Consider the following 70,302-nt stretch of genomic DNA (forward strand, 5'->3'; position numbering starts at 1 on the left):
ACTAAACTGTGGCTATCTCAGGCATTCCAAGATTGCTGGAACACACCACAGAGGCATCTGCTGGGGTCCCCTACCATACTCCCCTGGGACATAGTTGATTTTCCTCCAAAGGCAAAGCCAGCAGGTGGAAGAGCAAGACTGTGTCCCTTCTCTCATAACAGCTTTCAGGGTCAGGGAAAGTGCCACGCAAGCCTCATCACACGTGGCCCATGGCACATCATAGGTGCTCAGTAGAAATGTGAGGAAGCAAAGGAGAGACAGAAAGTCAGCAAAGATGAAGGGCTGAGGAGCAGTCTCCAGGAGCGCCACAGGATGTGGCCAGAAGCTCCTTAACTCCAGAGGAAACAGACTCAGGGCGACCTAGAAGGTCAGCAAAACACGCTCTCCCAAGAGTCAGTGCAGTGAGTGCTGAAGATCTATTTGATCTAACAGCTTGGGAACTGCAGGTTTAGCACTGGTCAGCCATTGCCTGGGGCATGACCTGCACATTGTTAAGAGTTTGGAATCTTTCAAGAGGCAGCTTGAAGCAGCCTGCCTGGTCACACAGTTTCTCAGGATTAGACTGGAGAATACAGTTCAGGGCAGGTGTTGATGCAGAGTTAAGACACCTGTCAGCCTGCCTGTGCTCCAGTCCTGGCTGTTTCTGATTCCAGCTTTCTGCCAACAAGGACCCTGGGAAACAATTCCCTGCTTATGACCTGGGAAGGCAGGCGAGGATGGCTCAAGTTCTTGGCTCCCTGCACTCACGTGGGAGACCTGGAACAAACTCCTGGCTCCTGGCTTTGGATTGGCCCGGCTCTGGCTGTTGTGGTCATTTGTTGGGGGTGAGTCAACAGATGGAAGATCTCTCTATTTCTTCTCTCTATAGCTCTTTCAAATAAGAAGTAAAATAAATCTCCTAAAAAAGCACTAAAATTCAAATTTCAAGGTTGCTACCTCAATGTTCTCCATGCTGCAGATTCCCACGTGAAACAGAAACAAAAGCATGTTCCTGATTCCTAGCCTTTCTTATTGCCCAACCCAAACGACTCTGTATTTCCTTGCCTGGAATGCCCAATAAGCTGAACCCCTATTTCTGACACCACCGCATTTAGCACGGCTTGTTGAGGGAAAAAGCTGATAGGGCAATTCTAGTATGTGGCTTATAGCAATGGTCACTAGGCATGTTTAATGCAACAGGGATGATCCTATTGATTGAGAAAGCTGAACTCAAGAACTTTTGGTGAGCACTACTTTTCTGTAGCCATTACTTTCCATGCCTAATGAAAAGCTAAATTGTAAGAGCTTTATGGGGGTAGGAAGCATGTCTATTTTTCTCCAAGTTCAAGTTAATACCTAACCATTTGTCGTTAGAAGTGATCACCAATTCTATATCCCATGACGCCAGACATGTTCCATGATGTCCCCATCTACAAATAGCCAGCAATACCACCCTTAAACCAAATAGTTTTGAAGGTGCCAGCTCCATCTGGTGGATTTAACTCAATACAAGGCCTGATCACCTGGCCCAGGTGACTTGAACCACCACCATAGCTCAAGAGTTCACCTTTAATAAACACAGGCACTCTAAAGATTCGTATCCTAGAGTTGTAAGACAGAGTCTATGCTATTTCTTCATTGTGAGGCCCCAAACTACAGAAAAGAGGCATGAAGCTAATGGGTGGATGTCCCCTTCAAAGCACTACTTAGTCAATGTTTACTGGAGGAAAGGCTGGGCTTTCCATGGAAAAGAATCCTCAGGCGGACCACCGAGGTCCTCCAAGTACACTCACGAACAAACTCAGTCCAGCAGCAGCTCCCAACTCATATCCCAGCAAGGACAAAAGACGTGTGATTAAACAGCCCCATACTCTGTCACATTCTGATTACTCTGTACTTTCCATCCCTAAGAAATGTATCAAACCATTCCTTCAATCCTACTCAGAATTCTCCCTGAGAGATGGGCTATTAAACATGTTTTCTTCTCCTTGTCCTCCACGGCTGTGTTAGCACATGATTCTTATTTTGGTGCCCTTCAAAGTTAGTCCCTGAACTAGACATGTGGCATAGCAGTTAGGATGAGGCTTGAGACATCAATAGTCCATATCAAAGTGCCTGGTGTGAGTCCCAGCTTGGCTTCTGACCAGTTTCCTGTCAACGTGCCCCCAAGGAGGCAGCCACGATGGGTCAAGTACTTGGGTGCCTGCAATGTACATGGGAGAACTGGATTGAGTTCTGGGTTCTTGGCTTCAGCTTGGCCAATCTTCATGGTCATCTTGGAAGTAAACCAGTGGATGAAAAAAATCTGTCCCTCTTTCTCTTTCCATTACAAATGAAATAAACAGAGAAATGTAAGTCTGCCAAGTAGTATCTGGTTGGTTCATCCTTGATCTGAGCCTGGTGGCAGCCGTTACTTGACATGAAGCAAGCAATGCAGCGAGGCACAGCAGCTGGAGTCCTGCCTCTCCCAGGCCGGGGGCGGTCCCTGCAGAGGTTTCCTGATGTTGGCATCCACCAGTCAGTTTTGAGAGGCAGTAGCAGTAGCAGCAGCAGTGGAAGCAATTTAGCTAAAAGACCATGACGCTCCAAAGGAATGGGTTTGCCTTCTGTTTCAGCAACTGTAAAATTATAAATCAAAGATTAAAAAGTTAAGCCACTGCTCAAGTGAGGATCTTGGTAAATACACAGCTTGAACAAAACCTGGTATCTAAATGAAGTCTGTGGTTTTCCAGACAATGGGGCAGAGACTATAGGAACACAGAAGTGTGCTGAAGGATTCGCCATGCCTTCATTAAGTTTGCTGCACCAAAGGAAAAAGAAAGAGTATAACTATACTTAAATAAACAAATCCACATCCATGCTGATTTGCCTGGTACAGCATATAGCATGAATGGGCTACGGGGGGACATGCTAGGGAAAGAGAAGAGAAAGAATTGCAAAACATTGCTTCCTCTTCAGCATTACGCAGGCCTGGTCCCAACCTTGGAATGATTATGTGACCTGAGGAAGAGCTGAATACATAATAGCACGTGGGGACAAACCGGGATTTAAGCTCCTGTGAATATTACCACGTACAGTATCCCATGCCTTGTCCAGGTTCAGAACAGCCAAAGTGATTGATTTCCAGAATCTTTTTGCAAAGTGAAAATGAGATCCTCACCCAAAAACAGGGCAGATAAAAGTGTCAAATCAAACATCTATCAAGAGCATCAGGGGTGACAAATTCTAACACCACTGCCAGGGCAATGACCATCTCTGGCTGCTAGCCCTCTCTTGCTGTCCCTCTGTTCCCTTCACAAGGCTCTAGAGCCCTGGCCCTTGTGCCGTGATAGGCTCATTTCACAGTCCTTCCTGCAATGAGCAGTAAATGGAATGTCCTCCAATTGCTAGATTTTGTTAGCTCATACTTGGATGTGTTGGTGCTTCAGCATGCCCTTCAGCTTTAGTACATGGTACTGATAATTAACAGAATGTGGAAAGAAAAGAGAGGGGAGGCACAGATATGCAGAGAAAGAAAAGGGGCTTCTCACACTTCCAACTTAAACGCCAGTTGAGTGTCGCCTCCAGCAGATACCGGTGATCTCACAGTGTCCGGCGTCTCCCCTCATCCAAACCCCTCACTTCACAAAGAAGCAAACTGAAAGGTGCATAAGAGATTCCCCCAGTGGCACATGGGCAACCCAGGAGATGGCCCAGGGCTCCCAAGTCCCAGTCTTCAGGTCTGCCCAGTAAATCCATGTGAGCACAACAGGGTGGTTATGCTCAGACACAGCTGGGAAGTCCATTTCCTCACACTCTCGGAGAGTGTTTGGATAGTAGCAGGGTAGTGATTTCCCCTATCTGAACAAGAGGTTCAGGTGGGTCTGGAGCAAGGCACAGGAACCTGCATGTTGACAAGCTCCCTGAGGGCTCGAATGGTCAGCAGTGGCAATCCCTTTGATGTTTACAATTCCCCTACATGCATCAGGCACAAGGCTGGGAGAGCTCCCTGCCCAGGGTGCTCCAGGAACCTTGGCAGCTCAAATGTAAAAGGGCTGTTGATCGTGGGTCCCAAGTTAGAGTCCTAGAGACAAATATCAACCTTGAAATCACAAACCAAGAATGCTAGAATGGGCCAGCATGAGCTCATCTTGGGCCTATTACCTCAGTGACTTTAGACTGGCCAAAGTCCTCAAAGTTCCCATATAACCAGTCTCCCAATGGGTGCTGAGCCCCTGCTTTGTGTAAGATTGTGTGCAGGAGAGCCAGCTTAGACATAGCAAAGTAAGCTGAACTTGTAAATCTTCCATTAAGAAAATTAGCCCTGTATATTTGATAATACCAACATTATTATCAAGGAGGTTGCTGAGGATGGAACCCAGTGGGACAGAGGAGTATCACCCACACATGTCCCAGCTAACTCACTGATTTCCAAACCCAGTGTCTGGCTGGATTATCTGAGATAACTCCTCAGCCCTGGGGATCGTGACTCGGTGAGCCCACAGAAGTCTGGAGCCTGGGCCTTTAGGAGTGTTCAGGGCCTCTGGCCGCGTTGCTTCGTGCTACTAACCATCCACAGCTCCTCTCTCATCACCCACTTAAATCAGCCCTTAGAATCCAGGTCTATTGGGTTTTATTCCTCTTAGGCCTATCCTAGCCAATGCTGTCTTCCTACTTTGGGCCTCCTCCCTTTCCCACTAAGAATGTTTTCTTTAGTCTTTGGGAAAGCGCACAGGCCAAGGCCCATGTATAGTCACACACTGTATGATTCCATTGATATGAAATGTCTAGAATAGGAAAAGCTGTTCAGATAGGAAATAGATTAGTGGTTGTCAGAGGCTGGGGGAAGGTGGAATGAGGGATGACTGTTGCTGGGTGTAGGGTTTCATGTTGGAGATGATGAGGACATTGTGGAATTAGATCATGGTGATGGTTACTCAGCTCTGTGACTACACAAGAAACCACAGTGCTGTGCGCTGAAAAAGGGTGAATTTCACAGTACGTGGATTCCATCTCATATTTGAAAAGCATATGTAGATGTATGGGTGTAGCATATCACTTGCAGCCGGGTCACCTGGCTCCCTGCAGTCCCCAGACAGGAAGTAGGGCAGCCAGTGACAACAGAGCTACCAGTTATTGTGCAATGACTGTGTAGTAGACACCATTACACATTGTTTTCTTGGATGCCACATCATAACCAAAAATGTTGGCACTGTTACTATAAAACTGTTATATTGTTTTATATTAATAAAAATACAAATCTATTTAAAATTTTCAGTTTCTCTGCTTATTTATTTATTTGGAAGATATAAATTCCATATTCTAGTTCACTCCTCCGGTGGCTACAACAAGCAGGTCTGGACCAGGTGGAAGCCAGGAGCAAATAATTCCATCCAGGTCTCCCACGTCGGTGTGGCAAGAACTCAAGGTCTTGAGCCATCCCCTTTTGCTTCTTAGCTGCGGTAGCAGGGAGCTGATTTGGAAGCAGAGTAGGTGCTATTCGAACTGGCACTCCAGTAAGGGTTGCAGGCACTCAAGGTGGCAGCTTAATAGAATGTAGCATCACAGATCCCTATGACTGACACCTTAAAAATGACAAAGGCCAATGAAGTGAAAGTGATTTGATCAAACCCAAGGGTTTAATAGGGATCAAATGATCTTCTGCCCTAAATGATGTCTCTCATGGATCTAACTCCCCCACCATGAGGTTTGAGGCAAACAGAGTTATAACAGTGACAAAAGCATAGCTATAATTTTATTGTATACTTTCCATGTCCTAATCCTTCTGCTAAATTCCCTGCAGAGTTTATCTCACATAATCGTCTGCGTGATGTACACACTAATGTTGTCTCTAACTTACAGATGTGGGAGTCAAAGCGGAGAATGATTAAGTAAGCTGCCCAAGGCCACACTGCTAGTTAAGTTAGCAGAGTTCCTTATTGTGAAGACACTGAGTCAGAGATCCCCTTGCAGAACCTGCGGGGGGCAGGACCATGGACGTTTGAGAAGGACCCTGAACAGTACTAGAAACAGAAGGCAGTGTCCATCTCTTATTCATCTGCAGATGTGTCATTCAGTTTTTTCCTTGTACTAACAGAGCATAAGAGCAGTGACAAATGGAAACTGCCTCAATGGCCTGGTAGAAACTGGCCACCTAGAGGGATAACTGGCTTCCTCTAAAGGGACAGCTAGCATTCAACTCAATCCTCCACTGACAAGTGGGCTCTGTTGCCATAGGTTCTGAGATAAACAAAACTGTTAAATAAATAAAATCTTTTGGGGAAAAAAAAAACTCTGCAGCTTGAACCTGGACTGTAAGACACTTCTCGTCTCTACAGATTTCCCCCTCCCCCCCAAGTGGTTCTGTGTGATGGGTTTTAGGATTTAGGATTTAGGATTTAGGATTTAGGATTAGGGGTGAACGATCTTCCAGATTAAGTGTGAAACAGTGGAGAGAAGCCAGGGTAGGAAGATGCCCGACACACACATAAGGAAGATCACCTTTAAGGCCAATGAGCATGAGGAGCTTGGTTGCTTTGCTGAGTCTAAGAAGGGAAAGATATCTCTGAGGATGAAGACAGAAGAGCTAGGAAAGCCATTAGGGCAGACCCAGCAACTGCCAGCCCTTAAAGCAGGTAGCTCTGATGTAGCCAAGACAATGAACTTGAGTCACTAACAGCAAAGCTCTTCCTTATCCATGACAGATTTGCTCATGTCAAAATGGCATGTACACACACTGTCTTATATAGCTATAATATCACTCAATTTAAAAATAAGACTGGTATGGGGCCCAGCACGATAGCTCAGTGGCTAAAGCCTTCCCTTGCAAGCACCAGGATCCCGTATTGGAGCTGGTTCATGTTCTCGCTGCTCCACTTTCCATCCAGCTCCCTGCTTGTGGCCCGGGAAAGCAGTGGAGGCTTTCCCAGTGAACCAGTGGACAGAAGATCTTTCTGTGTCTCCTTCTCTCTGTAAATCTTCCTTTCCAATAAAAATAAATAGATGCTTCAAAAACAAAGACTGTGATCATAAAGAGGGTTAACGTGAGGAAGAGAGTTGGGAAAGCAAGTGGGGTTTTGGGATACAGCTTATTGGAGTTGGGGCTCAGCATATAGAAAAAGAAGGAAATGGTTCTTGTTTGAGGAGAAGCCAGCTTTAAAACTGCCTAGGAAACCAAAAGTGAATGAGGGAAAGAATGAGAGCACATACAAAGGAGGTCAGGTCCTAAGCCAGGAAGAGAAATTTGGGAAACCAGCAGAGGAAAAAAGCAGCAGGCAAGGCAGGCCAGCGGGGACCCCTCAGGTCCAGGCCCAGTGCGGAGGAGAGAGCAGTGATGGCATTCAGAAAGCTGTGGTCGTGAGAGCACCACAGAGATCGCTTTAGCAGAGACCACAGCGGGAGGATTTATGGGGAGGAGAGGAGAGGCCAGAATATGGGAAAGGACTGGAGTGACTGGAGACCAGTAGGAAAAGCTGAGTCTTAGAGATGTCAGAAAGGAAAATATGACAGGATTCTGGAATACTCTCAAAGTAAAAAATAAGGTCTAGGCTATTAAAAAAAAATACAAAGTTCCCTCTCCACAAGTGCTTAAGAAGTGGCCTCGAGGACAGCCAAAGATAACAGAGGACTGCATTCCGAGGGCGTGAGGAAGAGGACATGGCTACTACAACGTCCCAAACAGAGGAAGACGCTCGTCTCCACCACACATCACCCAAACCGGAATTAAGTGTTCCATGGAACCGACTTCATCAGTGGCCACCTTGTGATGAACCAACGCATCCTGGAACAACAAGCAGTGGGCAAGCAGACAACAAAAAAGAAGAGTCTGCCATTCACTTGGTCCAGGAATCAGAAGGACCAATAACACCACTAACAAAGTGTCCCAGATAAAAGCATCAAGGAGCCGGTGCTGTGGCACTGTGGGGTGGCAGCTTGAAACCCCAGTACCTCATAACTGGAAGGCCAGTTTCAGCCCTTTCTGTTTTGCTTTCAATCTAGCTTCCTGCTTCTGCACCTGGGAAGGCAACAGATTATAGCCCAAGTCCTGTGTCTCTGTCACCCAAAGGAAGACCAGGATGGAGTTTCTGGGGTTCCTGGTTTCAGCTTGGCCCAGCTCTGGCTATTAGAGATGTTTGGGAAGGGAATCAGTGTATGGAAGAGCTCTCTCTCTTTCTCTTTGAGTCCATAGCTCTGTCTTTCAAATAAATAAATCTTTTTGAAAGAATTGGCTTATTACAGATTTATTGATTTTCAAGTCCTGCCTGCAGTGGCCTGGGCATGGGCAGTCCGGATCATTTTGCAGGCCTTACATGCCCCACAGGCTAGACACACCCCACTGGTTGTGGGTACTGTGAGACTCAGCTAGCAGTCCTTGCCACTGCCACATGGGACCTGGACTGAATTCTGAGCTCGGAACTCAGCACTACCCAACCCTGGCCATTGTGGGCGTTCAGGGATGCGAGCCAACATATGGGAGTTCTTTCTTTGTCTCTCAAGTAAGTAGTGTTTTCTGTGAGAAAACATCAACGTGTACTAAGGGGGAAGAAATACAGGAAGGCAAAAGCAGAGTGTCGCTGACAGTAATAGCAAGGATCCCCATTTGCAAGTGTGCAAGAATGCCTGACACCTCACTGCAGTACTCCATTAGAATTCTGCATCAGATAAATATATTCCATTTTGGAAAAAAACAAAATCAAGTGGTGAGCATTTGGCATAGTGATGAAGATGCCACTCTGGAAGCCTAACCCCAGCGAGTGTGCTTGCGTCTCAGTCCTGGCTCTTCTCCCATCCCCAGCTTCCTGCTAATGCAGACCCTGAGAGACGGCAGGCAAAGGCTCACGACCTTGACCTTGCCGCCAAGGTCAGACCCCCACACCAGGTTCCTGGCTCCTGCCTTTGGCTGCTCAACCCCAGCCATCACAGGCATGTGGAGAGAGTGCACCTACAGATAGGAGATCTGTCTGTGTTTCTCTGCCTCTCAAATAAAGAAATTTAAAAAAGCAACAACAACAAAAAAGAAATCTGGAGATTACTGAAAATTGATTATCTGCTTTATGACAAATCTAAACTAAGTTTTAGAGCCTTTTTTTCCCCACATCACACTGTTGGACCAATGGCCCTTTACCTCCCGGGTTATTGCAAAAGCCCTCTTAGCTACACATCTCTCACTCTCTCCAGTCCCCACCCAGTGTGTTCCTGGGTAATGTTTCCAAAATGCAAGCTCTACCACACTGCTGTCCTACTCAAATCCCTTCAGCAATTTCCCTGTGATCTTAAATATTGCCCAAACTGCTTAGTCTTCCCCACTGCAACCTCCAGCATCTAGCCCTGCCATCTCCCAGCAACATCCCAAGCTCCCCTCAAAGCAGGGAACAATGTGGTGACGTGGGGAAGTTCCAAGTCCCTGGAAGGTACTGTGTTCATTTTCCATCCCAGGCCTTGACATCGTGGTCCTTTCAGCCTGAAGCACCCTCAGACTCCCAGCAGTAACTCTCCTCGCTTACAAAACCTGGCACACTTGGTTCTAATCCTCTCTACCCACGCTCTCCTTACTAAGAGCTGTACGGTCAAGAGTTCTTTCTGTCTGGCTCATATTTGATTTTGCAATACCTGGCACATACCTCACATATTAGAAGTGATAGATGCACAGGTGTTGAGTGGACGAACAAATCTAATGCAGGAGACCCAGATAGAGTTCCCTGCCCTTCGCTTTAGCCTAACCTAACCTGCTGGCTGTTGCAATCTTCAGGCACTTTGGGGGGTGGAGCAGAGGGTGAGTTCATGCCTGGAAGAAGCCTCTCCATCCCGTCTTCATCTCTCTCATTCTCATCCTCTCTTCCACAATTCCCTTTCTTCTCTCTTTCAAATCAATCAGCCAATTAATCCTTGTCATGAAAGGATTGATCTGTCTGCTTGGGCCTTTTAGCCTCCAGGTGGATTTTATGCTTTTTTGTTTGTAGCTCTGTGAAGAATGTCATTGGTGTTTTGATGAAGATTGCATTGAATCTATAAATAGCATTAGAAACATGGGCATTTTAACAATATTAATGCCTCCAATCCATGAAGGTTAAAGCTCTTTACACTTTTTGTGTCTTCAAATTCTTTCATCAGTGGTTTTATAATTTTCATTTTCAAGGTTTCATCCTTGCTCAAACTCAGTCCTAGATGTTTTATTCTTTTGGTTGCTATTGTAAATAAGACTGTTTTTATTATTTTTTTTTTGTGAGTTTGTTACTGGTGCATAAAACTGCTACTGATTTTAAATATTGATTTTTGCATCTCATAACTTTAGTGAATTTAGTAATCCTGTAATCTCTTGATGGACTCTTCAGCTTTTCTGTATATAGACTCATATCATCTATAGATATGGTTTTGTTTTTTATAGGCCTTTCCTTTCTCCCTCTGGCCTAATTGCTAGAGCTAAAGTTCCAGTAGTATAGTAACAGCAGTGACAATGGACATACTTGTGTAGTTTCAGTGACAAAGTGTTTTTATTTAAATTCAGAATGATGTTGGCTATAGGTCTGTCACATACCTTTATTATGTTGGAATATATTGCTTTTATACCTGATTTGTTCAAAAGGCTGTTTTTTTAATCACAAACTAATGTTGAGCTTCATCAAATGCTGTTTCCGCATCTATTGGGATTATTCTATCCTTTGCATCCTTCATTCTGCTGATGCGATACATTATGTTTATTGATTTGTGCATGTCTAGCCATCCTTGCATCCTAGATAAATTCCATTTGGTGATGGTCATCATTTTTATTGCTGTTGGATTTGATTGGTGGTGCTTTCTTGAGTATTTTTAAATATACTTCCATAAGAGTTATTGTTCCTTAGCTTTCTTTTTTTACTGTTATGTTTTGTCTGGTTTCGGTATCGATGCTAACGTTACAGAGTGAATGTACAATAGTTTCCTCACTTTCAATTTTTTGGAATAATTTGAGAAGCACAGGTCTGAGTTCCGCCTTTAAAGTTTGGTAGGATTCATCAGTGAAGCCATCAGGGCCTGGGCTTTTGTGCTTGCTGTTGTTGCTGTAAGGTTTTTAATTAATGACTTAATCCCATTATTTGTTTTTGATAAATTCAGGTTTGCTACATTGATGATTTGATTTTGATAGGTTGTGTGTTGTCTGAAGATTCCTAGACACTTGAAGAAAGTCACCACTGTTTTATATTCTATTTGGCAACTGTAGTCAGAGCTATTAGCAATTCCAGAGAAAGATTCACTTCTCGCCCCTTGGCAGCTGCCTCACAGTTTACAGCAGAGTCTTCAAGTTGCCAACATGCTACAGTTCACATTTTCTTTGAATATTTTCAGGACTGACCTGACAAGGAATCCTCGATCGTCTGTTAACCATTTGGTGATGACCCAGTTGACCAATTCCTCATTCTCAGGAGACTACCAGGGACCTGAGAAATAAGACTGATGTGTCCATCATTATCATCGTAGTACCTACTGTAGCATCAGACTTTAAGTAATCCCTGAATGAAAGAAAGAATAAAGAACTGGACTAATGAACAAGCAAACAGACCCAGTTTTGAAATAAAGCTGAGGAAACTGGGTCAGGGCCTCAGCAGGAATTCTCCATCCCTAAGCAGAGAAATGATTCTGTGATAAGTCTCCTAGGGAAAAATCAGCTGTTGGACACACACTCATACACACACACACACACACACACACACACACACACACACACACACATCTGCAGGGCCAGGGGATAATGGGGACCAGGCACAAGAGGGGCAGGAAAAGACTTGCAATGGTTTTCCAGTGGCAACCCAGGCACTCTTCTGGGTTCTTGGGTTCAGTACAGCCCCAAACCTGCTCATCAAAGCAAACCATAGAGACTAGTCCATAGGTCATTAAGTAGATAGATCAATATATTGTTCGCCACACTTTCAAAACTTATTTATCTCTTTAGTCTTATGCTATTTAAAATGTGTAGCAATAATCACTAATATGAATAAATAGCCAACTAAAACAAAGGTATTTGGCTAATTGGCTAGTTTCTACACATCTAAGAATTAAAAGCAAAAATGCGAACTTCTAGAAACAGCTATTGAAATTGTATCTTTACACCCTTATACACACAAACACGGACACTCAAAATTTACCTGCTACCAACTTGCCAGCTACCTGACTAAACATTATTGCTGCCACACACTTGAGCACCAAACAGTAGCTTGCAGTCAGTTAAAAACCTTTATCAAAGCTGCAGCATGGTATTATTTTGACACCAGACAGTCTTTTGCTTTTGTGCAGAATCACACCGTGTTGCCTGAACAGTGTATGATTTCGCTTTTGTGCAGACAATCAGCAGGTCATTAGTGTACCATACAAATCACCCTGGCCTCAGGATGGAACCCTGGGGCACTGGAGCTGTTACAGACTGCAGAGAAGATGTGGTGGTTACTGACAGTCACCTCTGATGGCAGGCACAAAAGTATGATTGCAGCCACATGCCAGCTCAATACAGCAGATCCCTGAGCTGTTCACATGGCAAATTCTGATTAATAGGGTCAATAATCATTATGAATGTTTAAATTCTCATGGAGCAGTCCATTTCATTATTAGACTATGAGACTAACAAGCTTGGCTGTGAAACAGTCATGCTTTAACAGTACTGGCTTGGCATATGGATAAACATAAATCATTTGTTCAGGTTATTTGTGGGGAGAGAGAAGCCTGTGTATATTTGGAAGGTCCATCAAGAACTGTTTGTATAAGATAATCATTGTGCGATCAACTAGGAATATAGTCAGAATTCAACACTTTTACTCACACACGTACACATACATGCACGCAAATACAGAGAGAGAGAGATGAGAAGATCTATTTATTTCCATCTGGCAATGATATGGAAACAGTGAAAAGATTTCAGATTCCCTCCAGAAAGCCCTTAGACTACAAGAGAATTTAGCCTGCATCTACTAAACCCCTCTGAGATACATCCCATCTGGTAAAGCCCTGTTTGGCTTTATTGCAACAAATCGGTCCTCGGATTACTCTCACAGCTGTTATTACTATTGTTCCTGATGTACCGAGCCTTGGAAGTAGGCAAGACCCTGTGCGCAATAATCAAGATACCTGCATCCCTGGCTCGTGTGGGCACTAAGTGATAGCACCTGTAAGAACTGAGCACCCAAGATACGCAAGAGCCTCCAGGAACCACACCACAGACACAAGCAACAAACAGCTGCAATGGCAATACTGTGGGTGAAAAGAAATCAGACAAGAGTTTTAGATCAGATTACCCTCAAGGCAACGAGGATGATAAAAGGAGCAGATAAACAGTGAGCTTCTCAGGATTTCTGTTTTACTATTTTCCACCAAGTCTCAGCTGGACTTGAGAACTGTTAGTGCTTCCAGGTATCTAACCCTGCACAAGGCTGGAAGACGCAGATATGCCCAAGACTATCGCCTGGCCATGGTGGCGGTCCGTCTCCACACGTGTCAGCACCTGAGACTCTTGCAAAGCAAGATCTTTTCATCACTGTAATAATATTCAGAAAGTACACTGCACACTTCTCCTATCTCGGTAAACAATTCTATCTACAAAAAAAGACAACTTGGGTTCTTTTTCAGCAGCTGAGACTTAAGTTAATTGACTTTCTCATATCTTAGAACTCTTGCTTTAAAAAAAAAAGATTTATTTATTTATTTGATTGATTGACTTTTATTAGGAAATCAAATCCACAGAGAGAAGAGACAGAGAGGAAGATCTCCCACCTGCTAATTCACTCCCCAAGTGACCACAATGGCCAGAGTTGAGTCAATCCGAAGCCAGGAGACTCTTCTGGATCTCCTACGTGGGTGCAGGGTCCCAAGGCTTTAAGCCATCCTCTACTGCTTTCCCAGGCCACAAACAGGGCGCTGGAAGGGAAGTGAAACAGACAGAACATGAGCCAGTGCCGATATGGGTTCCCAGCACATGAAAGGCAAGGACTTTAGCTACTAGACTACCGCACTGGGCCCAGAAGTCTCCTTCTTAATCTGTATCTTACATATGTATAAAAAAATCATGCTTTTATTTTGCTTGAACTTATCTAGAATTAGCAGATATTTCAAATAGGCTAAAAATCACCTCTTTTCTGTGCTCTAAGAAAGAACAGCAATAAGAATGGAAGATGGAGCTAGATGGGTAAGCAAAAAGGGAACTAAACAAGAATTTCAAAGCTCTGATGCCTTCTCATCTCAGCTTCTTTTTATTTGATGGCCAAAGACGGGCAGACATTCTGGAAAGACTAAATGGAAAAAGACGCTACGAGCAGAGAGAAGGTCAAAGGAGGAGGCCACCTCCACTTCTTCCTTATTTCCTTAACCTCGTCTTACCACAGCTCTTTGGCAGGATCCCTTATGCTCCTGGATAACAAGGATACATTGAAACCTCAAGCAGGTGGAAGGTATAAATGCTATGAAGCCAAATTCCAATAACCAAAAAATAAGTGAATAAATAAAAACAAAGTTTCCCCCACGGCCTCCAGATTCATTGCTCAAGTTTTCCACTGTACTCCACCCGCTGTCCCAAGCCAACACACCATAGCATACCTCACACCCTAACTTCTGATTGAGCCAGAAGAGTACTGGACGTTCAAGGAGGAGGGCCAGGAACCCAGCAGAGCTGGAGGCCATGGGCTGGACTGCCACCCCAGTGATAGAGGAAAAACTTCAGCCCCCTAGAGCAACCCCCCGAACCTTGGGTAGGAGGAACAGCTGGAGAAGTCAGAGGCCTTGGCTGCCTTCCAGTGGGCTCCACCTCTGACTCTGCTAGAAGGTGGCAGAGTGTCCCAGCCCTGTCCCAAATTCCAGTTAAACCAGAAGGTGGACATTCAAGGGAGGGCCCAGGAATGCGGCCAGCCAGGTGCAGGGATGTTGCTCCCACACTCCCTCTCAGAGCCCACAAGCACGATCCAGGCCACAAGGGTGTGTTTATTGGGCACTGTTAGAGTGTGTCCAAAGAGAAAATGTTCTGTCCCAGACTCTGACATGGATAATCAATGGCTGCCATTTCCTGAACACTTACTATGTATGGCCTAGATCTTCCATGCGACACTTCATTTGTACTCCATGCAGTAGTCATTGCAATTATCTTTCCTTTATGTACTAGAAAACGGAAGCTTCAAAAAGTAAAATAACCCAATCCCAGATATTAAAACACAGATTGAGAATTCTATTCTGATTCCAAAATCCATATTTTTAATCATTTTGTAGAGAAAACCAAATCTCTACCTCTTTGTGAACATGTTCTTTCTGGATAAATGTTTTGTCTAAAAAACAGAATTCAGAAGCAAGGGGACACTGAGGCTACCAGTAGATTCTAGAAATCAGATAAGCAAGTGGTAGAGATAATCCACTTACAAAACAGAACTTTGGGGAGTGTGTGGGTGGTTGTGTGCGCTTTGAGCACAGTCTGGCTCAACGTTGATTTGGCTGAAGGTCACAGTACGGCCCTTCTCTTCGGAAGACAGCCAAGACACAAAAAGAGATCTACTAGGAACTTTAGTCATGGTTCTAAACAAACAGGCCACATGGTAAAAGAGGAGGTCCCCAAAGTGTTAGTCCTTGACACACCAAGCTCTGAATTACCCAAGCCTCATTTTCCTGAGCAATATTGAGGGTTACACACCCAAAGGAAGCTGATTCTGGGAAAGTTCTGAGAACTCCTTGAACAAAATAATAGGTGCAATAAATAAAAACCAAGTCAACATTGCCTTTGCATTCCATGGTTTCTGCATTTTACAGTAAGAGTAATTGTGACTATACAATAGTTGAAATAACAATCATGGCAGATCATGCCACGTTAAATTGAAAATCAACAGGCTATAGTAGCGTGACCCTTCCACACAGACCACATGCATCCTCATGATGATGATGATTTGGGGGTATCTGAACTGCCTATAGAACATCCAGTCTGTCCATGCTGCTACTGTTACTTCTGCTCCCAGCGCCCATGGGAGCCGCCTGTGGGAGCCGAGGAATCTCCCATTTGTAGATGAAAAAGAAGCCTCCACTTCTTGTGGGAAAAGAATGGTAGCTTCCTCATTCCTCAAGCCAGTGGTCAGGAGAGCACTCTTCTCAGCGAAGTACAAGATGAGAGCCAGCCCCCCTGCCTCACCCCTTTCTGTCCCATAGCCTTTTCCCAAGAAAAATGTATTTCCTAATCAACAGCCACTAGAATAAAACAGGATAAAGAATGTTGCCTGGGACCAACCTTCAGACCAGCAGCTAAGAAGCTGCATCCACTAGCAGAGTGCCCAGGTTGGATCTCGGACTGTTTGTTTCCTTCAGCTGCCTGCAACCGTAGACCCTGCAAGGCAGCAGTGATAGCTGAGTGGCTAAGAGTTCTGAACTGGGCCTGGCGTGGTAGCCTAGTGGCTGAAGTCCTCATGTTGCATGTGCCACAATCCTATATGGGTAACAGTATGTATCCTGGCTGCCCTACTTCCCTTCCAGTTCCCTGCTTGTGGCCTGGAAAAGCAGTTGAGGCCGGCTTGAAGCCTTGGGACCCTGCACTTGCATGAATGACCTGGAAGAAGCTCCTGGCTCCTGGTTCCTGGCTTCAGATCAGCACAGCTGGAGCAGTTGCAGTCACTTGGGGAGTGAATCAATAGACAGCAGATCTTTCTCGTGTCTCTCCTTCTCTCTGTAAAATGGGCACTTAAAAAAATTGTTTTTAAAAAAATTTAAAGATTAAAAAAGCAAGAGTTCTGAATTGAATTCCTGATTGCAGGATCATGCTGGCCATTGTGAGTGTTTGGGGAGTAAACAGCAAATAAGAGCTTCCTCTCTGTCTCACAAATAAACAAATAATTTTTTAGAATATTTATTGCAAAGTCAGATATATACAGAGAGGAAGAAAGACAGAGAGGAAGATCTTCCGTCCGATGATTCACTCCCCAAGTGACCACAATGGCTGGTGCTGCACCAATCCAAAGCCAGGAGCCAGAACCTCCTCCGGATATCCCACACGGGTGCAGGGTCCCAAAGCTTTGGGCCGTCCTCGACTGCTTTCCCAGGCCACAAGCAAGGAGCTGGATGGGAAGTGGAGCTGCCGGGATTAGAACCAGTGCCCATATGGGATCCTAATGCATGCAAGGCAAGGACCTTAGCCACTAGGCCACAGTGCCAGGCCCAACAAATAATTTTTTAAATTTATTAATTATTTTAAAATTTTTGAAAAGCAAAAACTCATACCCCAATCACAACCAAAACAAAACTCAGAGGCTTGAGATGATATGAAAAAGATCTACATATACAGGATGAATCAGCTCCCTGTGTGATACAAAATAAAATAACCAAAAGATCCAAAGCTCTAGTTAATCAATTTTTAAATATTTATTTTATTATTATTATTATTATTATTATTATTGGTAAGGCAGATGTACAGAGAGCAGGAAAGATAGAGTGAAAGATCTTCCATCCACTGATTCACTCCCCAGGTGGTCACAACGGCTGGAGCTGAGCCAGTCTGCAGCCAGGAGCCAGGAGCTTCTTCCAGGTCTCCCATGCAGGTGCAGGGTCCCAAGGCTTTTGGCCATCCTCAACTACTTTCCCAGGTCACAAGCAGGGAGCTGGATGAGAAGCAGGGTCACAGGGACTGAAGTCCTCACCTTGCATGCACCAGGATCCCATATGGGTGCTGCTTCATGTCCCGGCAGCTCCACTTCCCATTCAGCTCCCTGCTTGTGACCTGGGAAAGCAGTCAAGGCTGGCCCAAAGCCTTGGGACCATGCATCCGTGTGGGAGACTCAGAAGAAGCTCTTGGCTCCTGGCTTCAGATCAGCTCAGCTCCGGCCTTTGGGGCCACCTGGTGAGTAAACCAGGATATAGAAGATCTTCCTCTCTGTCTCTCCTTCTCTGTGTAAATGTGACTTTCCAATACATTTTTTTAAAAATCTTATTAGCATCCGACAAAATCCGAGAACTTGTATACCAGCAAAGGTGACAGTTCTGAAGCAAAGGAAGGAGCTCGAAGGGTCTGAGATAAGGCCAGGTCAGCCGGATGTCACAGAGGGAGAAGCAGTGACGGACGGAGGAGCAGGGCTCTCTGCCCCTCGCTGGGTGGCAGGGGGTAAACGGATCAACATGAAGAAACCAGTGCTGAGAACTCAGCTTGTTTCACCTGCATTCCAAGTTCATGACAAGTTCGCCAAAAATGTTGTCAAAGTTGGTAAACATTTCAGTGAGACCTTAGCAGGGCATCCAGGGCGATCCAGGCCAACTTATGGTTTGGGGTGGAAACCATACAAAATGTGGTGGTTTTATAGGGTTTGAACCTGAAAGCAAGCAAAATGTGGTGGTTTGAGCTGTGTTTTTCTTGGAGTTTTTTAGGTCCTGGAGCATAAAAATTCATAGGCAGGCTTGGGAGGTCTGATCAGAAACAATAAAAAATTTAGTGTGAATCCTTTCAGCAACCACATAGGCCAGGCTTCCAAGGTAAGCTGGAGACACTTTTTTGAATCTTTTAAAGATGGTCAGTAGATGGGCCAGGAGGACATAGATGTCACAAAAACTGATTTGTATATTTGCAGAGAGGGTAAGAGGGTGACTCTTTCTGGCCCCATAGTATCTACATAGGAAAAAAGCAACCAAGGACTGTTGTTTTTCCTTTAATATGTGTGTCATGGTGTTAATAATAAAACCAGTTAATGATTAGTTCCACTGGCAGAAAATGCTTGGTCAGCCTGCTGTGAGCAACTCTATAGCTCGAATCTGAAGGGAGAGTAGGCAGAGGGAAATGTTTGTTTTGTTGTGTAAGTCGGTTATTAAAGCCCTTGTATGGCAGAAAGAGGAACTGGCAGGAATGGCCAACCCAGATCCATGGCAAAGCTTACGATTTTCCTCCCTGCGGAGTTGCCATTTGCTAATCTTAGGATGCCCTAGCACTTTCAGCTAGTGCAGAATATACTTCCTGTCTCTCCAAGTCCTTCCCTTTCTTCGAGCTCCTTTGTCTAACCCAAAACTGCAGTGCCTCATGGGAAGCTCTGCGTGTGGCATTGGCGCTGTCTTGGATATGGGACAGCACTGGCTCAACGGTGGCACAGGCTGCTCCAGCAGGTGTTGGAAAACATGCCATGTGTGCCTTCCCAACACCTTCTGGCAGCTTTCCGTGAGACCCATTCCCTGCATCTCTGACCCAATCAAAATATTGACTTTGTGCATTATCTTTAAGACCCTGGTATTCCTCCATTGCCCATGGAAATTCTATTGTTTTCACATTGAAGTGGAATTGCTCTGTCATTTTGAATTGCCTTATTTCATTTTCAAAGGGGCTAGGGGGACACTTATAAACATGGACTATTGTTTACATGAGCAGAATAGCAGGAATCATTATTCTCGCTTAACTCCTACATTTATTAAGTTACGCCAGGAAAATCTGCTTCATTTTGACCTTGTACTTTTGAAACATTGGATAATACAAAAATGGGGAATTGGCTTAACTTCTCCTTTAGTGAGAAGGAGTTTACGGATCTAATTAAATAAGCTTTGCAGGGGGTGATTAATTTCTTAAGAAAACAAACAGCTCTCAAACACTCCAGTAACAACTGTTTCTGACGATTAATGAAATAATTACACAGGATTCTGGCCTGCTCATTAGAGCAGACCCAGTTTTGGGTCTCAGCCACAGAGTATTGCTTCCTGGCTTATGTAAATATTTTCTATAAGATAGATTATAGTTTTCCATAATTCCTACATATCCAGTCTTTTACTGGTGTTCCCTCAAATTAGTCCACCAGCATGAGGTTTCCCTGGATTCCTAAGAGTTGTACAAACTCATATGTTGATTTCTCCAGTCATGATTCACTACGTTTACACACACGAGATCTACAAACCAATGACAGTTGCAGACACTGAAAGCCCAATTGGACAAATCTAACTATTACCCCTCACATACAGAATCCAAATCACTAGGCCCGGTGCAGTAGCCTATTGGCTAAAATCCTCGCTTTTCATACCCCAGGATCCCATATGGGATCCAGTCCGTTTCCCGGCTACTCCTCTTCCCTTCCAGCTCCCTGCTTGTGGCTTGGGAAAGGAGTGGAGGACGACCCAAAGCCTTGGGACCTGAGTGGGAGACCCAGAAGAAGCTCCTAGATTCTGGCTTGTGATTGATGGTTTCCAAGGGCACCAGACGGGAGGGGCTGGGCACTGAGACTTCAGTCTGGAGCAGGGAGGGGCCACAGGAGCCTGCCAACCAATGACATACCTGAACAGACATTCCTTAACTAACTAGGGCCCAGACACGTCCTCCACCCTTGCCCCATCCCACCCCCACCTCGTGTCCAGAAGGATATAAAATTCCCCAGCAGGCCCCTCGGCCTGCCCTTTTAGTTTGCTCTTCCTTCTCTCCATGCTGCGCAAAAGAGGCCTAGGAGTGGGTTTTCCAATAAAACTTCTGTTACAGGGCCTGGTGCAGTGGCCTAGTGGCTAAAGTCCTCACCTTGAACGCACCAGGATCTAATCCCATATGGGCACTGGTTCTAATCCCGGCAGCCCCACTTCCCATCCAGCTCCCTGCCTGTGGCCTGGGAAAGCAGTTGAAGATGGCCCAAAACCTTGGGATCCTGCACCCGTGTGGGAGACCTGGAAGAAGCTCCTGGCTCCTGGCTTTGGATCAGCTCAGCTCTGGCCATTGCAGCTGTTGGAGAGTGAATCAGCAGATGGAAGATCTTCCTCTCTGTCTTTCTTCCTCTCTATATATCTGACTTTCCAATAAAAATAAAATAAATCTTTAAAACAAAACAAACAAACAAGAGAAAAAAAAAAAAAACAGAAGCCAAATCACCATCCAATGAATACACACCATCCACATATACACAGTATGGTCAAATAAATATCTGTACAGGTCACCCAGCTCTTCCATGAGGAAGTCACCAATGACAGTTTGTCCTGAAAATTCATTGCAGAAATCACAATCAAGGATCTTGACAAAGTTATGGAAACAACGGATGGCTTTTCAGAGCTGCTGCTGTGGCAAGAAAGTAAGGCCGCCATCTACAGCACTGGCATCCCATACGGGAGCCGGTTCGAATTTTGGCTACTCCACTTCGGATACAATCTTTTGTTAATGTGCCTGGGAGAGTGATGGGGCACCCTGCACCCACGAGGGAGAGCAGAAAGAAGCCCCTGCTTCAGCCTGGCCCAGCTCTGGCCATTGTGGCCATCTGGGGAGTGAACCAGCGGATGGAAGATCTCTGTCTCTCCTCTCTCTGTAACTCTACCTTTAAAGTAGACAAATACATCTTTAAAAAAATAGATTCCTCTTGGCAGTCTTCCTGAGAAACAGGAAATACAGAAAACTGAATGTAAAACAATCCATGCCATGCAAGCAAAATAGAAAAAAAAATATTTTCTGGGTTTACCATCCATCAGTTCCAGTTGTGAACGCTGAGAAAGAAAATTATCTCACTGTGTTTGCTATAACTTGGACTCTAAGTAAGGAAACAGACAAGGAAAGCCGTAATTACAATAAAATCAGCAAAAATGAAAAGCAATAAGCAGTGAGTTCTACGTGGTGTTCTTTCTTTGATCTGCTCTCTCTCTCTCTTTGTCCTTTTCCTCCTAATTTCGAGCACCCAGTTTCCCCGGAAGCAGAGTCACTTAGTGTGAACTTATCCAGGGGGACATAAGGCAAGGAGAGCTTCTAGAATCCAGAGACAGCATGTGCAGAAGCAGAAAGTAGGAGGCCTTGGGAAGCATAGCATGAATGTCAATTGTATCTCTTGGATATTTTCTTTTGACAAAGCACCTTGTTCAGTGATATCTAGGCACTTATTTAATTCTATCATTATAGAATAAGCTATTTCTCATATTGCTCCATTGTACTGAAAGGAAAGTAAGCCTCAGAGACGTAAAATAACTTGTTCCGGATGACCCAGCAGGCAGACTCCCAAGCCAGCACTACCACTAGACTCTGCTAGTGCCCGCCACCGCCGCTGCCAAGGGTGCCACAATGAGGTGTTTGTCTTTTCTCTGTAGCCAGTGCGGATGCACAATCACCTTTTTCTGCATGAGCAAATGACTCCTACTTTTGTGTTAAGATTTTTGCTCCATTGTTTGGTTCAATACCTTGTTGAGCAAAGGAACGCTAAGATGTTCCCTTTGTCCATGTAAGTCGCAACTCCCAGAGTGAGGAGGTGACCGTGTCATTCTCTCCAACAAGCAGGAATGTGGACCGGCACGTGTCACTCTGATGTGCCCTAAGGAAGCCCAAGAGGTTTCACACAGTGCATATAAAGCAGCATCCAGGTGGGGACCCACCATCAGAGAGGTGTGACCACCATCCCAAATCTATCCACTTGAATTCATAATAGTTCTCCAGCAATCTTTGCTTCATAATTGATGGTTCCTAAATGTCAAGATTGGCTTAGAACTCTGTTAAAGAGAGAAGAGTGGAACTTTAGTAATCTAAAATGATTTAATTTTCTAGAAAATTGCTGCTTTCTACAAGCTACATAAACTTTAATTAAAAAGACAAGGAGGTCTATTCTTTCTCCTTACACACATGCAACATGCTAGGCTTTGGGGAGACCGGTAAAAGGAAGAAAGCAGACTGAGAAGATTACAATTTTTAACAAAACTCTAAATATAATTAAGATGGAATGTTTATTACTATCTCGAAGGACCAACAAGCAACCAACATTCGTTGCTTCTCCAGAGAGAAAGTGTTTTTTCTCCTCCTTCAAAATATGTGTAAAGTCAGCACATAAAGTGAATCATAGAAGCAGGTTAAGTCACAAGACAACACACAAGCCAGCTCATATGAGCACAATACTTGTTTTTTTGTTTGTTTATTTATCTGCTAAATGTCACCAAATGAGCAATCTTAGGCTTTTTAATACAATGCTTTGTGTATATATACACAATGAGTGGCCCCTTATGTCCTGTAAGGAGGTATTTTTGTGGCTTCCAATATAAATTCTCTAGAGTTCGAATGTCAAGGTAGTGCATTCAGAAGACTAGATGAAGGACAAGAAGGCCTGCAAAGGAGGGCAGACCTTGAATCTAAACAAGATGTGTAGCCACAGGCTAGCTCCCTAAGTACGGTCTCTCTCCCTCCCTAACTTCACACGGTCTCTTCCCCGGACTTTGTCTCTGCCCTGTAGCTCCCTGATCTCCCTCTTCCCACTTCAGTCCTCTTCCCAAGCAAGCAGTGCTCCCAAACCAGTGAGTCAAAAACCACTTCCAAAACACACATTTGATGCAAAGCCACTGAATGTACTTTGTCCTCTGTGTAAACACATTTGGGTGGCCACGGTGTCAGTGTGACTTGGGCTGTCACAGAGACGGGCCTATAGAGACTAAATGAAACCAACTTTCATAGGGAGGATTGGAAGCAGAATGAGGCTTTAAGAAATTCAGGAATCTGCAGTAGATACCTCCATCCTACAAATTCTACAGCTACAGCTTCATGAACAGAAACCTGGGAGCCATGGGAAGGGGTGGCATCCAGGACAAATGTTTATGATGACACACATCATTTATGTTGAGTATATAGCTCAGCTATATTAGCCACAGTAACTGATTAGCTATATTTATAGATGTAAGAGGTAGTGTGCAAGCAGAGTGAGATGCTGCATTGTATGTAAACATCAGGTAGCAGAAAATAAAATACCCTTGTAGTTGTTTGTTTAGAGACACATTTGGATTGAGTGAGCTTTCTAACAATTATTTCTTTCAAAGCCACAAAAACATCACACTTTTTAGTTTTAATAAAAAGTCTAGTTTTTGGCAGTTCTTTTATCACATCTGTCATCTCCTAAGCATTGCTTAGCCAAAGCACTCAGACTTGAGTTTTGAAATTGTCAATATAGGCCTTCTAATCTTTAAGTCTTAAATCATATAAGAAGATTAACTACCATTACTGTGCGCTTAACAGAACTCCAGGTAGAAGAGAGCAAAGGAAACACAACTTCTTTTTGTTGTTTTTCAGGTAATTAAGTTCCTGTGGAGGTTGTGTTTGGGGCATGTATTTGGAACACGGTCCAATGTATTTATGTAAATAACCAGGCAGACATGGTGAGTACATTATCTCCAGTTTCTGGAGCTATAAGCCAAAAAAAAAAAAAAAAAAGGCTCTGTCTAAAGAGTTTAGCTGTTCTTCAAAATCACAAGTTACTCATTCTTTTTACTGACATGTTGCCAAAGGTTAAGGAATGTCCCGAAGCTAAGGCCGGTATCTTGAAGGACAGAGAGAGGGGGGAGAAGGAAGACAGGAAGGAAAGAGTAGGAGAGGTGAGAGGAAGAAAGGAAGAGAGAAGGGAGGAAGAGAAAGGACAGTGGGACGAAAGGAGAGAAGGATGATGGGAGTGAAAAGGAAAGAGGGAAGAGGAACAGAGTAGAAAGAAAAAAGGGAGGTGGGCAGGGAAGAGGGGAGGGAGGGAGAAAGGAGGAGGTGAGGACCAGAGGGCAGTAGGGACGGAGGGAGGGAAGAAAAGGCGGGGAGGGGGAGAGGGGCTCGTCTTCACAGCAGCACCTTGGTCACGACCTGGTTTCTGCTATGATCTCCCTGGCCAGATCAAAGTGGGATTACTGTGATTCGTTACCGTTTGCGTGGCACATCTCAAAGCTCGGGAGGCAGAAACAAGCGCAAATGGACTCGTGCTTCCCTGGAGCCCAGGGGAAGTGGAGCTTGAAGGAGGTGGGTTCACAGCTCGCTAACACCAAGTTCCTCTGGATTGAGAGGCAAGCTGGGATGTGGAGCACTTTGTCAGCACAGTGGCTTTCTCTTTTCTCATTTTCGGGGGCAGAGCCTTTAGCTAGTGGAGGAGGCCAGCCCTGCGTGCCCGCCGATCGGTCCTCTCGGTCTGGACCTTCTTGGCTCCTTTGGCAGGCTCTGCAGCTACTTGTTTGCAAGCCAAAGTACCTTCACGGGGCCACAGGCAGGCGGATTTCAAAGAAAGGGAAATCTTTTAAAATACCACAATGTTGAGCTTTCTGTGTTTCCACTGTAGGTGACATTCCTGGATCCTGGGACTCCCAAAGGGGCGAGTATTTGAGAATCGTTAGCGTCCTTTGTTGAGGAAAAAGGCCAGTTCCACATCCCTGGGCTCTCACAAGGTGAAGGGAAAAAGTTTCATTTTTAAGGCTGAGGATGCACAGCTCTGCAGAAGTGACTCTCCTCCCAACTTGCCTGGAGCTGGAAGAGGACGCACGACACGACAGGGCGACAGGGCGACAGGGCGGTCACAGCTCAGCTTGAGGGCTGGCTGGCCGGGAGAGGGTGGAGGATCCCCTACCTGCTCCAGGATCCAAGCCCTAGGGCTCCACTCCGGGCCTGTACGAGGCCACGCAAAACTCAACTTTGGCACCGCTCGGTACGGCCAGCCACACAAAGGAAGGCACCCAGCAGGAAATGCCAATAGAGCAATGCCAGCGGCTGCGCCCCGCTTTGGCTCTGTGTACACAATCTGCGGACAGCAGCGTGCCACTGCCTCGTCCTAGGTCCCTTAAGTTGCCCCTCCAAGCTTTTTGTTCTCTTCTGTTTTCTCCCATCCTCACCTCCACATCCCCTCGTCCTCTGGCTCCTGACTAGGGACCACACGCACACCCAAGGAAGCAACCCGTGGTGAAGACAGCTAGGAGAGACCAGACGGAGAGGACTGCACAAGCCCAGGCGCTTCCCCGCGCGCACCCCTGTCTCGGCACCCATTGGGTTCCACCTGTGGATGTAAACGGCTCCCGTGTGCTGTCTAGCTTGAAGTCGGGGGCTGGGAAGAGTTGGGAGTCACGCGCCTTCCAGGCCCAGGGATGCCGAGTCGGGAAGGGGGGCGGTCCCACGCAACAGCTCAGCGACGTGGCCCGAGTGCCCATGCCCTGGTGGTGGCGTGGAACTCCTGCTGCACGCCCCACGCGCGTTACCTGGAGAGCAATTTGCCCGAAGTACCTCGAGCGCTGCCTCTACTGGAAAAGCAGGTGGGCCAGGAAGATTTTCGTGGCTGAAGAAAGGAGCGGGAAGTTGAGCTGCCTAAGCCCTCTAAAATCTCAGCCGATTGTTCCGCGCAACACACAACAGTCAGAGGGATGCGCTCGGGCCACCGCCTCGGGCGTTCTTCCACCACACCTGACAGCGTTAATGGGCTTCTCATTATTATGCTAATTTATCAACAGGGAAATTATTTACCAAGCAAGACTGTAGTAGCTAGGAATCAGGGCTACCAGGAAGAACTCACATTGGGGCTAGGGGTAAGATGGGTTTAAAATTTGCCACTCCAACCTCACTCAGCCCGCCCCTGTCTAACTTCCCTTTTCTACTGTGGCTCTGGCTGCAGCCCTGGCCAGGCGCGGCCCATCTCCCACGAACAGTGTTGGCGCTAAACACATGGTTACACACCCATGGCTGGTGTGGGAAAATGTGAAGTTCTAAAATGTTCTTGGGTGGGTTTTTCAAGTACTTCGTGAAATCTGAGAATCTGAGAACACGAGCAGTGCTCTATGTCAAAGGCCTTTCCGTTATTGAAATTTTCCTAACCACGTTAGGACTTGGAAACAGACATGACAGTTTGAATCCAATCGAAGTTATTTAATTATTAAAAGCCCTACAAGTTTTACAGCTGTGTCAAGACATTACTGCTGTGGAATAGATTCTGTCCCTCTCTGTCCCCATATATATTTACATAACATATATATGGGGTAGGGGAGAGTGTGGGTTTTCTAGGTGTCCGATTTTAAAATGTCCTACTTTGGACATGATCCTTCGAATTCTACTGCATGATCTCTGTTGGGTGAACAAAGAATTTGACTTTTAAAGAAAGGAAGTGCAGGCTTCAGTTTCTCTTTGTTTCACATCTTTGAGAAACTGACATCCTCACTCTTGACTCTTATTTCCTAATTTAGGAGCAAACTTGAAAGTTAACATTTGGAAAGACGACTTGAAAGAAATACGTAACAGGCAGTGCTTTTACTTTTATTTGAAAAAAAATTTTTTTTGAGAGAAGGGTGTTTAAGTCAATTATGATCTGCAGGGCAATTAAGTTACACAGCATCCCCAAGCACATAAGGGAAAGCTTTAAGAATGATCCCATCTAGCCAAGCTTGTGTACACACCGCCATCACCATCAACAGCCAGCATTGCTGGCAAATTACGCTCTCTTGAAATGCTGCTGAAAGCGTTTAGCCTCCACGGTAGTTTGGAGTTGTGTGCAAGTATGTATGTATGTGATCTATGTATGTATAATTCCTATCCTTTATATATATTTAGACATACACTTCTTTCTAAATGTTTATGTGGTTAGTCGCTTTAAGAGCATCAAAATAAATTGTGCGTCGGATCACACGATCTCCCAGGTATTCCTAAACACTGATGAACAAAAATCTTTACATAGGAAACGAAGAGCCACCCATTTAAAAAAGAGAATGGGGAGGGGTACTCGATTTACTCTCATTTGTTTATCGCTACGTTCCCCCCCCCCCTTTTCTGGGCAGATTCATTTGAATAGCTTTCAAGCTGGAAAATGGAAATGTGGCTCCTGCCCTCTATTTCAGCGGCGGCGGCAGCGTCCTGGCAACAGCGCAATTTTCTATCATCAAGGATAAATGGCATCGAACAGAACATTCTGATAAAAAAAAAAAAAAGGAAAGGAAGGGGGAAGGGGAAAGAAAGAAAGAAAAGGGGGGAAAAAGCCCAAGGAGCCGTGATTGCTGACCTTCCTGTCTGTCATCCCTTTACAAAATCCTGCGCGCAAAGCCGAGCGGCGTGCTGTCACAGCTAATAACGTCTGGGGCGGGGGCGCGGGGCCGCGGTCGGCCCTGCACAATGTGCCCATTTATTACAACGGGTGCTCACTTTAAAATCGCAAATATCTTTGTTTGGTTCACTGAAAATTAAAACCAAGATCTAGGAAGTTACATGATGCAACCATTATTCATGTCGTATCAGAGCATCCAACCCCTATGTGGCCCGTCTGGGTAAGGCTAGAAGAGGGGGGGATCTGGAGAATTCTGGAGGGGCAAGAGGTTGCTGGTGGAAAAATACAAATCCGCGAGCCCCGCAGGTAAGCTGGGAGTAATTGCAAGCCGGCGGCCTGGTGTCTGCTCCCGCTGGCGGGGATACGCTGGCTGCCACGCGGGGAGCGCCTGTGGACGCGGGGCTCGCCACGAAGCTGGTCGTGGGTCACGCACAGCTCAGAGCCGAGCCAGCGCACATTCCCACCGCAGGCTTTGAGAATAATGGTGGCCATTTCTCGCCTACTGAGATCCCTTTCCGGAAAAGCCCATTCTCTTGGTTGGAGGAGATAGATCCGGGAGCCCACTCCCCTTGCCCGCATAGGGGGTCCTAGCGGTGGCGTTCTCCGGGAGCCTCTCCCGCGACAGGCTACTGCGCGGCCACGTGCAGAACACCGCCCCCCTCGCCCTACACGCATCCAAGAGAGGGACCACAGACACCAGCCGAGGCCGAGGTCTGGGGGTGACCTGCTGTAGCACCCATTGAGGCCTCGGGTCATCCTAGTTTAGCGCTTTGCAGAAAAACCAGCAAAGCCTTAGCCTTAGTGGGGCGGAGCGGGGGATTGAAGCCCTTGGTGGGCGGACAGCGGCGGAGCAGATCGTGCGGGGCAAGGTTTGGTGACCTCGTTGGGAGGGAAAGGGTGGGGAGGGCTCCTAAAACGAAGAGAAAAATAGATTTTAACAGCCTTTAAGACAGCTTGAAATAAAAAGGGACGGTGGGGAGGAAGGCAGAAGACACTGGACAGCTGGAACCAGGGGCAGCGAAAGGGGCCCCGGGAGCCCCAAGTCTTGGTGGCAGAAAGGGTGGGGAGTGTGGAGGAGAGGGGTTGGTGGTGGGGTGGGGGAAGCGAAAAGCTCCTGCGGCTGAGGATTGCGGGAGGAGGCAGATGCTGGGGAAAACCTTTGTTTAATAAAGAAACCCAATTATTGCGCATCTGGAAGCCCTGGTCCCCGCGCTGAGGCGCAGGCGGGCGCCCCCGAAGGGGCGCAGCGCGCATGCCCGAGCCGTCGGATTTGCCTGGGAAGGCGCACACGTGAGCCCGCTGGCGCGCAGCCCGCACGGCCGCCGCAGCCGCCAATGGCATCCCGCGCTTCCCGCGCTTCCCGCGCCGCGGGGCGCCCGCGCACACACACACACACACACACACACACACACACACACACACACACACACACGTCGGTTCCCCCACCGCAGGCCTTTAAAACCCACTTTATAGAAGAAGAGTGTTTTCTTATCGATTCCCTCATAGACGCTGCACCTTTCTGTGGGGAATCAACACACTTCGGAACGACAAATACATTTGCTGCAAGAATGGGTTAAGGTCTGGAGAATGTAAGGAAAAGTTAGAAGGCAGCAGAGCAAATAGGGTTTAAAGAGTGCTGAAGCGCAGTCACGGGACCCTGGGACTCCTCAGGCCTGGGCCTATGCTGGCTGTCTCTGTGCCAAAGTACACCTGAATTGACCAAAGCAGCCTTCGAAGCCTACGCTTTCCCCGCCTGAAAAAGCAGCCCCAATCCTGCTTTTTCCCCACCACACGTGGTTGCCAGGGAGACGGAAGCCAACAGCTGTGCTCCATCCCTCTTCCTTACCCGCACACCCAAGCGGCCTGTGGGGTGAGGTCCACATGTGTGCAATGGGGCTCCTTACAGGCAGGCAAAAGAAAGGAGGAAGGTAGACAAGGGGTGAGCAGGTTGGGAGCCATCACCCACCCTGCCCCTTCTGCACACCTGTGCTGTTGCCTCTTAGCTGCCTCCTGCTCTCCCCCACCCCACACACTCCTGCCAGGATCCCTGCCCACGCCCACGTGCGCGCACACACGGTCTTCCAGTGCCTCACATAAGGGCCCTCAACCTCCACTGCTGTAAGAAAACAGCCTGTTCTTATCGCTGAAATAAAACAGGTGGGGAATGTTCTATGCAGTTCCTCTTCCCGTGTGTGTAATTCACAAGTCTCCAGTGTGGGAACAGGCTTCCAATGCACTCAGATTGGTACATACATTTTAGTGCTCAGCTCAAATAATAGAAGGGTTGAAATCATCCAAGTAGTGCCTCTGCTCAGCTGCAGCCTGGGGAGTCTGAATCAGACCTGTACAGAGAGAGAGAGAGAGGGAGAGAGAACAACAGGCATGGCCTCCTGGCCTTTGCCCATGCATCAGAAGACAGACTGTACGTATTTGACCAGTGAGTGTGAAGTTGGCATATTGTTCAAGCAAATTGCTTCCAACAGCCATGGGCAGTTCCAAAGCAGGTGACTCCTACGAACCTCCAAAAATGCAGCTGGCAGTCTGCAGGTCTGCAGGTAGACCAACAGCCCTTCTCCCAGCTAAGTCGTAAGATCAACTGGGCCAAAGTCAGGCTTTCCCAGTCCAACACAACTGAGAGCCGAGGCTTCAGTCCTCTAAGGCTTCAGCCCAAGGAGGCTGTGTTGTTTCAAAGACTCCCTGAGCGCCAAGCCCAGGCCTTGGCTTATTCTAAAGCCTCCCCTTTGTGCTTTCAGGACTAGGAAGATAATCTTGTGCTCAAAAGGAAACACAGGCCTGCAAGAATCCATCATCCAATCAATTGTCTGCAGTATCCCTTCCCCTCTGTCTTGCAGGTGGCTGCAGTAAGTGGAGAGATTGGGTTCCTTAAGTAGTTGGGGCCAAACTGAACCAAACGCACACCAGGGTGGGTTTGAGGCAAACTTTGCTGGCAAGCCATGGCCACCTCTGAAAGAAGGCCAACCCAGCAGGCTAGCAGATGGAGCTGAGCAGAAGGTGGGATATGGGACTGGGACCATGAATCCAGCCTTAGCCAAGCTTCAACCTGCAGAGCAGCCATCAGGCAGGCTGCCTGGGTCCTCATCCAGACAGCTCTGCCTCGTTTATCTGTTGTGTGCTGACCTGCAAGGACCTGCTGGCTCCTTCTAGGGCCCAGAGGGCCACCAGCATGCGCCTTGTGTCACAGCGCTAGGAGCACTTCCTTCCCTGGCGGGACTGAGGTTTTCTGAGGTGAGACTTGCTCAGTTTAAGAAGTGGGGGTGGGGAGGAGTTAGAGAGGAAGATGAGTGGAGGCAATGAATACCAAAATGTAGTCCACTGGCCGGAGGCTGGCCATGGCTTAGACCATCAGGCTCCCCCACACCTGTTTGGGATCATGGGGAAGAGAAGTCCAGTCCTATGGCACAGACAGAAGGGAAGGGGGCTTGGGCTCTCACCCCCAGAGCTGCCTGCTCAGCTGGGATCCCAGGTCCTGCTCTCACTGCTCCTCAGGAGTTACCCCAAGGATGCACAAGGAGCTACACACAGCTTTGTGCTCTCTCTCTCCTGCTAACCTGCACCAGTCCAGTCCAGAGGCCATTGATGGGAGGTGGGGTGGGCAGGTAGCATGGCCCAGTATTGCCTTGTCCCAGTGGGTGTTTTTAAACAACTTGAATTATAGGATACATCTTGAATATAACTTAGCCTCGTGCACTGGTGTGACTTCGCTTTGAAACTCGACTTGCCAAAGTATGGTTTTAATTAAACGTCTTCCGGCCTCGAAAGATTACATGTTTTGTAAAGTATATCCTAGCATGAAATTTACTTCCATGATCTGAAATTAGGTTCCTTGTAAATGTTTTTATAAAAAGAGAGGGGAGAGTGAGAGAAGGAAAGCAAAGGAGAGAGAAACAAAGAGAAAGAAAGAAAGAAAGAAAGAAAGAAAGAAAGAAAGAAAGAAAGAAAGAAAGAAAGAAAGGAAGGAAGGAAGGAAGAAAGAAAGAAAGGAAAGAAGGACTGAAGGAAGGGGAGGAAGGGAGGAAGGAAGGAACGGAGGGAAGAGGGTGTATGTGTGTGAGAAAACCGAGCAGTTCCTAGCCTGCTGGGCTCTTATTTAAAGCTTCGCCAGCCGGGGTGGTGAGACCGCGCAACCGGGACCAGCTAGTAACCCGAACCCGCCCAGGACTGCGTGTACACTTGGAGACAATTCAGCAAACAGGCAAATTAATCCAGCGCTGGTTTGTTTGGGATCCATCTGCAGGACGCCAGACACCCCCTTCAGCTGGTTGTTGGGGTAGACACCTGCCTCCCTCCCCATCCCGGTCTGCTCCTCTTGTCCCTTGGAAAGCAGACACGGGAGGCGGCTGGGCGCACCATCTTTCAAGTCCTCCTTATGGAGTTCCTGGTCAATACTTAGAACCACGGCAAAGTCAATCAATAGTCGCCCTAACAGGCTATCTGAATTGTTGTAAATCAATCTCCAAGCTCGGTACCAAGAGAGAAGGGGCCCCTGGGGGTTCCCCGTTACCTGCCGGGGGTGGAGCCTTCCCTCCCTCCACTGAGGAAAAGGGTCCGTTTTCCCTACGTAGAGGCAGGGAGGTTCCCGCGCTGCAAGCGTCTTTCTATTCAAGACGCACTTAAGAGCGGGGTCCCTGCGGTATTCTCTGCCTAACTACTCTCCTAGGGATGCGCAATTCTGGCGGGATTCGGCGATTCGAGCGAAACTTGGAGCACACGGGGTGGGTTGGGAGAGGGCGCGTCTCTTTCCTTCCGTATAATTGAGACCGGAGAAGAGAGAAGGGGGTGGGGCGGCACGGAGGGATCTTCACCGCCCTCCACCCGAATCCAGCAAGACCAATAACGCGCCTCGCTTTCCCCCTGTTTACTCCAGCCCCGTTCGGTGATTGGCAAAGCGGGCCCTGGAGGCAAAGGCAATCCACTACTCCGCGCTCTCCTTACTAGGAAAGTGTGTAGGCATCTGAAGTTGTGCTAAAAATAAACGATGGAGCGAGAAAACAGAAAGAGGACAGAATGACAATTTGTGGCAATTAAGGCGTCTGCGGGCTGTTGCTGGAAGAACAGGGACCCGCCGCGAGTTTTGTTTTCCAAAGCCTGGGGATGCGACTCAATTGTTAGGGAATGTGTGTCTCAGGTGTGTGTGTGTGTGTGTGTGTGTGTGTGCGCGCGCGCGCGCGCGCTCACACACATTTGGCAGCCTAGGAGCCTGCTGCGAGGATCGGATTCCTGGGCAAAAGGGAACCTGGAACGATTTCTGGGCCCTGGAAATCCTGTGGACCCCAGAAGGAGCCGAGTCCTTCTCTCCACGCCAATCCCCAAGGCCTTGGAGGCAACAGGCTCTGGCTGACTGGCGCTGAGCCAGGCTTCCTGAGGGAACTTTTTGGCACAAGTGTTGAACTCCAGGGTGTCTAACGTTAAAGGAGTGGAGGCCATAATGTTAACTTTTATTTCACAACCACCCTAAACTCTAGGATGCTGGCAGGGGTGGGGTGGGGAGGGCAGGGCAGGGGGGCAGCCAGCCAAATCGAAGCTTGGGAGACATTTTGACAGCGCACTTGAAATAGTACTGTTAATTTTTGGAAGATTTTCAAGAGAAGGGGGGAGGGGTCTGAGACGACACAACTTTCTCCTGTCTGTCACTCAGGCGGCCAGAGAGGGCTCCCACCTCCTGCACAGGCGGGAACACACAGTGGGAAATTGTTTCAAGATACAGCAGGACTCCTTCGCCCCCGACCCCCTCCCTACCTTTCCTGAGCTGTGAAGTTGGTAGAGACTGACAGGAGACAGAGAGGGACCTGAGTGACCAAAAAAAAAAAAAAACTGCCTAACCTGGGCCCCGGGATCAGAAGGGTTAACCCCTGGGTTCTGGCTCCAACCAGGACCTGGCTGGGTCGCCCCAACCTAGAGATCAAGCGCCCAGACTGGCACCAGGGTCCATTCCATCTGCGCACCAACCCTCCCCCCCCCCCACCGCCTCCCCTCGCCGGAGAGCGCGGGGAGGGGGCGCAGCCACCACCCAGGTCCAGCCCAGGCTGGCTTCAATGAAAACTGGCAAATCCGGCGAGTCTCGCAGAAATTCTCTTCAACCCTAATTCAATTTTAAAGCGGATTTTTACTATTAAAAACGCTGCCGAGCAACACATTGAATTAATCTGACTGTACGGTTTTAATTACAGTGAGGCTTTCTCTACAAATCTGTACAAGACAGTGGCTGCCTCTCGGAGGATCTCGGCCTGCTGAATTCCATTACCGGGGCCCGAGACCCGCAGGCGGGCGGCGCGTGGGAGGCAGCCGCACGCGGAACCGTTCCCTGCGGGCTCCTCGCCTCCGCGCGCCCCGGGGGCTCCAGCACCTCAACTCCTTGCTTGCTTTACCCCAGCCAAGGACAACCTGCGGCGCCCACCTGTGTGCCTGGGACAGTGGGACAGTCGGAGCCCGGAAATGCTACCTTTGCTTGTTTCAATTTTTTAGCTTTTGGGCCCAAGCCTTGCGCCTCCGTTCATAAAAGGACTTCCTTTGTCCGGAGGCCTTTTCTGTAGATATTCTCAGGGTTCCTTCAGCTTCCATGTCGCAGCTGATATGGGGGCGGAGGGGGGGGGGTGGAGACAGGTTGCTTAGTGAGAAGCAGGCGTGGAGTGTGGAGGGATGGAGGAGGTCCCATGTGCACCCCAGCCCCCACCTCAGGCCCTGGAGGTCTTACTCATTTCTGACACCTTGCAGGCTGCGGGCAAGCAGGGACATCTGCACCAGCCCCAGTGGTGCCGAGTTGTTGTGAAGCTAACACGGTGGCCCATGGTCCCTAGCCAACAGGCTCATTCTCCCCCACCCACTCGTGTATTTTCTCTGCCCCTCTTCTTTCCTTCTATGCCCCCTATGATCAGCTCTCTGCTTCCCAAGAAGGGTGACCCCAAACAGGAGCTAGCCTCAGGGATACCCGTCCTCCAGGTGGCATGTAGGAACCCAAGGCTTGCAGCTCCAATATGGCAGGGGCCTCCCTTGAAAGAATAAAAGGAATAGGGGCATTTTTGCTTTCGGCAAGAATCAGTGAAATCTATAGGAAAAAAAGAAATTATTCCATTCCCAGGGTGGCTTCTTTTTCTACACAAAGAAAAGACAGAGGGCAGAGTTGGAAGAACTTTTTTTTTTTACAGCCATACCTTCTCTCTAAAATGTTTGAACCTTTGGCTCTTAAATTTTTGAACACTCCAAAGGGAGAGCTTTGCTAAACAAACAAACAAACAAACAAAACAAAAGTTTCTTTCTTATATACTGGGATGTTCCAACATGAAGGTGTTAAGAAAGTGCCTGGGAACAGTTATGAATATGGAAGCTATCAGCATATTTACATCACAAGGTAAGTCCTATACAGAAGACCCCTCTCTCTCTCGCTCTCTTTTTCTCTGTCTCATAAAGTGTAAAGCAGTGAAGTGTAACGTGTAAAACAAGACAGCATTTCAGAGTGCCTGTGATAACAAGAGGATGCGTCCCACCCCGGGCTCTGCAGAGAGCGGGCCGAGCCTGGCTCTCCGGGCTGCGCCCAGGCAGGCATGCGCCGTGACTTGGTGATTGTTACTGCTGATGAAGGGACTGCACAGAGGATGCGGCAAGGCATTCAGGAGAACTCTTGGGCAGCTATATTAACTCCTTATTATGCCTAAAAATAGTCTGCCATTTCCTGTTGAGGCTTGCTGCCTGCTAGTGGTGTAGGGTCCTGCTTTCCGAAGCCCCGGTTGCATGAAAGCTGACTTCTTCCTATCTCTTTCCCTAGCTGGGCCAATATGGGGAGGGGGTTGGTGCTCAGCCTTGGTCTAGCCTGCGGATTATAACAGCAATCATTGGTATCACAGATATTGTTTTTATCTAAGCACTTAAACACTATGGGGTTTAGTCCCCTCCTGCTGCCCTAGGTACAAAGAAACCAAAGTGTATCAGGCAGTCAGCTCCCCTGCTTGGGGAGAAGGGAAGGATAGTAGAAGGCAGAGAGGTAAACAGAGTTCTACCCATAATTCTAAAACTAGGCAAGGTGGAAGTGGTTATTGAAAGTTTAAATGGTGACATATGGAAATGGAGTTTGGGGACCTGGCTGCTGGCTGCCAGGTTTGGAAGTGCCAGGAACAGGGGCCTCCAGGGTGGGACACCTCAGTCAACAAACTGGACAGTTTCATAAAAGTTCACAAATCCCCCTGATGGGCCAGTACCATGTTCAAGTTTCCCAAGAGACCCAGGACCAGATTCCCAGGAGGCTCCTTCCGGTTGTGGAGTCTACAGACTGAGTAGCCGCATCTGGGAACCTGGAGGAGGAAGCTGTTCTTCTGGACACTGGAGTTTTTACACTAGAGGAAACAACACCAGCATCCCAGAGTTTTCTTGCCGAGCTATGACTTTTGGCTACTCAGGAAGCTATGACTTTGCAGCCCCGGGCTTAAAAAGGGGGAAGAGGCAGGTTGCTTGGGGCTCAGAGCCTGGACAGGTGTGTTCTGGGGGAGGGGAAAAGGATGTCTGGGTTTTCTGGGTATGGACACCCACTCCTAAAACACTATCTAAACAGAATTTTACAATGAATAAGGGAAAAAAGACCAGCAAGATTATTGAAAAAGAAAAAAAACACCAACCAATGTCGCCTGTGGAGAAGGGGTTACTTAGCGTGGCTGTGTAAATCAACACCCAGTTATTTCTTTGAATTCAAAGGCTATTTATCCAGGTTTAATTTCTTTAGAATGAAGGGGATAACTGAGCTCAACTTAGCAACCGAAGCCAGAGAAAGCTCGGCTGAGCTCAAAGTACCTCTGCAACCCACGGATCCGTGGCTCCCCGGGGTCTGCAAATACCCTGCCAGGGCTGCAGCAGCCTGGGGAGCTCACAGCGCACCAGCCTCTGGCAGGCAGCCCGGCAAGGTCTGTTACCCCGACTCCGTGAGCATTTCCTTCTCCATAACACCGACACCCCCAAAATACGAACACCGAACCCCTCAACACCTTCAACAGCAAAAAAACCGCGCAGGCCTCAGATCCTGCCCCTTTCAAACTTCTTAGTGCCCTGGACCCTCCACAACTCCAGGCTCGGCAGGGGTCCCTGGCCTCCTCCACTCCTGGGGATCTCTGTTTACTTGTATTTTGCATGATAAAGACTTCACCCGCCAGGTCCACCCTCCTCCACCCACCCGCTGGGGTTGGCCCGGGTTCCCCAGCGGGCAAGACAAAGAGGTAGGAGCCAAGAACACGCTGGCCAGGGAATGCAGGCCCTGAGCTCCACGAGCTGTTTTGCAAGGCCCAAAAGAAAGCAGAGTTTGCCTGCAGAGGCAAGGCGGTGCAGACTGGGCAATGGGTGTCTCCCACCGCGAAGCCCCCTTACCGCTGCTGCTCCCGACACTGGCCAAAGCCCTAGGATGCTGAGCTACCGGGTTCAATCTAAGAGGAACGAAGGGGCAGTAGCGGCCCCAGCCGCAGCCAGCAGTTGGTAAGCCCAACTCCCCCGCCCTGGCGCTGGTGGCAGGGGGTCTGCACGTGGCCACTACTCACTGATGTCCCTTGGCTCCCCACTCCCTGGACTGGTGGGAAGGAGGTCGCTCCTGCCAGCTGTATGCTCCACTCCTCCTCCATGTCTCCAAGCCCACCCTGGCTCTCCAGGTGAGGCTTAACAGGAACTTCCCCACGCGCAGTAGCTGCAGCACCAGCCACACACTTGCTCCAGTGCCACAGAGTAGGGACTCGGTCCCCAGCGAATGCCGCAGCCCCCACGCAGCAGGCCATCTGGCCATCTCAGGCAGTAGACAAGGGAAAAAATTTTTAGTTCACTAGTGGAAAATGCTGCTCCCTGAGCATAATGCTCAGGAATGAAGGCCTTGCCCGATTTTCCCCATGCACCTTCACCTTCGAGATATGGCCCAAGTTACGGAAAGCAGGCAAGGAAAGCAAGGCATGCACCTGCCCGGCAGAGGAGAAACAGACCCGTACGGGGTAAACGCCTTCGCCACGCTCACAACAAGCTGCTGGGGATGAAGCAATAAAACTGCCACGTCTACCTACTGGCTTTGCACACAGCCCGGGTGTGCCCAGAGCTGCCCCGAGTGCCCACAACACAATCCCCCCCAACTCCCAGGTTAGGGAGGTGGGAGAACCTTCTCTTTCCCTGGCCTTCCTTTGAGTGCCCCCCTCCACACACACACACACACACACACACACACACACACACACACGCACGCACACACACACACACGCTCCCTCATCACCTAGCCCACCTTTCCATTTTCCTCAAAGTGTTTTGAGTAGTTGTTTCAATTCATTGCCGAATTGTAAATGGCGTGGATTGGGTTACTAGTTCACGCGTTAAATAAATGCACCTCCTGTGAAAAACAGGAGAACCAGGCAGGCCAAGTGAAAAATGAATTCAGTTACCAAACTAGCTCGGAGCTCCAGACGGCCAGTGCGGCTGACCGGGACAGGAGGGGAAGCAGGGAACACGGAACATAACGCTACTGTGCTGAGAATTCCGGAGCAAACCCGTGGGTGCGCGGTCAGCGAGCTTCAGGTCGATAAAGAAAAGGGAGGAGAGAAGGTACCAGAAAAAGGCAAACTGGCCTGGCTGGGTCGGGAGACCCTGGGCTGGGAACTGGCAAACCGGTCGGCTTAAGCTGCGGCTGGGGAGCTTCGCGCCAACCCAAGCCGGTGCGTTCTGCCACCACCTTTTCCAGGACTTGTAGGAGAAAGCAGCCCCACGAAATTCTCTGCTTTCGGTTCCCGGGACTCGTAATTTAAGGAGTGTGTGTGTAGGGGGATAGGTCCAAGTGCACAAAAAGTCCCAGGTAGTTTCCCCAAAGGTGGAAACGGACCTCTGGCCACCGCGTTGGCGCAGGGATGCCAGGTGGCTTCTCCGAGGGGCTGAGAGCGCTCGGCTTCGGTCTGAGCGCAAACCGAAAACCACCCGATCCCGCAGGGGTCTACAGGACCTGCCCACCGAGGGAGGCTCCTCGGCAGGGGCGCCTTCTGTCCGCATGTTCTCCACCGACTCTGCTGGGCGCCTATGCCCCTTGTCCCCCACAGCCCAGCTTGGCGCTCCTACCTGGTGGCCCCGGGCCTGGGTTGCGTCCCGGGGTTCCGCTGTGTCTGCCTGGCTGCCTGGACCCACGTCGGTCTGCGGACCGGAGGGAGAGAGGCTGGATCCACAGCCCCGGGCTGCTCCAAACTCAGTGTCTCCCCAGTCCATCCTTGAAAGAGAAGTGGTTCTACCACCTGGATGTGCGGATATAAATCCCCTTGCAAATAATAAATGGATTAATAATAACAAGGTATGAAGTTCTTTTTATAGAAAAAAAAGGAGAGAATTGAAACTAAATGCGGCAGTTAGACAACCATTTTGATAAGAGGATAATTGAGGCGACACTGGTGTATAATTAGAGGATAATTTATGCTATATCCACTTTTATTCCACCTCCCAAAATAAACCCAGTCCATAATCATTACAGGCAAATTGTTCTGAATTTTATAGCAGCAATTTGAACAAAGTACTGCAGTTAATCATGGGAGATTTTTGTGTATTCCTGATTAGAACTCTAATTGCCTCTTTCCAGAAAGTAAAAATAACTGTAAAACGACTCTATTTTTATCATTAACAATGTTGACAATAAAATAAAATCAATTGGAATTGTAATCGCGAGACAAATTTAGGACGAAGGCACTTTTACTTGGGTAGTTTATATTGTAATCAAGATTTGCCAAACCACTAACCGCATGTATCATTTGCATATATTTGAAAGCATTACAGTAGCTTCTGTTTTCAATAGGAAAAAATGCATTACTGTCACTCCTGTAAAGCTTCGCTTTCAGAACGGGTTGCTGCCTCGGGATGCGGGGGGGGGGGGAGGCTGGTAAGATGCCCCTTCCCCCTTTTTTGTGCAATATTTGTAAGAGACACAGACCTAAAGGACAGAGACCTCCCCAGAACTGGGTCTGCTTTTTCTTTTCTTGACCAACCCCCCGCACCCCCACACACCCCGCACCGCACCCCTGGGGTGGAGCTCAGGTGTGTGGGTTCGTCTTCCCTCTGTGGTTTCAGTAAAAGTCTGTCTAGAGAAATCCGCGAGGACAGGGCGCTCCCGCGGGAGTGCGGCGGGATGGGGTAGGGGAGGAGGTCAAGGGCGGAGGGGGCACTGCTGGCGAGCACGGAGGGAAGCGACAGAGCCCCGGCCGGGTCGGGGGGCCGCGATCCGGGGCGGCGGGGCTTCGGGGTGTGTGTGTGCACGGGTGGCGGCCGGCCCCGGGCACCCGCCGCGGCGGAAAGCGGCGGCCGGCCGGGCGGACCCCGGTGCACCGCGCTGGGCTCCGAGCTGCCGGAGGAAGGCGCACAACTCGCCGCGCGCCGCGCGCGCCAGTGGAAGCCGTGCGCCCGTGACGTCAGGGCCCGGCTGGCCAATGGGGAGGCGCTGCCCTCCGGAGACAAACCATTCGACTCGTGGCGTCTGCATCAAGTCTGAAAGCAGACGCGCAACTTTCGCAGAATCCACCTTAAAATCTCTGCCTTAAACTGCACCAGCCCCCAAAAAATCCAAGGGGGGAAAGCGAGGGGGGGAGAGCAGCTTCCCCCTCCCCCCTCTCCTCTCCCATCCCTCCCCCTTCCTCCTCCCTTGGAGTTAACAAGGCCCCGCTCACTATATCTCTTTATATTAAAATATATATATATTAGAGAAGAGCGAGGGAGAGGGAGAGCCACCTCCGCCCCCTCTTTTTTTTTAAAAAAAGAGAGAAATTTTATTATCATTATTATTGTGATTTTATCATTTTTTTTATTATTATTATTTTTTCTGCAAGGATCCCAAGAGCTAAAGGTGGCTGCAGAGGGGCGAGCGGCGCGAGCCAAGTGGGGGGAGGGTGGAGGAAACCCGGGAGAAGGTTCTCTCCAGCCCCCAAAGTTTTGATGATGACCATGACTACGATGGCTGACGGCTTGGAAGGCCAGGACTCGTCCAAATCCGCCTTCATGGAGTTCGGGCAGCAGCAGCAGCAGCAGCAGCAGCAGCAGCCACAGCAGCAGCAGCAGCAACAGCAGCAGCAACAGCCGCCGCAGCAGCCGCCGCCACCGCCACCGCCGCCGCCGCCGCACTCGCAGCAGAGCTCCCCGGCCATGGCAGGCGCGCACTACCCTCTCCACTGCCTGCACTCGGCGGCGGCGGCGGCAGCGGCAGCCGGCTCGCATCACCACCACCACCAGCATCACCACCACGGCTCGCCCTACGCGGCGGGCGGAGGCAACTCCTACAACCACCGCTCGCTCGCCGCCTACCCCTACATGAGCCACTCGCAGCACAGCCCTTACCTCCAGTCCTACCACAACAGCAGCGCGGCCGCCCAGACGCGAGGGGACGACTCAGGTGAGAGGCCGCCGGGGCTGCCCGCTTCTCCCGCCTCCCAGCTGCCCGCCCCGCTCACTTCCTCCACGCTGCTTCCACCGCCGCCGGCCCCCTCCCCCGCCGCGGCCTGGCGCGCGCCCCCCAGGCCGGGGGGCCCCCCGTGCGCCCGCCCGCCGCTCGCCTGGCGCCTGCCCGCCCGCCCGCCTGCCTGCCTGCCTGCCGGCCTCTCCGGCCCGGGCCCCTGGCCGCCACCGTGGACCCCCGGCTTCCTCGCGGCGCGGCGCGGCTGCTCCAGCCCGCCTCCGGCGAGCCGCTCCGGCTGCGCCCCCGGCTCGGCGCTGGCTCCCTCCGTCGGGCCGCACTGCGCTCTCCAGGCGCCGCTGACTCGGCGCGCCCCGTGCCCGCTCCTTCCCTGAGGGACTGCCACACGCCGGTGCCCAGGCTCTCGCGGCGGGTTTTGTTTCCCCCAGGCACACCGCGCTGGCGGTGGCCTAGTTTGCCCCTTGCGCCTCAGTGGCTTGGAGGGAAGCTGACACGGGCTTTGGCTCCACTTCCACTAAAGTGACCATTGGGCTGTTTCCTAGGGACTCGGGACAGTCCCCGCCCGCACCCCGACCTGGGCCCTCTGCCTCCTCGGGTTTTCCATGCGAGGCTGGCTGGGCTTTGTTCAGGGAGAAGTCCTCAGCCGCTGATTCTCGGTTCCCGGGGTGGGGAGGTGGGCACAGGGTGGTGGGCAGAGGCTCAGTTTGGGTGGATTGGGGCTGGGGGGCGGCCTGAGCGGCCGTTTGTGTTCTGGTCCCTCTCAGCTGAATCGTTTCCAACGCGCGCAGGGGGCCTGATGCACGGAGTTTGTAGCTGGTGACATCCACTCCGCAGCAGGGTGGCTGCACTGCAGCCCCAGGCGCTGCAGAAGCAGGCCGATGGGCCCCACTCGGCCGGGGAGCCCTGGCCTCACCGCTGCCTAGGCCGCTGCAAAGCGCGCCTGGGTACCGGAGGGCTGGGGCGCTCACACTGTCCAGCCCATGCAAACATTGTGAGCACCCCCCACCACCCAGCTGCTGGGAGAAGTTACTGAAACACAGGGGCACTGCAGGACAATGAGCGGGGAGAATGGCGGGGGCGGGGAGGGGGTGGCCTGGGACACTTGGAGGAAATCCTATGAGACTTGGGAGCAGGGGGGCGGGGCGGGAGACCCAACTTGCAGGCCAAGCCGCGCACAGGGAAACGGCACAGTGGCCTCGTGGGTGACAGCTCCTGTGTCGTTTGCTTACAGATCAACAAAAAACCACAGTGATTGAAAACGGGGAAATCAGGTTCAATGGAAAAGGGAAAAAGATTCGGAAACCTCGGACCATTTATTCCAGCCTGCAGCTCCAGGCTTTAAACCATCGCTTTCAGCAGACTCAGTACCTGGCCCTTCCCGAGAGAGCCGAACTGGCAGCTTCCTTAGGACTGACACAGACGCAGGTAAACCCCAGAAAGTCCGCCTTGCCCCGTGTGTGGATCCGGCAGGCTCGCGGGTGGGGCCGGCGGGGAGCCGCTCTCGGCCTAGTCAAACCAGGACGGAAGGAGCCGAATGACACATGCGTTTGCTCGGGTTACCACTTTCCGGGGACGGCACAGTTTGGAACAAATGACCCCGTGTTGCACATTAGCTTGGAGCTGCACATCCTCCCAACTTCTCAGCCACCCGGCCCCACTCTAGTGTCGCTTGGTGACCAAACTCCTAGGTCAGAGTAGAACAGCAGGAAGGAGAATATGCTGTTTGGGAAGCAAAGTCAGGCCCACCTTTCTTAAGGATCCTTTTGTGGGCTATAGGAACTCAGAGGATTTCAGCTCACTGGCAGGGAAGCAAGACTATGGACCGAGGGGTACTGGGGGAGGTGCCTGAGAACAACCTGCTTCCCTGGGGGGGGGGCGGTGCAGCAGGGTGGGTTTTGCAGCAGCTGGCCCCCAGGTGGGTGTTAAACCACCCCAGCCAGGAGACTGGTGCCAGCTGACATACTTCCCCTGAGTAGAGCACTTGGGGCCAGGGGCACAGAAAAAGTTGCCCTCCGGGTTATAGCAGGTGAAGCCACAGTTATGCCGTGTTGCTCCAGTTCTCCAGCCCTACTCATATGAAAGACATAAAGGGGCCACTTGGGGAGTGCACAGGATAGGAGTGTCAGTGGGGGAGAGGAGGGCCTTAGCCATAAAGGCCAGGCTGCCAGCGCTGAGCCTTTCCTTCTTGCCACTCATCCAGCTTCATGCTATGGTAGGCCCATTCCCTGATGGGTGATCGCCAGCCAGGGGGGCTCCTTAAACCTCTGTCTTCAGTTCTACTTGCTTTCTCTGCTCTGTGGGTCCCTGGGAATGTTCAGGGTGGGAGAAGGGATTCCTTTTGGAAATGCAGGTTCCTTTGGCTCAGGAGTCCTGCAGGTAAAGGAGGCTACCCTGTAGCTGTCCTTCTGGCGCTCAGCCTGATGCCGGCTTCAGAGTGAAGCCCTGTTGGTGAATGCGCTCACAATCATGTGATGATTGTTGACCACATTTGAGTAAGCACTGTACAAGGCAGGGAAGAAGGGAGGTGCGATCTGTAATCCCCACAGGCTTAGGAGGATATGTTTCTGTCTGGAGAAAGATGCCCATGCGTGCCCAGCCCTCTAGGCATATGTAGATGGGGCATTAGGTTATGGAAGTATGGGCTTGGAGCTGACCCCTGGCCTTTGCTCCTGAACTGCTGTGGGGCTGCAGCTTTACAGGGTGGTGAATACAAAGGTGAGCTACTGAGGTGCTCCATTCAACCAAGTGGATTTGACAAAAAAAAAAAAAGGAAAAAATCTTCTTTATCTCATTTACTTTCTTCTTCTCTTGCTATGTATACCTTTGTTTTAAACCCAGGCTGGCATCCAACTCAAGAACAACCAAGACTGTGGGTATTCAGACCTGCTGCCTATGGGGCTAGGAAGGAGGTTGCGGAGGGTGGAATAAACTAGAGGCAGAGGGAGGCGGGACTTGGCTTGGCTTTGGTGGTGATTTTTTTTTTTCTTTTAAATATCACTTTGAAAGCCTCCAGTGACACGCGAGGCACCGGCTGGCTGTTTATCAGAACTTATCAGTACTGCATTTATTCCAGGTGAAGATATGGTTTCAGAACAAGCGCTCCAAGTTTAAGAAACTGCTGAAGCAGGGCAGTAACCCCCATGAGAGCGACCCCCTCCCAGGCTCCGCGGCCCTGTCGCCGCGCTCCCCGGCACTGCCTCCCGTGTGGGACGTTTCGGCCTCAGCCAAGGGCGTCAGCATGCCCCCCAACAGCTACATGCCCGGCTATTCGCACTGGTACTCCTCTCCACACCAGGATACCATGCAGAGACCACAGATGATGTGAGCTAGCCGAGGGACAAACCCGGGCGGCGTGGGACCCAGACCGGACCTGCGTGGGACCCAGTCTAGACCTGCTGGACTCTGACAAACGGAGCCAAAGGGACAGGCTTGGGAGAACTCGTATGTGTCGCAAGAAACGGCGGAGCTTATGCTCTGTTCTCTCTCTCTCTCTCTCTGTCTCTGTCTCTCTCTCTCACCTTTCTTCCTTTCTTTTTTCTTTCCTTTTACCCATCCAGCTTGGCCCTTGAGCAGCCTCAACAATTGGTCTTGCATCTTACACATACATACATATACAGAGGAGGGCGGGGGGGGGAGGGAGACTGGCCTCTATGCCAGCACTCCTGACCCCCCTCTGCCCCCCAGCCCCACTGTAAGGATATGTCCTCCTACCGCTGGGATCCAGGCTCCCAGCCTCCTCTTCTGTTTGGGAGTATCCATCAGAATGACTTAAAAAAAAAAAAAAAGCTAAAACTAAAATAAAACCAGACACTCCCTCCCCACCGCCCAGAGGATTCTGCACAAACATGGCAGCATTTTCACTTGTTTAATGAGCTTAAGACATTACATGGGGAACGAGAAGCTTTTCGGACACCTGTGTTTTTATTTACCAATCCCAGACTGACAAAAAAAAAAAAAAAAAGAGTCCTCACGGAACAGCCCAGCTCTAAAGGAAAAGGGAGCTGGGCTGTAGGATCAGAGTGTTGCCACCACGGGACGCTGCTGTGTGTCTGATGCAAATGCAACTACCAGAGCGATGACTGATTTTTTTAAAAGGAGAAAATAAAAGAGCAACCGTTTCCCCCACCTGACCCCTACCCCCCACACGCTGGAAAGGAATCAGGAAAAACAGAGGAAACCACCCAAATCATCGTTGGACTGCTTTGACACCTCTGCTGGATGAGTCGGTGGCGTTGACTAAGCTACTAGGGACGTTTATATTGAGAAACATTTCTGTATATATTGTTGAATTTTAGTTGTACATATACTTTGTATGTTTTTGTCTTCTTTCATATATGGAGTAAAAGCCACAAAATGCTGGGAGTGCCTGGTGTGTTTCTCTCCCTGTCCCTGCCTCCCTCTCCCTACCCTTCCCTCCCATTATATCTCTATCCCTCTTAAAACAGTTCCTGTTCCCTAATATGGGAAGCCCCATATAAAAACATCAAGATGTCGGGTTCGCACCACTAGCCTTTGTCTTAAATATTTCAATATCAACAGTGGTGGTTTTCTCAGCTTCCTTTATTTCTTAGGTCTTTATTGTCATCGACAACACATTTATTTATCTCTCTCTTTCTTTTTTCTTTTTTTAACAGCATCAGCTCTAGACATCTAGTAGTTTCTAGTGTTGAAACCAAATGTTCTCCTTTCCCTTTTCCCAAATTAATCCAGCTGCATTTGTCTTTGGAAACATTTTTTTTTCTAATAAAAAAAGGAAAAGAATAAAAGAGGGGGAGAAACCCAGAAAGTAAAGTGCACAATTATGCCTACTTAATGCTTAAAACCCACTGCAAGCCAGCTAGGTAGAGAAACGCGCTATCCTGGATGCAATACCTCCTTTCGATCTTGTGGAAAGCACAGAAATAATGAAAATGAAAAGTCCTTTCGTCATACAAGCAGGAAGCCCCATACTGCGAGAATTAATGGCTACAGACCTGGGCATCCTTCAAATTATGAACCTTGAAACCACTGAGCCATTTATCAGAAGTCAATAGAGATACTCGGAGTGCTCCTTATAATGACAGCGACATACAGTCGTGCAAGAGGACAGTCACTATAATTAGACACAAAGCAAAGACTACTTACCAATATACCCGTGCCTTTTTTTTGTTGAGCAACTTCCACGCGCAGTCAGTCTTCAGAATGGCTTAAAACCGATCAGTCTTGTCATTTTCTAGCATTCGCATTGTTACATTAGGAAAAATGTTTTCTTTTCTTTTTTCTCCCTTCCTACTGTGAAACTTTGGGTTCGCAGCTCCCCAGGATCAATGCTGAACAAAGCCTCCAGCTGCAGTGCCATCCAATTTGAAGCAGACATTGGGGACAATTTAAGGTTTTTATCCACAAGAAGGTTTTTTTCCATTCTCTTAAATGCAGCCATAATTAGAGTAATTTTTCATGTAGCCCGCTGATTACAGCGTTTTTACCGTCAAAGATAATTACCTGTAATTTTCTTCCACTTTTAATACTAAAAAGCCATCTTTATTTAGATTCAGGAACAGGAAAGGCGAAACAAAAGAGGGAAATTATTCTGTTATTCATACACAAATTGCAGAGACGTAGGACCTAAAATTGAAAATTAACCAAAATTATAATGCTGGAAAGAATGGAAGAGACTGCAGAAGTACAGCTGCTAGTAGGGCTTTGCTGAATTATTCAGATTACGTTAGAGAGAAAGCTACCATCCATCGAAACCAACACTCCGTTTTCTTAAAAAAAAAAAATTCACCAAAATACATGCCAAACCACGGGGAGTGCCTGGAATTCTGAAACCCATCAAATGCATATTAACGTATGGGAGGTGTGGCCGTGACGCATCTGTATGGATCTCTGTATCTCTTAGCACGAGCTTAATTAAATCAGAAATTCTGCCGCATTTTTCTCCCAGAACTGTCCCTGGACCCGGGCATCCTCGGAGTTCTCTGGACCGCAAGGGTTAATATTTTCGCTCTTTAAGAAATTTCGACCCATAGTAAGCCCACAGCCTGAGGACAGGGTTGGTAGGAGGGGCGTGGGTGAGAGGCAGCGCCCAGCTAGGTGGTGCCTACTGCGCCAGCCCACGTAGGACCTTCCCAGTGGGCTCCAGTGCCGAGCTCCACACCCTGCTTCTGACCTTATTTCCCTTTAGGAGAGAGACGGAGGATGGGGGGGGGGGGGAAGACAATAGCTGCAGGGGGTGAGGGTGAAGGGGACAGTGCACCCCTCCCCCGCGCCAATAAGCATCTCATTATCTTTGACACAACGAGTCCCCAGCTTCCTGCCAACCAACAGAGGCCTTTCCGCACCAGAGCGAGGAAGACAGGTTTCTCAGGCTCCTCTGCTCCCCATCTTGAGCTGCCCACACCGCCCAGAGTCAAGGTTGGGGCGTCCCTAAGCCACTCCGGTTCCAGGGCTCTGCAGCCCCGCACAGCGTCAGAGCCAATCACGCCCCTCTAGCCCAAGGTGACAGCGTGGGCGCTCTCCAGGCCAGAAGCTCCGAGATCCGCCCCCCCCCCCACACCCCTACTCCGCAGAAGCAGTCCCGAAGTGTTCTAGAGGAAGCCGGATACTCAGGCACCTCGCCCCCTCACAGGTGGGGGAGAGCTGTCCAGGGGGCTACAAGGTCCACCTCCCTTCCAGAAGGTCGGCAGACCTGCAATTGCAAAGGAGCCTTCCCCATGCCCACCCATAGCCCCCCATAGCCCCTTAGCAAGCTCTGTTTGATCTCAACACCCGAAATCGTGGCCACACATAAAGCCGCCTATGGATACCCCTGAGTAACAACTTTCGAATAGGTTTTGGCTTGAGTTCACCGGCACCCTCCACCCTTTTTGAAAAATCGGTCTTTTTCTCAGTCTTTGGTGGCAAATTGTCGCACCCACCGCCACCCCAATTCATCAGCAACACAGAATGCAAGAGAGACAAATCGACTTCTCAAGGACCCCACTCCCACCCAAAATCCTCCAGCACAACCACCCTCTTACTGGAGGGGGGTGGAAGGTCAGAATTGAAAAATCTAGCAAGCAAGGTCGCAATCTTTGATAAATAACGACAACACACACAGCTCAGAAAGTGTGAGCAGAGAAGTAGAAACTGTGCCTTGAAGTATGCAAGAAATAAAAACTTACCCCAGTGCATATCTCTCTAGCAATGCTGAGGGACTAGAAATCTATACTGAACCGAAGCAGAAGAGAATATTTTTCTGAGTCTCAGGGCAGAAGCGCTTTCTCTATATTCTTGGTTGAGTGAACACATCCAGGTGTGAAATTGTTTGCACACCCCAGCACCTCTTATATTGCCAGCAAAATTAGCTGTTATTACTGTCACTGTTTAGTGATGGTTAGCGTGATACAAAAAAAAAAAAAACTGCTGTAATCAAGACCTGCGCATCTTTGCAAATTACAGATAATTGTAAACGTCCAGATTATGATAATAGCATCCTAATCCAGCCTGCAATATAATTATTACAGAGTGTTACATCTGAAACTGTCCAGTAGGGCTAATTCAGCCATTATTTAGACCCTATTTTTGCACTGCAAATGGGTTGCTGAGTTGAAAATGTACGATTGTAATTTCACGGGGCACTCAATGAGTAATGGTATAGGAAGAGGAAAACACAAAAGTGAAATGTGAACAGTAGCGATCAAATCAAACCCTGAAGGACAAAGGACTGTTTGATTCATATGGAAAAAGAAGAGCGGGAATTAAGAAAATAGCAAATCAGTGGTGTGCAGCATTACGTGTCCAAATCTCCAATAGTGCAAGGCTGATGTGTTTGCAAGGGCTTCTGCGGTGGCTGCTGCCTGCAGTCTGAAATCATTTTCTTTCTTCTTCTTCTTTTTTTTGGGGGGGGGGCTGGGAGCCTCCTGTTTCTCTCTCTCTCTCTCTCTCTCTCTCTCTCTCTCTCTCTCTCCCCCTCACACACACACACACACACCATTTCCTTGCCTTAAAACAATGCTCCTCTTACAAAGCAAAGTTTCATCTCTTTCTCTTTTCCCACCAAGGCCCTCAATAGCAAAAATTTCCCTAAGTAAATTGACAATTTCTCTTGTCATCAGAGTAAACCGCCCTGGGTGTTTGCGAAGCTTCCTGCATTGCATCTTCACCCTGCTTTCATGGCAAAGAAGACACGGAGAGTCTTAGAACATAACAGAAAATGCATTCGTTGCTATTAATTAAATATAGTTGCCTGGAAAGCTTTGCTGCTATTGGTTTTAATCCCATCATTAACTTTTGTCAATTAACACTGCCACCCCTGTCCCCTTATAAACCAGTTCAGCTATTGCTTTTGCTACACATCACTGCATACCTGAAAGAGCTGGGTCAGTTATCTCAAAATATGGAAAGGTCAAAGGGAGGGATTGGACGGGGTGTCCGCGAGCGGCAGGGCAGCTGGTTGGTCTGGGCAAAGCCCTGGGGGGGTCCTGGCTGGTGCTCCCAGGCAGCCGGCTGGGGTGTGGGTCAGGGATATCTAAGCTCCAATCCCCAGCAGCTCAGTCTTCACAGCGTTTCCTGGGCATCTTTTCCCAGCTGAGCTGGGCCCTGGTGTGTCGATTCTCCCTCCGCCCACCACTCCGCAGACCAGGGAGCTGCCCAGCTAGGGCCACCCTGCAGGGTGGCAAGCTGACTTCCTAGCTCCTGTGAATTTAAGGGCAATCATGAAATGTCCCCTGTTTAGTGACCTCTGTTTATAGATGAAAGTTGAGTCTATATGCTGCCTCCTCCCCCATCCCTCTCCCCCCACCTTGCAAATGGCAAGTGGCAGAAATAGTCTTTGGATGACAATAAGCTTCCAGTGGCAGTTTCTTCTTGCCTTGCAAGGGGGAAAAAGGGCTTTACGATAAATCATAGCTTGTGAGCTGTTTACGCCCTCCACCCCCACCCACTTCTTAAAAAATGCACTAGATTGTGTATGGTAGAGGCACCATAGAAAATCTTACTGAATCTGTGCGTGTGTGTAGAAGGATGTTATGAAGCCATTTTTTCCCTTCCTGCGGTGAAAGGTCGTAATGTGTGGTATTTCACGGTTTTATATCAATCTTGGTTTAGGATGTGAAACAGACTCAATAATACATGTGCTTTTGGCCAAGAGGTTCTTTCGGGTCCTCCATAAATCAAAAGTAAATAATAAGTCAGGGCGAACAAAAGAGAAAAACGCTAATTGCTACAAAACAGAGCTCTAGTCTCCTTTCGACAGATTCAAGGACCCCCCCCCCCCACCGTCCTATCTTCCCGGTCAGAACCCGTCCTATAAAATAGATCATTGCATTACAGCCCGCGGCCCCGCAAGGCCGCAGTAGATGCTCGGGATGGGTGGGGGTGGGGCGTGGAGGGGACAAGGACAGGGCCATGTAGCAAATATTTAACCAGTCCCACATGTGGCACCGCTCTTGCAGCTATTTTTGAGGCCCGGAGGTCGCTGCGACTCGGCCAGGCTTAAGATGCCCCGGGGTTTGTGCAAGCACTGCGGGTAACCTGGAAGGCAGGTCGAGGGTTGGAGCGAGCCCCCTCCTCAAGCCCTCTGGCCGCTGTCTGGGGGGCGGGTGCTAAAGGGCGGGGGGTGCAGGGTGACCGCGGGCGGGTTCGCCGGCGTGGCTCCCTTCCCAAAGGTGCCAGAGGGCTTCTGCCCTCAGGGTGTGCCTCCAGCCAGGGCTAGAGCGCGAGATTGGCACGATCCCAGCGGCCAGTGGGAGGCGCGCCGTCCAAGGGGACGCGGGGATGGGGCGGGGAGTGGGGCGGCTGGGTTGCCCTGAAAGTCCCTCACTCGGAACACACGCGCAGCACCGAGTGGAGGGCAAGGGCAGGGATCCAGCAAGGCTCCACCACACCCCCAGCTCCACACTTGGGGGGCTCGGGTGCACTGGAGACCCGAGCAGTGTCAAGGTCGCAGGCAGCTGCAGGGAGGGCGGAGGCCGCCCGGCCTGGGCGCGCTGTTGGTGACTCCCAGGACGGCGCGACCAGGACGCCGCGAGCCGCGGGGCGTCCGGTGGGATCAAAGGAGCCAGAGGAGGCCAGCCGGCGCGTCTGGGATTGTGGGCTGAGGGGCGGGAGGGGGAGAGAGAGAGTGGGAGACAGAGAGAGAATGAGAGAGGATTGGCAGGGGCAGAGATGCTGGCCTGGCCCTGTGTGGCCCGGAGAGGGCGTGTGCGTCTCTGTGCGGGGTCAGCGTGCTCCCTCCTGAGCTCCGAGTCCCGGGTGCACCGGATGCGGGTGGACGGGCCTCCCTGATGGGTGCCCCGACAGGAGGGGAGAGGGGGAGAGCTAGATCAAGGGCAACAAGTCTGCGGGTTCCTCTGTGTGTGCGACTCAGGCCCTGTGGCTCTGCGCTGGAGCCGCCTGGCACCCACAGGAATGCGGCTTCTCTCGGATCCCCAGGCCGTCTCTTGTCCCACAAGGAGGTGGCCGCCAGGAAAAAAAAAGGGGGGGGGGGAGGGCAGAAGCCCGCTTAGTCCAGCCAGAGCCTCAAACAAAGGACAATCTATCCGATCTCTTACTGGAGGGCCCCGGGAGGCAGACGGGCTTGGAGGAATCGCGCTGTCCCAGGTCGGCTGGCCCCAGGCGTCCTGGGCTTAGTGGGTGTGCCTGACGATGGTGTGAGTGGGGGGTAAGGGGGAGAGAGGGCGTGTCCGAGGCGGCCCAAGAAAAAGCAAAATGAATCTCGAGGTGGGCTTGCCTTGCCTAGGGAACAACAAGAGGGTCTGGAAGGGACGGGCAGCGGGAAGCGCGTCGGAGAAGTCCAGGCGAGCGGGGCCTCTGCCCAGAGGGTTGCACAGCCCTGAGAGGGAACAACGGAGGAGGAACGAGAAGGTGGGAGGCGGGCGAGGGAGCCGAGCGACGCGGAGGTATTTTTAGCCTGCCGAGAATCTGTTATTTTTACATCCTTGGGCGCGGGGCTGCAGGGAGTTAAACTCCCGGGGGAGAATCCCCACGGTGCCAGGGAAAGCCCGCAGCAGACTGGTTTGCCAGAATATTTTTGTTCACAGCTCCCGGGCCAAGTTAAAAAAAAAAAAAAAAAAGTAAAACAGCACCACCAACATTGCACGCGAGAGAGGGCGTCGAAAGCGGGACAAGTGGGGTCCTCGCAAGGAAACGGAGCCCGAATCCAAGGGACTGCTCACCTCTGGTCCCAACAACCAGCAGTGTCAAGGCCAGAGGTGCGGGGCTGATCGTGAACTCAGAGCGCAGTTCCCTTCCCGCAGCTCAGTAAGGGTCCACCCCGCCGCCCCGTCTCAGTTCCACCAGGAACACAGATGGAACAACACGTTGGGAACAAATGGAAAAAGATCTCTCTCCCGTGTATTCACACTCGGAAGAGCAGGTTCGGCGGAGTACATTCTTGCCACTCTCAGACACCTCACTGGCGGCTGTGCCGGGGGCGCCCCGCTTCCAAAGCACGCAGGGCCGGGAAAAGCCAGACTAGCCAGAAATAAAACACAGGTTTTCGGATGTAAACTCGCGCTCACGCTAAAAAGCAGAGAAAACAAAGCAGGAAGTAGATACCTCCGCGTCTCCCCTCTGATCCAGGCACTCTCTACCAGCTAAAAACCACCAACAACAGCAAAACAAAACACAACCGGGCACCAACCGCGCCGCCCCAGCCGTTCGCCTGGGCCTCCGGGCGCTGCTGGTCGGTGCCAGCGCCCGCACTGGCCTTGGGAAGATGGGGCGCCCACGGTGCCGTGGGGAACAGGGGGGTCCAAGGCCTGGTCGGCCCACAGCCTGTCTGGGAGCGTGGAAACATTCCTGGAAGAGCAGAGTGTACCCCGAAGGCCTAAGCGGTTCTAAACTGGCCAGCTTGGTGTCCCCTCTGGAAAGAAAGGGGAAAGAAAAGAAACGGAGCGGGTAGAGGCAACTGGGAAGCGGGGAGGAGGGCGAGAAGGCGCAGGTAGATTGCCCTGCGGGCACGCACCCCGCCCTCTCAGGTCCCTTCTCTCAACTCTGCAAGAGCCTACTCAGAAATCTTGAGATGACAGGATGTAATTTTTTATGTTCTAATCGCACCCCCCCATCCTTTAAGAAGGCTCTTTTGTCACATTTATTGCCGCCAACTTCCTAGCCGTAAAATATTTCACATGCGTCTTATAATTTCCAACACACGCGCTCCTGTGGTATCCTAAGGAAATGGAGTCGGGCAGACTGAAGGCCGACAGCCAGAAAGACGCCTGCAATTGAGGCCTGGGGCACAGCTCTAGCCGCGGCCAGCGCTCGGGCAAGGGCAGGGAGAAAGGGAGGGCCCCCCCCCCCGGCCCCCTGTGGGGAAGCGCCCGCCTGCAGGCAGAGAGTCTCGGGTCTCGGCGCCTGGCACTGCCTTTGCCACTGTTCTATGTGACAGCAAAGCAGAGAGCCTCCTGCAGCAGGCAACAGCAAGCAGTTCTATGAAAGCCACGGTCACGGGAATGGACGTGCACACAGGTGCACTGCTTTGCTTCCTTAGCCGCCACCCGTCTCTTGGCGGGGCCCACAGCTCCGGCTTCACCCTGCTTCTCCCAGCCTGCCAATATCCACCTTCTGACTCCCAGGCCCTAGCAGTCCCTATTAAACATAAATAAGTGAACAAGGGGGGACAGGCCACTTCTTTTGCCTTCCTCACCTCGGGGAGCTCTTTTGGAGGGCAGTGTCATTTGTCTAATGGCGCTGGCAGTACCTAGAAGCTGGTGGTGGGAATTGCTTTGGGCTTACGATCCAGAGGGGCTATTCAGAGATTTTTGTTGCCTTCTTACAGGATGGGGAGGATGGATGCATTTTTATTCCAGCCTTACTCTCTACCTGAAACAATTTGGGGTTAGACCAAATTATCTCAACGTTTTTGTGGTTAGGCCAAAAAGACACCTAAGTATATATCACACGGCAGTAAGCAGGCTACATATGCACGTAGACACAGAAGGCATTCAAGATGTATACACGGACAGTGTTGTACGCTTAGCCTTTCCTCCTGTCTCCATTGTTTGACCTGCTGGCTCTTCACAGAGTTTTGGCTCTCTCTAACCGCCTGCAGGAGATAGCTGGTTCATCAGGGAAGGCAAAAAAGTGGGGTACTTGGTGGAAACATTCCTGTTGTTTTCATGGTCGAAATAATTTTATTTATCCAGAATATACAGTTTAATTCCTCTATCTACACTTATGTACACGGTTAAAATAACATTGAAAAAAGTCTTTTCAAAAGTTGAGGTCATAGATTTCAAGGCACCATTGATAGTGTCCACAGTTGCGCAAAAAAGTTCATCTGTAAAAAAAGGGAGCGGGGGCCTGGGAGATGCAATAACTTACATGCAAAAAAAGCTTTACACACGACTCTTTTTGTTTCCATTTCTTTCCAAACTTTCCCATTGGAATTCCTTTCTGTCGGACTTTCCTAAAACAGCCCAAAACAATGGTCCCAAAACAGAAAGCAAAAGAACTCAGCCCGCCTAATACAGAGTCCCGGAAGCCAGCGCCAGCGGGTGCTGTAAGGAGCCGGGCGGCGGCAGGTGGGAATTGATGGAGCTGGCTGCGCTTGGGTACCAGGAAGCCGAGTTCTCCAGGTAGCTGGACGCGGGGGACTGGTTGGAGGTCGGAGGGTGGGCATGAGGGTGGTGGCTGAGCGAGCGCGAGGAGCCCTGGGGCTCCCACACCGCCGGGGACTGCGGAGAGTTACACGCCATGGGGTCGCTGGAGCTGGGGCTGTGCTCCGGGGGCATCTCCCCGTTTTTCATGATCTTCTTGATCTTGGATCTTTTGTTCTGAAACCAGATTTTCACCTGGGTAGGGGAACAAAGGCACACGTTACCGAGACACTAAGAGGGCGCCCGCGCCTTCCCGGGGGCGGCGACGGGAGGTCAGGCCACTAAGCAGCTCGGCGCCCAAGGGCTGGGCCGGGGGCAAAGCCTGGAGCCGGTCTGACGTTCTGGGGGCCGCTGAGAGGGCACGACCCCAACGCCTTTGTCTTTTGTTCGGAGTGGGGGACTGCGGCCCGGAGTGCCCCAAACAATGGCTGGAGCCTTGCCCGGCAAGGGGCACGGGGAGACCCTCCCCAGGCAGCGGGGGGCAGGCCCCAAGCCGCCTGCAGCTCCAGGCGGTGCCTCTAATTCTGTCTGCTTCTACAGGCCAACGTCTTTGGGGAGGGAATGAGCGGGAGCAGGCCCCAGCACGGCGCCCCCCACCTCGCGACCCTCCAAGTGCCCGCCGCAGCTGGCTGCTGGCCCGCGGAGTCCTTCTCCGCCTCAGTGGGTCGGTGGGGATGGCGGGAAGAAGGCCCGATCTGGCCGTCCCCTTGTCCCCAGTCCCGGAAACCACTACCCAAGGCAGGGGGCCAGCTCGGGGTCGCACCGCGAACGGAGCCGTCCCCACCCGCCAAGAGGGCCGGGAGCGCGGCCGGCGTCCTTTCTCTCTGGTTCTCGCAGGTTCTACAGGAAGGGCTCCCGCCCGCGTGGGCTCCCGGCGCCGGTGCGCGGCGGCCAGGGCCGGGGACGGATTTACCTGTGTTTGCGTCAGTCCGAGAGAGGCGGCCAGCTCGGCGCGTTCGGGCAGGGCGAGGTACTGAGTCTTCTGGAACCTCCTCTGCAGCGCAGCCAGCTGAAAGCTGGAATAAATAGTCCGAGGTTTACGAACTTTCTTTGGCTTGCCATTCACCATCCTCACCTCGGGCTCGGCCACTTCTTTCTCTAAATAATCAGAACAGACTCGGGTTAGAGCTCGTGGGCGGACAAGGGGCCCTTTCGCAGCAGCGGTCCCCGAAGTCCTGGCTCTCCCTCTCGCCCCACCTTTGCTGGCTAGAAATAAGCGCACACCCTCACGGCTCACTCATCTTGAGGGTCCGCACCCACCCTGGAGTTGTGCCCCACGAGCGCTTGCGACCGCTGCACTGCCCTTCCTGGCGCCTGGGATGCGCTCCTGCCGACCCCGGGCTGGGTTCTGCGGGGGGCATCGCAGCTTCCCGAGGGAGGCCCTGGGCGGTGGCCGCAACCTGGCTTCTGGCAGCACCAGTCCCAGCGCCCGCGGAGGCCAGGTGACCGGCAAAAAAAGACCCTCTCCGCGGTCTCCGGAGTTCAAAGGCCCACAAGCAAACCGGTCTGCTTGCGCGGTGCGAGTGGGTCGGTGGGGCGGCCACAGACAGAGGGCCCGATTATACACCCCCATAATCTCGCTGCAGATCTGCGAGCACACAGATGTGTTCGGTTTCTTTTACAAATAGACGTAAGATGTTCTTGGCCAAAAGAGGAAAAAAAAAAAAACCCTTTCACTCAGGCACGAAATAAAGACACAGCTAAAGCAGAGAAGGGCTCACTGATTCGTGGGAAAGGAATTGGGGATGCTGAGGATATTTTCGCAGGAAAGGGGAGGTGAGTGTGTGTGTGTGGGGGCGGGGGGGGTAGTTCTTTCTTTCTAGATGCAGGAAGGGGATGGGACTCTGTGAAAGTATTTCCCAAACAGGCCCCGGGGCCACAAGTCCCCTTTCCCACAAGCCTCAAGCCGGTGGAACGCGTGGAGAACTTGTCCCGGGTGGGGTGCGTGTGTGTGGCCTCCGGCAGAGGAAGGGTGGAGGATGAGGGCTGTGGTCTCCCGCCTGCCACGGCAAGGATGCTAATATTAGCAGGAGTATTAATGTGCTGGTGGAAGGAGATCAAACTCGACCAGCAAAACCTCTCCACTGAGACCTCTTGTCTCCCAGCCCCCTTCAGTCTCCAAGCCGCTCCCACGGACCAGGAGGGGGCGGGGAAGTGGAGGGGACGGCACGTTTTAGGCATCCAAGGGCAGAGAGAAAGAGGGAGCAAGAGAATGTGTATCTCCAACATCGTGACCCCTCAGCAACCCGTCTTCACCTTTCAAAGCCTTATTGTTTTAGGAAATGCCTTGCATAAACCGCAAGTCGCTTGGTGCACTCTCCTCTGGCGGGCAACCCAGGCCCCCCGCCCCAGGGCACCCACATCGTGCAGGCTCCTGGAGGCTTCTAACCTCGTCCCAGATGGGTCTTGCAGGCGGCTTTCCGCTCCCACTCACGCACACCCCAAGTCCCTACCAACCTCCCTGGTATTACGCAAACGCTGCTGCGTTCTTTCTCCTCTCCACCCCTCACTCCTTTTTCCAGCCTGGCTGGCTTCCTGGCCTGGCGCGCAGGGGACCCAGGAAGGTGCCAGAGGGGAGGGACGCGAGACCGAACTCTCTCGGGGTTCTTCCACTAAGAGAGCCTATCACGCTGGCCAGAAAACCTTCCTAGGTCACCGAGTCCCGGCCCGCACACCCTTCTGCTGGGTGTGCCCCAATAGTATGGGCGGCTGTGGCCCCCCAACCCAGCAGCCCATCCCGCGTCCCCACCCCCGCTTCCGTACCTGGCTGGCTAGTGGCGCTCGGGACGCGGTTGTAGGCGCCGCTGTACTGGTGGTAGGGGCTGGCGTAGCTGTAGTCCGCGTAAGCTTTGGCGGGGTAGCTGCCTGCGGAGCCGTTGACGCCGTGGTACTGGTACTGGTAGGGGTTGAGCGCCTTGCCGTAGGAAGCCGAGGTAGGAGAGCAGTAGCCATGCGGGGCTCCCCCCGGGGCGCTGTAGTAGTCGGAATCGGTGGCCGACGACTCGGGCAAAGTTGGCGATTCCTGAGATGGGTGGTGCATGGCTGCAGACGTCTGGAACGGAGCTTGGAAGTCGCCGGATCGGATGCTGGGGACCCTTCTGTCAAACACTCCTGTCATCGCTCCCGGTCGGCGGCGGCTGTCCCTGCTGCTGTGGCGGCGGCTGCTGCCGGGGTTGTCTGTAGGGCTGCTCTGGTTTAAGCAGACATGGCTGTGGGCGCGAGGGAGGAGGAGGAAGAGGAGGAGGCGAGGCGGCAGCGAGGAGGAGGCTGGGAGTCGTGGAGGCTCCGTCTCCCGCCCGCTGACTGCTGGCTGAGGCACAGCACAGCCGTGGTTAAATCCTTAATTGCGCGCTTACGCACAGCGGGATGGATCGGGTTCCATTGGCCAGGGCCTCAGGAGCAGCAGCAACACCCTAACTCGTCCAACTAGTTTTAGCACAACAAAGCATTGCTTAAAAAGGGAGAGAGGGAGGCACGGGAAAAAAAATGGACAGGGGAATGTGTGTGTGTGTGTGTGTGTGTGTGTGTGTGTGTGTGTGTGTGTGTGTTCGCGCGCGCGCGCACCCGTGCTGGAGGAAGGGGGCGGGGGTCCCGGGCACTCTGGTTTTAGTGCCTGCAGGAGACCACGCACAAACCCCCACATGCAGTCCTATTAAGTCCGGGGACGGTGTGTTCCGGTTAGCAACCTCTGGCATGCGCGTGTTTGGGGGGTGAGGGCAGCCGTGCCTTTTCTCTCTCCCTACTGTCTTTCGCTGTGTGGGCTCCACCCAGGGCGAGCTCTGAACCCTGACGCTGAAGTGGGGTGTCTAAGGGGAGGGTTCTAGCGTGTAGACGAGAAGAAATACTTTGTTTCCATGTTGGGAGGCAAGTGTAACGGAGGCAGGTTGGACATCCCTGACTGGGAGAAGCGAGTAACGCGAGAGGTCCCCAGGCCCTGGCTGAACAGAGGTCTTCAGGATGCTGACCGTCCAACCCGCGGCTCACTAGGTTCCTGCAGCCCAAGCTTAATCAAATCTCCGTCCCAAGCAAGAACCCCTAAGTCGTCACTGCTGGCGTCTGAGAAGAGCTGGCTACTTCACTTCTGGGCCTTGTTGAGTAGCCATTGTCACGGAGGCTCCCCCCAAAGCGAACGGACACCCGGCACGACCTGTCCTGTCTGCCTGAGGCTGCCAAGAAGGACAGTAGGGGAGAATCGAAGCCCCCTGGGAGAGAGAGATGCCCGCGACTGGCCCTTCCTGAGGCCCTGCCCCTCCATCTCTCAGGTCCCGCACCCCCTCCTCTCCATTTCCTGCCGCACTGTCCACGGGGAGAGAGCGCTCAGGCATCACACCCGCACCGGGCGCACGCCTCGCGTTGATTGTCTTGCCGGCTCGCTAGTCGTGAGTTTGCCCTCAGGTCCCTTCCGCTCACCCTGGCTGCACGCTCCTTAAAGTGGTGACTCCAGGCGCGGAGTCCTCACTCGGTCCCCGCCTCTGAGTCCTCCCTAAGAGGTCCCAGCCCCGGAAGGTGAGAACTTTCCCCGGTTCCTGGAAAGGCCGCCCGACCTCTCCTCCCTTGTAGAGGTCAGCGTTCGATTCCTGGCCGGGGTCAGCTTAGTCTGACCTCAGTTGTGGAACCATTTGGGCCCCCAGACAGGTAGGCCAGGAGAGCTGGGGTGAGTCGGCTGCCAGGCCTATTCGCCACTCCAACGCGGAGAAGCCGCCGGCCACCACCAGCTCCCCAGCCTAGGCCTTCCGGATGCCAGAAACCCACAGCTTTTTGTCCCACGTCCCGGAGGTCGGTACTTCAACCACACACTTGTTCCCCGCAGCGGGCAGTATGGCTGACCCCGGGCGCCCTTGCCCTCGCTGCAGGCCAGGCGCCCTGGACTTGCGCACAGGATTTACGCAGTGACCAGTTCCGGGGAAGGCGGGGACACACCGGGACCGACCCCAGGTTCTGGGCGCTCTCTCCAAGCTCCAAGCGCAGGCATCACTCCCCAGATCAAAGCCAGCCACAGTTCCAGGGGTCCTCGGAGTGGGGAGAGGATGCTGGCTGCCCTTGCCCGGGTCTCCCCAAGGCCCTATCCTCTGGCAGCAGAGAGGCTGCGGAGGCGCCACGTGGACGAAAAGGAGGCCCAGAGGTCACACGGAGCACGTTTGCTCACAGTCGGGCCCTCGCTGGGATGCCACCGCAGAAATGGGACAAAATTTGAACGCTCGGAGACCGGTTGAACCCAACGTGATAAAATTGACTTCCAGGCCCTTCTAAACTTCATTCTCCAGTGCTAGCTCCCTGGGTTCTTCAAAAAAGCAAAGACCCCCACAAATTCACCTAAGATGAGAAGGCGAAGGTCGGGAGGTCAGCCTCGACTGCCCGGGGACGCTGGGTTTCTCCCCCCACCCCCCCAAGCCCGGGTGTGGCTCTGGGGGATCCCGAGTTCCAGGTCGGCTCGGCCCGGCTTCAGGGTGGCCTCCCCCACTCCCAGCCTCGATTCGGTCAGAAGCAGCAGCGGGCTAAAGGCGCCCCTGGGCGCTCGGCTCGGGCTGCGGACCCGGCTTCGGGGCGCGGGCGCCGGGCTAGGCCAGTCTTCACCCCGAGGCCTGGCGCTTTGTTCTCGAGGCCAGCGGGCGGGTGCTGCTGTGGCTCCGAACCCAGGACCCCCGGCGAGCCAGCCGCGGAGGAACGGGCTCAGGCCGTCCGACTCCTGCAGCAGCGCGCTCCCCACCGGACCTGCGAAGGAAAAATGTGAGTCGCGTCCTGTTTCGGTGGCCGGAGGGGCCGGCGCGGTGCGGTGCGGGGCAGCCCCGGGAGAGGCGCAAGTCTTTACCACGAGCGCCACCCAGTGTCACAGCGGAGCAGCGAACACAGTGGTGGCGAACGCCGAGCTCAGGGTCCCGGCCGCTCCAGGCTGGTGGCTTTCTTCCTCTCTCTCCGCTCCCTCGCACTTTCCTTCCTGTTCTGCATGCCTTCTCCGTGGGCATTTTTGGTCCGCGCCCGCGCTGCCTCAGCTTTTCCTGGTCTCCGCGTTGTGGCCTGCTGGCTGCTTTTGGAAACCTTCACTTCTGCGCTGGGGAATGGGAGGCCCAGAATTCCCAGACGCGAGTTTGTGAAAGAGGTCCTGCTTTAACTGGGAGAGGGGCTGGGGCTGCCATGAAGGAAAAGGGCAGTGCCGTCTTGAGTTTGCAGGGAGAGCTAGGCAGCGGAACGGGGCAGGTGGTTTTAAATAATTTTCTCTTGAACGATACTGGAAATCTGCTCACAGACATGCCCAGGGTAGAACATCGCTTCTTTTGAGCTTTAAGCTCAGACGCTAAAGTGCATTTGCAGTGATTTAGTTTAGGAACTCAAGTTTGAATGTCCCATTTTAGGAAATGCATTCTTAAAAGAATTTACATATTTCCCCAATTATTTCTGTTTCAAAAAGGGAGCAGGGTGGGAGGGGGAGCAAGGACTGGCTGGTTCACTTCCCCGAGTGATGTCTCGGTGGCCACTCCAGCTGAGTGTCCCGGGTGGGCCCCAGGAACCCACTGCTGAGCCAGCAGTGCCACCAGCCAGGCTCTTTGCTCAGGAGTGTGGAGGAGAGCCAGGCATGGACGCCAGGTACTGCACTGTAACCGCTAGACTCATGCCCGCTGCACATGAAGGGCTTTTCAACGTGCAAACATTATTTCCCACATTGTGCTTGCCGCTCAGCTGCAGGTGGTTCAGTCACAGAGAGGCACCAGTTGTACATGTGCACACGACACCAACAGGGCACCCTGGCTGTGGCGTTCCTGTTGGTGGGATACCTGTGTTTTGGAAGTGGTGTGCTCGGCTGCAGGCTGGTTTTACTTTTCATTGGCACTTCCTTTGCTGCAGTGCTTTTAAACGGAATGCTCTCTGCCAGGCCCCTGATCTTTCTCTGGCACTCTTCATTCCAGACATCTCACATGCAAACAAACCGGGGTAAATTGTGCTTTTGTGGAGGTAGAGCTGAGTAATCATTTTGTTTACAATGGAGTTGTAATTATCCTTGAGCTAAGGCACCAAGACCACTTACCAACTCAAGGTAACGGCCTTGAAGTAATCAGCTTGGTGGTTGCATAGAAGAGTCACATTTCTATGAATCTAGGTGAGGTGAAAAGATAGGAATACCGATTGTAAATGCAGTGAAAGGTTCTTTCTTTTTTCATTTCCTTAAATTTTTTTTCTTTGCAATGTATTTAAAAGGCAGAGAAACATGGACACAGATTTTTTCTTATTTTAATTTTTATAGATTTATTTGATGGGCAGAGTTACAGAGGGAGAGAGAGGTGTCATGCATATGCTGGTTCCTTCTCCACGTGGCCGCAGCTGGGCCAGACTGAAGCCAGGAGCCCAGAGCTTCATGGAAGTCTTTCATGTGGGTGCAGAGTCCAAGCACTTGGGCTTGGCACATTAGTAGGGACCTGGATTGGAAGTGGAGCGGCCACGTCTTGAGCAGACAGTCACATGGGATGCTGGTATAACAGGTGCTGACTTAAGCTGCTATGCTACGAGGTCAGCCAAAGTGGGATTTTCCAATCTGCCTGTTCACTCTTTAGATGGAGTTGGGCCAAGCCGAAGCCAGGAGCCTGGAGCTCAGCGCAGGTCTCCTGCAGGTGGCAGGGACTCTGGTATTTATCTGCTGCCTCCTCAGATAGACACTCACAGGAAGCTGTATTGTTGGCAGGGGGTGCTGAGACCCCAACCAGGCCCTCTTGTGATGGGATGTGGGCATCCCAGGTGGCCTGTGAACATGGTGCCACGCTCCCATCCCAAACAAAGGCTTTAAAAGTATCACCAATGATTTGGCCTATGTCACTGCATGACCTTTATCTCCCAATGGAGAACTGGGTCCATTGGTCAAATATTCATGTAGAGGGGTGGTATCATTGTGAATTGCCCAAACTGTCTGGTTTCTTACCAGGTTCAAAGCTGTTCCCATTGCTTTATGGGGCTACACTGACTTGACCCAGGCCAATGGATTCATTGGACCCAGGGAATGGATTCATTCAAGGAGAAGGAAAGGAAGGGAGGCAAGTGATGGAAGGAGTAAGTCAGGAGTAGGATTTCTGCTGGGTGGACAGGTAATATTCCCTTGACCTCAAGAAAGGCGAGTGTGGAGCTAAAGGGCGTCTCCAGCAAAGAAAGTCCACAGGATACCTACTAGGCAACTCTATAAACATTTTTAATAAATTAAAAATCCCTGAGGAGAACTATTTTCCACTTAATTCCAAACTAAATAAGGTTTTTTCAGTTTGTTTCCAAATGATATTGCACATCATAGACTTCTAGACGTTTTGTTTTTATAATTAACACATTGAAATATGTTTATTCATTTAGCTTAAACATGACTAGCTAGGAAAAGGCCTTAAGTATCCACTCAAATCCATTCTCTATGAGACAAATTAAATATAACACAGCTGAAAACACTTCAAGTTCCTCCCAGGAGGAAGTGGATGGGATTATATTATTATATGTCTTTGCAAACGAAAGCGGAGGCAGAGTGTTCATCCTAAACTCAGATTCCGTCTCTTGGAAGGAAAGGTTTGGCTGTGATACTATTTATAAAGCCTTTCTTCTTCTTAAAAGATATATAAATATTCCAATTAAAAAATACCCCTTGTGGAGTTAAAAGAAAAGTAATTGGCAGGCAGGAATTCAGAGCTGTGCTTCAGCCCTGGTGAGGAAATGGCTAGAAGGAACCCTAAGTCATCCTTAATAACCTCCTAATTCCAAGATCAATTTAGAATTTTAAAGTTCATTGATCCTAAGCCACTGCATTTTATGATCTGACAACACTGTGTGCAAAAATGTAGAAAAGGACTTGGAAAGTCAAATCCATTCAGATTATTCAAAAGCCGTGAACCAGGTGAAAGTTGGCCCAGTATGTCTGTGCACATGGGCAGATGGTATAATTTGATAGGCTTTTTTGCCACCTGCTTTCATTATATCATTTTAATAGATTATAACAAACAGTCAGAAAATACAGAACCTCTTTCTACAGCTGTGTTTACTACCTCGTGTCTCGTGTCTCGTCTAAAGAAAAGAATTTCTTAAACAAGCAGCCACAGCCTGAGATAAGCAGTTCCCTGTGGTGCCACACAGCAGGATCGGCAGAAGACACAGTGCCCACCCAGGCTCGCTCCCTCCTGTGCCCTTCCTGGAGAGAATTAAGGCGACAGGAAGGAAAAGTCAATAGCTTTCTGAGTGAGGCTGACACAGCATTGAAGTCACTTTGAAACTGTGGGCAGGCCGGGCACACTGACTGGAGCCAGGTTTGGCAGTGTGCACATCGTCGCACGGGCCACCCACACCCCACACTGGGATGCGTAATTCCAGCCTCACCTTTCCACTTCTGGTCTAACTTAATGCTGATGTGTGTTCTGGAGGCTGGCTCCACGTGGCAGTGGCAGCTGTGGTTCTGGACTTCTGCCTTTAGCCTGGCCCAGCCCCAGATGTTGTGGACATTTGGGGACTCAACTGACATATGGAAGATCCCTTATCTTCCTATCTCCTTTTGCCTTTAAAATAAAATAAAATAAAAAATTATGAACAGATATACAACTTGAAGCCAGAATTGAATTTCAGTAATATTCAACTTACATAGCCTGTGGCCAATTAAGCAGAATTTTGCTTTTTCAACATCAGGCCTTTAGATTTATTCTAGTTGATTATATCAACACACCAGGCTCATGCATAGTGCATTTAGCAAAGTGAAATCAACATATACATCTCTGTAATGTATTGATGGGTCTATAATATGAACCCATTGGTTGGTGTGTGTTGTCCTAGCCCCTTCTACACTTCCCCGATGAAAGCATTTCATTGTTTACATCATTTTGGTTGCTATTGCAGGTTTTATTTATTTACTTATTTTTATTGGAAAGTCAGATATACAGAGAGGAAGATCTTGTGTCCGATGGTTCACTCCCCAAGTGATCGCAACAGCTGGAGCTGAGCCGATCCAAAGCCAGGGGCCAGGAGTTCTTCTGGGTCTCCCTCGCGGGCACAGGGTCCCAAGGCTTTAGGCCGTCCTCGACTGCTTTCCCAGGGAAACGGGACCGCTGGGATTAGAACTGGTGCCCATATGGGATCCCGGTACATGCATGGTGAGGACTTTAGCCACTAGGCCACGGCGCCGGGCCCAGCTACTGCATATTTTTAAGGGACCTCAGTATGTGTCTGCATGTACTACTGTTCACTTAACACGGAATTTATGCATGTCTGGAATTTTTCTTACAAGGTTTTGAAATTTTTGGGTGGTGGAGGAGAAAGAGTGTTCTTAGGAACCGCTAAATTTCAGCTAGCCATAGATTATGTGTGAATGCAGGCGTTGCATTAAATAAAGCAGTCGAGCTAGGAACATGCTGTCAGAGGGGCAGCATTCCTCCATGCACAAGTGCAGCCCGGGGTGGGGGGGCTGCACCATCATCTCCCGCGCCTCTGTGGCCTGCTTTGTGGCCTGCTTTGTGGCCTGCTTTGTGGCCTGCTCTGTGGCCTGCTTTGTGGCCTGCTCTGTGGCCTGCTTTGTCGGTCCAGTGTCCTCCTGCCCCCAGGGACTAGTGTTTAAAGGCATGTCCACACCTGGTGTTTAGGAGTTTCAGACACTTCCAGGGTCGAGTTATAGAGTCGCTCTGTTAGGTCACTGGCAGTTAACCCATGTAGTAAACTTGGAGAGGGTGGGAGAACTTGGTCGTAGTAAGAAAAATGCAGGAACCAATGAGATTGGCGCTGCTATGGCAAGAAGGTTGCTAATAGAGTTACTTCTGAAGTCTGCCAGTTAGGCGTTATACTGCAGGAAGAAAAAGCCAATAATTAAGATCGCTGGCAGTTTTTTTTTTTTAAGATTTATTTTTATTTTTATTATAAAGGCAGATCTACAGAGAGGAGGAGAGACAGAAAGATCTTCTGCCTGGTGATTCACTCTCCAAGTGGCTGCAACAGCCGGAGCTGAGCCAATCTGAAGCCAGGAACCAGGAGCTCTTGCAGGCCTCCCACACGGGTGCAGGGTCCCAAGGCTTGGGCTGTCCTCAACTGCCTTCCCGGAGGCCACAAGCAGGGAGCTGAGTGGGAAGTGGAGCTGCCGGGATTAGAACTGGCGCCTGTATGGGATCCCGGTGCGTTCAAGGCAAGGACTTTAGCCACTAGGCCATGCTGCTGGGCCCAGTTTTTTCTTTCTAACATGTAAGTACAATGGAAGGGATTACAAGAGGAATAGTCAGAAGAAGAAAAAGTGAAAGGTGGCATTGCTCTCCGGTCGCAATGATCACAGGGGCAACATTTAGGAAACAGCACAAGTCCACTGCTGGGTTAGCGTCTGGGATGTGTCTCTTTGAGAGTCAAGCTGAGCGGGGTAGCAGGTGTTAAAGTCGTTCCGTTCCCCGTGGTTTTCATTCAAGTCCACGTGGACCCTTAGCAGAAGGAGTCTCTCAATGTTCCTAGGGCCCTGCTTGCAGCTTCTCCACCGTCTTGTGGGGAACATTTGGAATGTCTTTTGCAAATTTTATAGACCTTTAAATGGTTTTTCCCAGAGGGATTGTGTGTAATTCACCTCCGGCTCTCACAGTAGTCTTGAGAAGTAGCTGTGTCAGGCTGTTGCGGGTGGTCCTCAAACGCTTCACGTATTTGCCTTTCGCTTCACTTGAACTTGCTTATGTTCCATGTTGGCACTCCTCCCTCACCCTTGACTGATGGCCTTGAGCAGTGCTGCAGCCTCTGCTGCTGGAGTCAAGTGCCTGGCCTTCCGAGGTCGTCGTAAAATGCCTGGCGTGTGCTCTGTGCGGAAGAGCTGCTGGGCGGACAGCTGCAGCCTCACTGCAGGACTGCTGTGTGCCCAGGCCTGGGCTGAGCCTGCTTCCCATCCTGCTGCCATCTACAGCCCTCTCTCCTACAGGGGCACCAGAGCGAGCCTTGGGGCTCACCTGTTTCCCTTCAGCCCTCCTCCCTGGGGGCCGGGGTGCTCCGAGAAGGGGAGCTCTCACACGTCCTTGAGTCGGGAGTGGTCTCCTCTCCTGCCTCCAGGTCGCCGAGCCACAGGACAGGAGACATGACGGCGGGGTCTACATACTTTTTTCACTGTTTGGAAATGCGTCTCTACTTTTAAATGTATTCTCTGAGTAAAAGGGACTACTACACATCAAACACTGAGATCCAAAAAAGTCACTTTAATAACGTCATACATTTACTTAGCCTTTTAAAGTAGGACATTTTTAACTGATTTATTTTTAAAATTGTATTTGAAACAAAAGGAGACAGAGGAAGGAATCGCCTATATACTTGTTCACGTCCTAAATGCCAGGGCTGCGGCATGCTGAAGCCAGGAGCCGGGGACTCAGGCTGGGTCTCCGTTGTGCATGGCAGGGCCCCGAGGACTTGAGCCGTCACCTGCTCTCAGGGTGTGTTCCCAGGAAGCAGCTGCACCGATTGGGATGCAGGTGATCCAAGCCATGTCTTAACCACTGCATTCAATGCCCGTCCCTCAACTTTGTTAACTTTAGAACACTCTCATATCACGATTCTATACTCACCTACACACTGCAGTTGAGAGGTAAGTAAGGCAGAAAAACCTGATTTCCTAACTCCCTGTTTGAAATTCTTGCTATTGAAGAGTCATTCAAATTGCCCATCTTCAAAACGTTGATTGTATCCACATGCACATAGAGAAATGTGTGTTTCTATCTGGTGGCCATAAACAGATGTAAATGAACTTGATCTTTAACTATTAAAAAAAAAATGTGGGCCCAACGCAGTAACCTAGCAGCTAAAGTCTTCACCTTGCATGCACTGGGATCCTATATGGGTGCTGGTTCTAATCCCGGCAGCCCCACTTCCCACTCAGCTCCCTGCTTGTGGCCTGGGAAGCAGCTGAGGACGGCACAATGCCTTGGGACCCTGCACCTGGATGGGAGACCTGCAAGAGCTCCTGGTTCCTGGCTTCGGATTGGCTCAGCTCCGGCTGTTGCAGCCACTTGGAGAGTGAATCAACAGGCAGAAGATCTTTCTCTCTGTCTCTCCTCCTCTCTGTAGATCTGAATTTCCAATAAAAATAAAAGAAATCTTTAGGGGGAAAAAAAACCATGTTAGAGGTGTTTCTTATGCTGCGGCTGACCCTGTACTAGGCCAGCACAGTGGGCTAGTCCTCGGCCCTGGGCTCTGGCATTGCAGATGGACACTAGTTCAAATCCTGGCTGCTCCATTTCACATCTAGCTCCCTGTGTATGTCCTGGGAAGGTAGCAGAGGTTGGCCCAAGTCCTTGGGACCCTGCCCCCCACGTGGGAGGCCCAAAAGAGGCTCCTGGTCCCAGACTCTGGCCATATCGGTCATTTGGGGAGTGAGTCAGCAGATGGAAGAGCTTTCTCTCTGTCCTTCCTTTTCTCTGTAAAATCCGATTTTCAAATAAGAATAAGTAAATCTTTTTTTTTTTTTTTTTTTTTAAATAAGTGACCCTCTGCTAAGTGCCTTCGTGTGTGCTGACTGATTTGGTCTTTGTGCCAGGCTGTTTGGAGGGCACGTGCAGCGAGGAGGCTGATGACATACTGTGTGGGCAGGCTCTGCAACTGGAAATCAGATGCCCTGTGCGCGAGAAAGCAGAGAGTTGAGCCTCAGATAGACTAAGAACATTTCTCCTTTCCCCAAATTATTGTTAGGCCTAAAGGCACGTGCAAGAAATTGTGCCTTTCAGTCTGTTGCTTGTACCAACCTTTATCTCCTTATGGAGTCTCCAGTGTTGGATACTGGCACCACATCTTAGGAAACCGAATTGAGAGTTGCATCTTTGGCACTGGCACGGGTAAATTTCAGGGGGAATTGTGCCGCAGGAATGCTTCCGTTCACGCTTGAAATAAGCATCCGTGAGTGACGGGTGTGTGGGGCAAGCTGACATCCACACAGAACGGAGGCGGGGCCTGTGGTTTGGACTGGCAGTGGAGATGCTTCGTCCAGGCCGTGGCTCTGGCTCCTCAGCCCAGCTTCCCATTCGTGCACCTGCTCACGCAGGCAGAGTCCTCAGGAGCTGGCTTCCTGCCATCCATGTGGGAGACCTGGATGGAGCTGCCAGCTCCCCGCGTGAGCCCGGCAGAGCCCAGCTAAGATGGAGTCTTAGGATCAAAGCTCTCTCTCTGTATCTTTTTTTTTTTTTTCCCTCATCTTTGACTCCCACACACCATTTCTGTAAAGAATAGAACAGAACCCTGGAATCTATTCTATAAACTGAAAAACCAAACCAAACCAAACCAACCAACCAAACAAACCCCCCAAAACTGAGCAGAGATTCTTTTTAATTATTATTATTTTTTATTTTTAATGCTGAATACATGGTTGACCAGGATGGGAAAAATTGAGGGTTAGGAAAAAATGGGTGAAATGATTGTTTCCAAATTCTCTATTTCTTCTTGTCTCTGGGGGAAGGGGAGAGATAAATGGGGAAGCCACACCTAGCCTCCAGGGATGGGGACCCCCCACCCGATATCAACCCAGGGTCTCACAGTAGTGCATGCTCTGAGGGTTCTGACCTAGTGGTTTGGATAGTTCTGAAACGCTGTCAGTTTCGCTGACCCAGGGGTGAGGCAACCCTCCCAATGTCAGTTTCAAGTCTCCATTCACCCAGATATTTGTTGTCCTTGTCTGCTGGGGTGATTGTCCAATTGGCTCTGTTCTCCTTCCTCTGCTACAGTACTAGCTGAGCTGTCATATTCTCCAGGTGCATCAGGGTCTGCGTCTACTGCTCTGCCTTTTACCCTCATAGGCACCCCATGGAGTGTATTATCATATATTATATCGTTCGTCATCCATTTTTAAAATTTTTTAAATTGAAAAGGCAGTGCTAATAATTATCATAAGAAAACAGAAGCAAACTGAAATATCCTGGCCAGACCTTAACGTTGCGGGGTTTTCCTGTCATCTCCTGAAGTCCTCCAGGAGCCTGGCTTAGGAGCTGTCCCCAGTGCCCTGGCTTCATGCATGTTCGGTTGGCAGGACAGACTTGCCAGATGCCTTAGGGCTGACCTACACTGCCCATACCTGGCAGGTTAGGGATGGTCTGGGCCACCACTGTGGTTGTGCAGGTTGGGTACTGTATGAATGTGTCACCCAGGAGGAGGATTAGCAGCTAAAACCAAGCTTTGTGCCCAGGATGTGCCTAGGGGAGGGACTGCACCTTCCCTGTGTATGGTACATCTGTTCCTTATTCACCCAAAGGTACCCCATGGGTCAGGGGGTCCGCCGAGTATAACAGAATGCTTGTTGGCTGGCCTTTCCCAAGCGCTGACTCTGTCATCCCTGCCTGCTAGGATGCATGGCTATCTTTTTAAAATATTTACATTCATTTTTATTTACTTGAAAGGGGAGGGTGGAGAGCAGGACTTTTTTTTAAGATTTATTTTATTTTTTTATTGGAAATTCAGATCTACAGAGAGGAGGAGAGACAGAGAAGATTTTCTGTCTGTTGAGTCACACTCCCCAAGCCGCTGCAATGGGAGGAGCTGAGCTGATCTGAAACCAGGAGTTGAGAATCTGTGCAGGGTCTCCCAGGCAGGTGCAGGGTTCTAAGGCTTTGGGCTGTCCTCGACTGCTTTCCCAGGCCACAAGCAGGGAGCTGGATGGGAGGCGGGGCTGCCAGGATTAGAACCGACAACCATTTGGGACCCCAGCACATTCAAGGTGAGGACTTAAGCTGCTAAGGTTGTCGCACCAGGCAAGTGTCTTTATATT

General features: G+C 50.5%; 2 protein-coding genes across 2 annotated transcripts; one reads left to right on the forward strand and one right to left on the reverse strand.

Annotated features, from left to right (window-relative positions):
• Positions 1-40,531: 40,531 nt before the first annotated feature.
• Positions 40,532-44,556, forward strand: DLX6 (distal-less homeobox 6). Its single transcript, XM_040964988.1, has 3 exons — positions 40,532-41,025; positions 42,278-42,471; positions 44,120-44,556. The coding sequence occupies exons 1-3, from the start codon at positions 40,572-40,574 to the stop codon at positions 44,369-44,371; spliced, it is 900 nt and encodes a 299-aa protein (XP_040820922.1). The 5' UTR covers positions 40,532-40,571; the 3' UTR covers positions 44,372-44,556.
• A 9,567-nt stretch (positions 44,557-54,123) lies between these two features.
• Positions 54,124-57,916, reverse strand: DLX5 (distal-less homeobox 5). The gene is made up of 3 exons (XM_040964860.1): positions 57,372-57,916; positions 55,522-55,706; positions 54,124-54,803 (listed from the first exon to the last, which is right to left on the reverse strand). The coding sequence occupies exons 1-3, from the start codon at positions 57,724-57,726 to the stop codon at positions 54,474-54,476; spliced, it is 870 nt and encodes a 289-aa protein (XP_040820794.1). The 5' UTR covers positions 57,727-57,916; the 3' UTR covers positions 54,124-54,473.
• Positions 57,917-70,302: the final 12,386 nt, after the last annotated feature.

Source organism: Ochotona curzoniae, unplaced genomic scaffold, assembly GCF_017591425.1.
Source record: "Ochotona curzoniae isolate NIBS_2020 unplaced genomic scaffold, NIBS_Ocur_1.0 scaffold_3835, whole genome shotgun sequence".
In the NCBI taxonomy this organism is placed as follows: domain Eukaryota; kingdom Metazoa; phylum Chordata; class Mammalia; order Lagomorpha; family Ochotonidae; genus Ochotona; species Ochotona curzoniae.

Excerpts from the sequence above, each read along its gene's own strand:
- DLX6 (XM_040964988.1), top strand. The coding sequence starts at position 40,572 with ATGATGACCATGACTACGATGGCTGACGGCTTGGAAGGCCAGGACTCG. Across the intron at positions 41,026-42,277 it reads GACGCGAGGGGACGACTCAG|ATCAACAAAAAACCACAGTG; the intron begins GTGAGAGGCCGC and ends GTTTGCTTACAG. Across the intron at positions 42,472-44,119 it reads TAGGACTGACACAGACGCAG|GTGAAGATATGGTTTCAGAA; the intron begins GTAAACCCCAGA and ends CATTTATTCCAG.
- DLX5 (XM_040964860.1), bottom strand. The coding sequence starts at position 57,726 with ATGACAGGAGTGTTTGACAGAAGGGTCCCCAGCATCCGATCCGGCGAC. Across the intron at positions 55,707-57,371 it reads GAGCGCCACTAGCCAGCCAG|AGAAAGAAGTGGCCGAGCCC; the intron begins GTACGGAAGCGG and ends CTGATTATTTAG. Across the intron at positions 54,804-55,521 it reads TCGGACTGACGCAAACACAG|GTGAAAATCTGGTTTCAGAA; the intron begins GTAAATCCGTCC and ends TCCCCTACCCAG.